At 40.9% G+C, this 67605-nt stretch overlaps 2 protein-coding genes across 4 annotated transcripts in view; one reads left to right on the forward strand and one right to left on the reverse strand.

Moving 5' to 3' along the window:
• Positions 1–3061, reverse strand: part of tbc1d24 (TBC1 domain family, member 24) — an 11858-nt gene extending 8797 nt beyond the window's left edge. For all 3 annotated transcript variants that reach the window (XM_015963369.3, XM_054749152.2, XM_054749153.2), the window contains exons 1-2: positions 2962–3061; positions 79–1184 (exon numbers count right to left, since the gene is read on the reverse strand). In XM_015963369.3, the coding sequence (XP_015818855.1) occupies positions 79–1067 (989 nt within the window). In that variant the 5' untranslated portion in view covers positions 1068–1184; positions 2962–3061. The remainder of the gene's footprint in view (positions 1–78; positions 1185–2961) is intronic.
• Positions 3062–10098: 7037 nt separating this feature from the next.
• Positions 10099–31123, forward strand: LOC129166510 (alpha-1,6-mannosylglycoprotein 6-beta-N-acetylglucosaminyltransferase B-like). The gene is given in 20 exon segments (XM_070545309.1): positions 10099–10246; positions 10534–10584; positions 11090–11205; positions 15495–15624; positions 16270–16409; positions 18343–18407; positions 18519–18692; positions 20970–21137; positions 21555–21724; positions 23654–23785; positions 23912–24045; positions 25254–25384; positions 28480–28635; positions 29041–29187; positions 29281–29397; positions 29473–29547; positions 29777–29937; positions 30182–30372; positions 30583–30647; positions 31025–31123. Coding segments are annotated over 19 exon segments (2400 nt in total). The 5' UTR covers positions 10099–10246; positions 10534–10555.
• Positions 31124–67605: the final 36482 nt, after the last annotated feature.

Here is a 67605-nt window from a genome sequence, read left to right on the forward strand (position 1 = left end):
GAAAAATGGCGAATAAAAACAACCAAAATGTTTGTGACATCACATAAAACAAAATTGTTGAAGCTTGATTGAATTTACCGCTTCTGTTTGACAGTGATTCCTTTCTGCTGCAGGGACTTCTCATTTGTGAGCTGCAGCAGAGTGATTTCCTTACGGTTAATCAGACGGATGGAGAAAGACTTCTCCAGCAGCTTTTCAGGTGTGACGGTGGAGGCGATGCCCTTGATAAAGGCCTGAATATCTGACCTAATTTTACTTGAATCCTGCTGTTGCCGGCCCCCCTGCCCTGCTTGGTTCCCTGTTCTATGCTTACGATAGAACTTGAGCAAAGCTATGGCCACGCGGTAGAGAACCTTATAGCCCTCTACTAGATAGACATCAAAGACCCGGACCAAATGGCTAAAGGGGAGGTCACCAAGCACCCAGCGCTGCCAGTCGGCGTACACCTCAAGCACATCCTGGGCCGTGGTGATAATGAGTTTGTGAGCAGCTGTACAGTACTTATTGGCCAGGTCGCCGAAAGTCATGCAGCTGGACTCATAGGCCAAGAAAGTTTGGTCCAGCAGGCGTTTACCTGGCTCGTTGCAGGCCAGGATTCGGCTGACGTGCTCAAAACACTGAGCCTCATCTTTGCTGAAGTGAAGGAGCAAAGAAGTAATGGCCGGGAGAGAAGGGCAGTGGGAGATGTCTGGAAACTGTCCCGCGATGCAGCCAATGATGCGATGGACTGAGGCCATGGCCTCGGCCTTCAGGCAGTACCGTGGCACAAGGTTTCCATCCACAAACTCTGGCAGCGGGGTGTGAGAGGAAGGCTTTTTCATGGCTGTGTCTCCCATGATGTCACGATAAACTTCTGCGTCTGGAGTGACCGTACGACAAGGTATGGCTTTGATGAGCTGCTGGTAGACTTGTGCTCGTAGTTGGTGATTCTTGGCCCAGTAACCTTGACGAGCCATCTGCTTGAACTCTTTCAGCTCTTTGCAGTCTAGTTTGGTGGGTCCGATGCTCTTGGCCAGATCTCCCATCTGAGCCCAGTCCACAAAGGTGCCATAGTCTTCCTCAGCCATGGTGGTAGAAAACAATCCCAGTAAGAGGAGGGGGAGTGGTCACTGAGGTATTTCTAACCTTCTGTCCTCCACACTGCAGATAGCACACTTCTTTATACTAACTGCCCATGATGGTTACTAGAAAACAAACAGATGAATAAGTAAATCAAACCTCCATTTTTTTTTATTTCATACATTTTCAATTTAAGAATAATCAAACCAGGTACGCTCAGCATGCTATTAAATCATTCGGACCATGCAGCGTGAGGGCATTTGCCAATTTCCAGCTTTAACAAAAATTTACAGGTGAAACAAATTCCATTCACCTGATACTCCATATACATTTATTTAGCAATAAAGCAATCCTGAGGTTGGTTGAAGTAAACAGATAATTTTTTCCTAACTGTCCTTCAACAAGTCACATGAGGATGACCGTCCAAAGGTCAAGTGTCATCAACAGATTTTAAATGGTCTTTAAACAAATCAGCCGGAGCTACATGTAAAATCATAAAATAAAGCATTTATGGTGAGTTTAAAGATTAACATGTCACATTTGGCTGTTAAAAAACAAAAACACATCCCAAAATGTTCCATGACATTGGGACAGATGTCACTGACTAAAAGGTCCCAAAAAAAAAAAAAAAAAAAAAATCAGTATCAGCACTCAAAACCACAATCAGTGCATTTCCACCGCTTTCTACATCTTTTCCTATCTGGAGGACAGATATGAGCTTGGTTAATCAAATGGAAAGAAACTGAACATTTTTCTTTGCATACTCATCAATCCCTGTAACATGGACCCTCTAAAACCGCTGTAATTTACAGCAGAACATTAGGAATCATTTATTTTAAAGAGCAAGTCACCCTCAAATCAACTTTTTTTTGTTGATAAACTATATAAATGAGTGTCTAATTGCTCTGTAGACACATTCAGTCAATAATTTGGCATTTACTTAATCTTAGTTAAAATTTAAATAATCTGCCTAAAACTGTCAGCGATGCACCGTCGTCAGGCAAAAACTCAGCACTGCATTTGAGTTTAAATCTGCCATCGCTATTGGCTAAGAGGTATACTATGATGTTAGATGGTACATTATGATGTCACAATGTCGTGAGTGTGCATATTTGTTAGTGGTTCCACCCTCTTGGTCTGCTAGGCAACAGCATTTGTTGCATTTTTCAAACAGGAAGTGGGAGTTGAGTAAGAATCTGGCAGGGGGTGACTTGCTCTTTAACGTGTTTAACCGTTATTTCTCTTGAATATAAGTGGATAATTTTCCATAAACTGGACCATAAACTATTTTTAAACTCTCATTCTAAGACGGCTGGAGCAAATGAAACATCAACACTGACGTTAATCAATGAAAGGGAAAGTATAGAGATCACCTTTAATAAACTAAAATGATTGAAAGGTGAATATTAACAAAAAATACTGAAATGATGGTTTCTAATACACGTCAGGCCACCTAATCAGCCTGTTTTACATTTTTCACGGGTCAAGAAGCCAGCTGAGGTGAAAGTAGCAGTAGCAAGTTAAGAGGAAGCCCGTATTTACCTTCATTACCGCATGAGCTAATCTGATTCACACCGACTATGTTAGCACCATGCTAGTTAGCTTGTAGCAAACCGCCCCGGATTACAGCAGCCAGCGAAACAACACACAGGCTGTGCAATTAAACACAACATGCATCTAAAAGCAAGTCAACACTCAAGACACTCGAAACCGACGCGGATATATTTTGGGACACATGGATGTCACCAATCACAGATTAATAATCTACTCATGTGCTTCAATTTACCCCCACAGATTAAACAAGACAGTCATGGAGATAAAAGAGCCCCTACTTTACAATATTTAAGCCCTGGTAAACACGCGATAAAGACATGTCGACAGATTAACGCTCGGGTCTCCTACCTGCATGCTGCCTGCTGGACGTCTGGAGACGTGAAGCTGGATTCACCGTTTTGCTGCTTTAAGCATGCGCAGTTCCTCCGACCTCAGCTGCTGGAGCAACAGAGAAGCTCAGTGGGCTGTAGCTCCACAGCCACTGATTTTGCTTAAAAAAATATATATTTTCAAATTAAATCCAGCTGTTTTACAGTGAAATCATCGGCTTAAGACAAAGATAAAAACGCATTTAATGATTCTACATTGATGTACAAAAGCTGTTTAATGGCCTTTGCTAAAATAGCATAAGCTTTTTAAGTATATAAGTGCCTTGACTATGCTTTGAGGCTGTTTCCATTATCTGATTTGCCTTTTTTTGTGAAGATTTAATTAAATGCGTGATAGCAGTGGAACAGGGCATGGAAGTACCCCAGAAAAGAAACAAGCCCTGCCTTTGTCAAGGACTCAAAGCACCGACCAAAACACAGCCGCCCAACCCATGACATTTGTTATTGCTAATTAAATTATGGAATCAAAATTGCTTTGCAGAACAACTCAGGCAAAAATGTTGTTTGGATCTGTCCCGCCCTTCTTAGATACAGCTGCTGCCTTTTGCGTCCTTCAGAAAATCACCTTTTGTGCTTCAGTTTGATGGAAGAGTGACATATTTATAAATATTGATTGCAAAAGTATTTTTAAATTAACAATTTGTCCTACCTATAATTATTTATGCATATATGAGATATTTTGTGTGCATGTCATTGACTGTATGTATGGACAGACCCGTCACCCCGTAGGTTTCTGAAGAGCTGAATGGACTGCAAACTCCTCCCTAATAGGCATCAGAAACATCCATTGGCCGCCTCCAGTGGATGTGGGGTAGGGGGCATATATATATATGCAGTGTTCACCATTAGAGTGCAGCTTGGAACAAGGCTGAGCTCAGAGAGAAGTAGAAAGAGCAGGAGATGCAGATGGATTCCTCATCCTGCTGTAAATTAATAAAATTCTTTCAAAGCTTTTAAAATGAATTCTTGCTTACAGGTGTTCCTGTTATGTGTGCCTATCAACCATAACAGATGTGCTTTAAGTTTGTAAGTGTGAGTCTACAGGAATTGATTCCCAAGTGGTCTAGTGACCTCTGAATAGAGACATATGGATTTAAAAACCCCTAAAGCCTTTGTATTCAGGCTTACAGAGTTTTATCTTATCCAATTTTTCCACCTTTGCACGCCATGTGACATGATAGAAACACAGGCCAATCCCGGCTCACTCAAACTCAGCCCAGCCTTCATGAATACATGAAGATTCAAAAGGTTAAAGACAATAGATAACAGCGTCACGCCACAGAAACATTCTAAAAGAAGACATTGAAGTAATTTGATCATTTTGCTTTCCATTAAATTTGAGGCCCTTTTCTTTTATTGCTCTTACGTAAATATCCAATGGAAAAATGAAGAAGAATATTAATAAGGATTTTTCCCATTTTTTCTCCCTGACCAGTCTGAGTAATTAAATTATTAAATTCAATGAAATTTAAGAGGATTAAATGTCTGCTTGTAGATTCTTGGTCAGTTACTTGGATTACTTTGCAGACTACATACTATATAAGTAAATAAAAATAACTAACATAACTTCTGCCCAAGATGATCTGTCTTCTGTGGCCCTCAGTGTTTCGACTTGGTTTATGGCAAACGTAGGTGTGACTTCTAAATCCAACCATCTGGCTCAGGAATTTGCACATCTCTTCCCCAGAAATGCCCTTTAGGTTATAGTTTACCTCTTTATTTCATCTGAATGCATTTTTCACTGCAGTGTGAATACAATGTATAAAATAATCCAACTTTTCTAGACTCTTAGCTCAAGACTGATCCAGCTTTCTCCATGCTAAATGTCTCTGCTTGACCTGATCTCCCAAGTGTTAAATGAAGATTTGTACATAGTGATTAATTTACATAACGTTCAGCTGATAGGGAATTGTTGGTTGTAACCCTCATTTCTTTTTTTTTCTTCTTTATTTTATTTATTTTTCTCCCGTGTCCTGTCTGGCTGTGAAGCAAACAGAATAAATGTCTGAATGCTGGTGACAAGCCTTACAGATTTACTCTCAGGTGGAGCATCAAAGCGTCTGCTTTTGATGTCACGCCTGATACTTAAAACTTTATTGTTATTGTTTTTTGAATGCTTTGTAATTTCCAGACACGGAGACAGAGGTGAAAGAGAAAGGAAGAGACAAAAGGAGGTGGGGGGTCCACAAAAATAAATAATCAATGATGAACAAGAGTCTGCTTCTAGACCTGCAGAAAAGGGACACACAACAATACAACAAGAGCAAGCTATCACTGTGTCAACTTGATGAAGAAATGTAAAATCAACATTGTTTAACTGAACAATCACACGATAATAAATCACAGTGCATTTAGTGCCATCCACAGCCTTAAGACCTGTGTTGAACGTGCCCAAGTCCATACTTATGAGAGCACCATGTGAGCACCTGTGTGTGTACAAGCGCTTGTTAATGTAAGGTTTCTCTATAGGACCGTCCAATAGAGAGTGTGAGGGGCCACAGATCTGCCCCCCCAAAGATGCATAGAAGATGGAGGGAGCTCCAAGTCCCAGAGATCCAGGAGCTGCCCCAGAGCACAGGGACCCCAAGGAGACCGCAACCCGAAAAGCCCCTGCCCCCCTCGAGAGGCGCAGAGGATTGCCCCGGGGGCCACAACCAGCAGCCGGCAGAGTCCTGGGAGATATCAGCGGCAAGCCCACAGGCCCACCCGCAGCCTCCCACCCCCCAGCCGGCAGAGCCCGAGACCCAGCAACCCGGGACCCAGGGGCGACCACCCCCACCAGGGACCCAGCAGAGCCCAGGGACCCAGAACCCACCGGGCATCCACTGGGATTGATCTTGACCCCTCTGACCCGGGAGCCACGAACACTCAGGCAGACCAAGGCACCACACTCCACACCAGGTGTGGCAGAGGGAGGGGAGAAGAAGATTTATATAATCAAAAGAAGTCCCAGGAGAAGCGAGGAGTCAAAGGCCCCACCTGACATATATAGTCATACACAGACACAGTCACACACTCCCTCCCTCATGCTCACACACACACATACAACCAAAAACTTACAAAAATGCATGCCGGACACCCACTCATGCTCCCCATACACACCCCATTCACTTTGGGTTGGGGTACAACCATTACTGGTTCCCAGAGTTACCTCATTTCTGAGAAGAATACTGAATAAATAATCACCCTCTTGGAATGAAAGTGCCACGCTCCACGTCCGTCGCAGCAAACCCAAGCCAGTTCCCAGGGCTGGACTGGGACAAAAATTCAGCCCGGGCATTTTGACTGGAGACCGGCCCATCACCTGTTTTTTTTTGGAAAAGACATTAAGCCTTACACTGTTTCTGACACACACCAACGTACACTTTCTTATTGGTAGTATTTATGTATCAATCTAATAAACGTAAACCTACACCATCCTTCCTATCCTGGTATTCTAAAAAGTAGGGTTGGGGGTAACTGATTATTTTTAAAACGATTATTCTGATGATTATTTTATCGAATAGTCGACTATTCTAATGACTATTTAGATGATTAATCTAGCGATTACTTTTCTATTGCACAATTACTAAAAACCAAAAAATTCTCAAATAAATTCCTCCAAAAAGTTGATAAGTTGTTACTGTAAGAGAATAAACACTACAGGCCTTCCATTTTGTATAACACTGCTTTTATTGTGTTGCGGTTGTTTATGTTCTGGTGACGTATAGAACTTGGGAGTGCAGGCTGCTGCCTGAGAGGTGGTTGGAGACGGAGTGTCTCCATGCTGCTTTGTTTTGTTCACTTACGTGCATGAGGCAAGTGGTGTTACGACCCTTCCTGGGGAGTCACGTGTTTCTCCTATTTTAACTGTAAATCCTTCTAGCTGTTATATTTATAACAAGAAACAGATATTCGGACGGAATATTTTCATGTTTATTCGAATATGATTGTGGAACACACCCACCATCATAATAAATAAGGTAATATTTAGGTCAATTTAACCCTTTACACGTGACCAGGACACTGTAATCAATTTTTGGCAAGGGAAATGATCATTTGTTGCCATTTTTGAGGTGTTTATGAATGTGAAAGACACCCAGCATCCTGTGATGGCACTAATAACATCAAGAGATAATAAATAAAGTAATATTTAGGTAAATGTAACCCTTTACAGGTGACCAGGACACTGTAATCAATTTTTGGCAATGGAAATTATCTTCTTTTTTTTTCTTTTTTTTTTTTGTTGCCATTTTTGGGGCGTTTATGATGATACAGTAGGCAGTATGAGTACAGTAACATCAACAGATAATACATAAAACCCTTATTTGGTCAATTTTAGCCTCCATGAAAATCTTAGCAATTCAATCACTTTTTGGCAAGTAAAATGCCATTTTAGTTGTCTACAATTAAATCATCAATAAAGAATTTAAAGATATTTTGAGGCATTTCTTATAGGTAAACGGGAGGGTGTAGTCTATTTGGCAAGTGACAATCTTAATTTTATGTGCTGAAGTGCTTTTATCTTGTTACTTTTAAATAGAGCAACGTAATGTATAGATAGTAACCTACACAGTGTCATTAAAGCCAAAGCTTGATCATTTTAAATACTTTTTTTCAAGTAAAAATGTGCCCCAAACTAGTTAACTGTGGCTCCATGTCAAGTGGACTAAAGAAAGGAAGGGGAAAAAATTAAATCGCTGGAGAATTGTTTATTTCCTTTTATACAACGTTTACATTCAATACAGGGTGCCATTTTACATTGTTTATTTATTTTTTTAGTATCAAAGCTGTAACATAAAGAAAGCCAGTTCTTACCACAGAGTTTGTGGCACAAACCATCTTTCAATCGCAAATATTGCAAAAAGGATTAATATATCCTCATTGTGAACGTTTAAGACAAATAGCAACACTTAAAACAACTTCCGAACTGGAAAAACTAATGTGGCAAGGTGCAGAAACAAGTGCCCGGGCGGGATTCGATCCCCAGACTCCCGAGTGAGAGTCAAACGCTCTAACCAGTCAGCCAAAGGGACATCTCCTTGGCCAAGTAGCCAGGGCGCATCATCAATCGGGACATTGTGGATGCTCACCACACTGCTACATCTTCCTCCCTCTTTCCACAAGCACGTCCTCGTGCTCCCGCGCAGGGTGCCACAAACACTGCCACACTAATATCCGCGATAAACATCTATTTAAGTACCGGAAGAGGTTATCTTTGCTTTCTGAATGTCCATATTGCTAGATATGCTGAGTTTTAGGGCGAAATCCTGGGGAATTTTGTCTAGAAATGCAATTACCTAACCGTGCGCGATCCCGCGGTGGCTAATCATTTTTTGGCAGCGAGTCAATTTATGGCACAACACCGGCTCGGGTTTCTCCTCCTCCCTCTTTTCTTCTCCAACCCATGGACGTAATTTTCACTTGAGAAGTGGGGGGGACACGGGGGGGGGGGGGGGGGGGGGGATCTTTACAGTATGCTCTAATGGGAAACAGGTTTCAACACAAACGGCTGTTTTCCGCTTGGTCTTAGAGCTCAACCAGTGTCAATTTAATATAGCGTAATATTGTTTTTGGATGGTAAAAAGTGCAGGGGTCAAAACTTGATTTTGGAAAAAGTGGGGGGGACATGTCCCCCCTGTCCCCCCCCAAAATCACGTCCATGCTCCAACCTGTCGCTGGGCTGAGGCTCCATCACTTCCTAAATTGATTTTACTTGAACCTTCACTACCAAACAACTGTGAGATTTTAACACATGTGCCAGCATCAGCCTGAAGGGCTAGTTTCTTTTTTAGTCGAATTTTCTCCGCTCCTCCTTTCCGTTTTTTGTTCTCCATTTTGTAAAGCTCGTCTGTCTGTTTACTGAGATTCACAAACAACTGGCGGGTGCATCAGACCTCTGGCTATTGGTCCAGCCCAGAGTGTATTATTACCATAGACTGTACATATAAAAGTTTGTTCCTAAGAAAGGAATGAAATCATCCATTTTTAGGAACTGGCAGCGCTGGACTGACCATAGGGCATAGCGGGCAACTGCCCGCTGGGCCAACCCTTTCATCTTTTATGGGCCGGTGTCTGTTTTTTTTTTTTCCTGGCCTCTAGTTGTTGCGGACAACTTGTCCGCGCCGCCCCACGCGACGCCTCGTAAAAGTTGGTGGATTGGCCAATTGGTAATAATACTGAAACAACCTTTTAGATAACTAAATGGTCATTCTTGATAGTAAGAATCATTCAGTTATAAACATGTTTGACATTAGCGGATCTACTCCGAGCCCCTCCCGGATCACAGAGCTTCTCACTAAGGGAGAGCCCAGCCGTCGTGTGGAGAAAACTCATTTCGGCCGCTTGTGTCCACGATCTCGTTCTTTCGGTCACTACCCAAGGCTCGTGAACATAGGTGAGGGTAAGAAAGTAGCTCGACCAGTAAATGATTGGCATGCATGAAACCAAAATAATTGAATGCACTTTTAAAAGAACAATGCTCACAGGGTAAAATTCATTTATTTAAAAAGTTTAAACATTTGTCTGAAAACTAAATTCTCACAGCTAAACTGGACTATGGATTCATTGAACCACATGATTAAAATTTGTATCTGAGTTATATTTAAAATTAAGCCAATTCTTTTCCTTTTGACTGCAGAAAAAGCTGATTTTATGCGTTGTCACCACTGACAACGACGGATAAAAAGATGACTCTTCCAGACCAGCAAAAAGACTCCAGAGAGGGCAATATGGTGGTGTTCCTAATCTGGATTATTGTCCCTCTCCATCCCTGTCACTCACCCACCAAACTTTATAACTATTAAGGTGATGTTTTAACTTTATTTAATCAGAACACTCTATTGGCAGCAGTGTACATATTAAATGGACACAATAATCCAACTTTTACAGACTTAACCGAAGGATAATGCAGCTTTCTCCATGTAAGATGAATGCCCTGCTTCAGAACGAAGGCTTAAATCTCACCATCTAGAGTGAAAGAAGCTGTCACACAGTAGCGTCTGCTCCATTGTACTCACAAAGGACCCAAGTAGCACTTTGGGTATTGTTTTCGCTAAAGGGGAGTTGGGTTACCTTGGCAACCATAGGATGTCGTCTCATAGGCCCTTAGATATAAAATAGGCAGGGCCAGAGAGGCAGGGAACGACAGCAATAGAAGATTTAAAAAGAGACTTGCTAAACTTTGTTTCAGTTCTTTTACTTTTTGTAAACATTTGAGCGTTTTGCACAAGGATTACCGGTGGGTTGTGATCAAACCGAAGGAGGTGAGGATGTTTGTGTGTGTTTATGTGTCTGCCTAGTGGCTTTTTTTCAGACAGAGCTGCTGAGATGTTTCTGTTTCACACCAAACAAAGAGCATGCTGGTGACAACACTTTTGTTACTTTCATCATTCTTATCATTCACATCAACATTAAACAAAAACAAGGGGAAAACACACCAAAAGCTGAAATGGTTTTCATGGCTGGTGCAGCTGGAAACAATATTGTCTCGTGCCTAAAAGATGGAAAAACTGGAAAGTTGCTGAAATGTTTAATGTTCTTGTTTTGACAGTGAGATCTGCAGTAAAATAAGAATGATGCGTGTTGCATTGAGGCATCGCAGGTAAGCGTTACCCTCGTCAGTTTGGTGCAAAAATATTCTGAAAAATAAACAATCTTCATGTTTGACTTGATTTTCTTTACAACTTCACAGCAGCTTATCCACCATTTCCACCAGTACCCCATAACCTCCTCACCTGTTCCTGACAGGAAATCACCTGTTTACCAGTCCATAGAACACGAAGGTTCCGGTTAATGTTTTCACAAATTTGATCAAAAGGAGATCGATGCAGCCGAATGGAAATCTTTTATCCAGGATCTAAATCTGGATCTTCACAATAGTCCTGAAATTCTTCCAAATATTAATGTGTATCCCAGCAGCTTTTATAAAGTTAGGACTCATGTGTTGATTGGGCTGATGACAGAGAGGCTGCGAGTCACTACTTCTAGAAAGCCCATATGCCCTTTCATGCCTTGATCAGTACAATATCACTCGTTTTATGCAGAGAAATCATTCAGCTAATTGTTAGTAATGAGCAGGTCTCTTTGTGTGTCTTTGCACCCTCTAGTGGTTGCCTGGTGCTTTGCCTGTGCCTGTCCCTGATCACCCTGCTGCTCCAGAGCCCCTGGATGCCGCCTGAAATGACTGAGGACAAAGCTGCTGCGAGATCAACTGGGGATCAGAGTAATGCACTCACACACACACACACACACACACACACACACACACACACACACACACACACACACACACACACACACACACACACACACACACACACACACACACACACACACACACACACACACACACACACACACACACACACACACACAGTAAGAAAAATGTATTTACCCTGCAAATGAAGCTGAATGAAAAATGTCTGAATGACATGAAATGGAACAGAAAACAAAGTGTTTAGGGATTAAGACCTGATCTCCCAAGTGTTAAATGAAGATTTGTACACAATTCGTGGAGGGTCCTTCTACTCATGCATCCTCATTTAGCTGACAGTTGAGGGTTTGTGGTGGAGTGAAACCAAAGTGTTTTGGTCTGGCTAAACTGTTTCTCCTAAGGAGGACTTTTAAGACCAGCGGGGACGGTTGTTTAGCACAAAGTATATATATATTTTTTTACTGGTTCATTCGAAGAGGCCACAGTCTGATTTATTTCTGCTGCATTCAAAGAATTAACCAACATCTTTTGGCGTTTCTCTCATTGAAATGACACCCAAATTTCTACATATTGACCAATTATTTTCTTTTTAAATATATTTTTTTATTTTTTGTAATTTTATTTTCGCTCAGTGCTCAAAAATTTAGCTATTTTCTCCAATTCTCTTCTTTTGAATAAAAACTTGAAAAAAAAAACTCATTGGTGAAAGCCATGTCTCAGAAAAATGGATGATCATAACAGAAATGAAGCAAACTCAGCTTGTGTGAGAGCCTGCAGCAGTGTGGCTGCTAATGACTCACATTGTTACCACAGGAGACAATGCTTGACCCAAACATCCCAATCCTTTTTCCGCTCACATTTGAGGAAAAGACTATGTAACCCACATCTCTTCTCAGCCACAGCTGCTTTGTGCTCCAAGGGACCCTCCACAAGTTGTGTACAGAGAACCACCCAGCAGTAGTTCTGTTGGAAAATGTTGAATGCCACACCGAAGAAGCTTTTTCTGAGATAAATCAGCTCAAATCAGTACCAAATGTTGAATATGTGAGAAATCGTAATTTATGTTCCAACTGTTCTTCAAATCTGCTTGAATTTTCACATTGGAATACAATTACTCAAATAGCATACTTGTGGAAAAACGATAACAACTTTTTATTGAGGGCAGATTTGCAGATTTTCACTGTTTGTCAAATTTTCATGATGAAACACATTTTTGAAAACCCAACATTTTCTCTTTTTTATGTATTAAACTGCAGTGTTTTTGAACATAAACCCTTAAAGAGACAACGTGTAGTTTTTAAATCTCTGGAAATATCCATCGAAATGCTGTTGAAAATGAATTATTGCCCAGTTGTTGAAAAACATTGGCAGCTTCGTGACATACAACCATTAAAACCGGGTTAAAAATACATGGAAGCAGGTCTATGGGTGTTTCTCAATGCCAAGGAACCTCGCCTTGATGTCTTGGCCCCACCTCGATTGCCTATAGGAGATACATCAGGAGCCGCCAAGACGTGTTCCAATGTTCATGTTCTACCGAGGCGTCTGTTCTCCGTTTGTTAGCCATTTAGCTAGCTAAGCGAGGATCCACGGGAGGTGTCTTGTAGCCTAACCTTGGTCAAAAATTACCCAGAATACATCGCAGTGTTTTCAAAAGTATGGCGGATCAGAAGCCGGCAGCTACTTCAGGGACAAATTTTCAATTTAAAAGTAAGTCAGCTAATTTTAAATGTTTTTTTTTTGGATCCAAAGAAATTATCTATTGTTGGTTAGTTGCTCAGTAGTTGCAGCTTCAGTGGCTAGCAGGTAGTAACTCGCTTATTTATACATTTAATTTAACAAACATATACACTATTTAAAAAGTAAAAGCCTTGTTCTATATTTATAGTGAAACTGATACATATAAAATATAGCGCTATCTCCCGTGTCACGTGACGTTACGTGACCGCTGTGGAAGCCGCGATCACGTGATGCAAGTCTGTTCCATTTAACCATTTTCTTTGACCAAGGACCATGTCCTCACAAGGCCAGGCGCCTTGACATTGAGAAACAGTCTCCAGGCAACACCATATTAGATGCAATGTTTATTTCTACGGGAGCCTGTGCGGACCAAACTCATTCACTGATTTGTAAAAAGTGGTTACAAAACTTTCACCATTCATAAACGTAGTTGTACACATTTACCTTTTCGCTCCTTTGCAGTGACGAAAGGGAGTTGGATGCTTGTCGTTTTGTTGGAGGTTAAACAATCTGATAAAGTACTTGTCATGATGCAAGGGGTATATCTAACCCACGACATGCAGAATCAACCCAAGAGTCAAATTCAGGAAGAACAAAAAATATTTATTAAAGAGTGCAGAACAAAAGGCGCTGCAAGAGAACGTGCAGGAGGGGATCCATTGGATGTGGGTCTAGAATACAGAGAGGTGTCAGAATATGCAGACTGCGGAGACTGGACCTGGTTTGAGGTGAGCAGTTGGGGCATACTGTTTCCCGGTGAAGATATGGACCCTGAGGGGGCGAGTCAGGGTAAGGTTGGTGCGAGCTGCTGGAGATGTCGAGGAGACGTGGAAGGAGCTGACCTGTGAGGTCCAGAACCAGGTGAGTGAGAGGCGGGGCTGAGAGAGGCAGGCAGGTGGCTAAGAGCGGCAGGCCAGGGGGGCAGACAGCGGGATGTGAAGGCTTGGAGACGTGGTGACTTGTCTGAAGGCTGTGGTGGTGGAGACTGGAGAACCTGGAGATAAGGAGAGGCAACGGGTCAAAAGACTGTGGAGGTAAAGCTGTGGCAAATAACAATGACAAGGCTTGGAGGCTTGAGTCAACCCAACACAAATTTTGGTACCAGTGTGAGGAATCATCCAGCATTGGCCATCTAATGGCCATCCGTTGGTAATCTTACTCCAACGCACAAAAAAACGCTTGCAATGATTTAGGTATGTATTGCCCCTTATCGCCAGGAAAAATACACACAGTCACTTTAAAACACATCACTCTGACAGTTAAAACATGCTCAGATTAGTTATTTTTATCACAACTAAGCAGTTTTCTCTGAAGGGTGTCTGAGCTCTTTTTTAGAGATAGTGTGAGAAGCTTGATCATCCAGGAGAGGCTCAAAGTAGATTAGCTACTTCTCCACATCAAAAGGAGCCAGTTGAGGTAGGTTGGCCATCTGGTTAGGTTTTCAGGACACATCCAACCAGGAGAAGACCCAAAGAAAGACTCAGGACATGATGGAGGGACTATGCTTCTTGGTCTGGGAGCGCCTTGGGATTCCCTTGGAGAAGCTGGCCAAAGTGGCTGGGGAGAGGGAAGTCTGGGCCTCTGTGCTTATGCTGCTGCCCTGGTGACCTGCCCCCGGATATGCATAAGAAAATGGATGGATGGAACCAAGGAGCTATTAGATCCTTGCATACTGTTTATAGGTTTCATCAATTAATGTCACTTGGGCAACAAGGTGGTATGTAATTAACTGTCATAAGAAGTTGCATCATTGTTCTTTAAATTTATAATATCAAAGAAACATCTTCAGCAAAACTACTTTTTGGAAACTATACAACACACTCAAGTCAATTTTTGCTGTAATCAGTTCATGAATCATAAACAACTCATGTATTTGTGCTAACATTAAAACACGGGATTGTGTGAGTTTTAAATGACAGCTTCTCTTTCTGCAGGGGATGCTCCACACCATCTACACATAACAAATACGGCAAAAGTTTCTGGTGTTATATTTGTATGTAATTTGTCCTTTATTTAAATAATGTTTTCGTTATCTCCATTTATGGAAAAAGTATGATGTTCCTCTCTGCCGCTAGTTGTCCAAAATTAGTCAAGTTGTCATGTATTTTATCCACCACAAGGGAGAGCTTGTTTTCCAGCAGACCCATGCTGATGCCTGTTTTTTTGTCTGCTGTGTGTCTGAAGTGCTTAGTTGTGACATGTTTATAGTCAGCTGAGCAAACAGATGAAATGACATTATAGGTAGAATCCATACTCCCAGAGAGATCTTTAATAATGAGTTGCAAGCTGTCTCTCATAGCAACTCAATTCAAACTTCTAAACAAAACCCCCGTTGTGCTCATCTACATTTCCATTACTCTTCTGATGGTCATGCTGATGTTTCGCTTTAAAGATCCTAAATTTGTCAACTCACATAAATTGTTTAAGAGTTGTATTTGGCAGATAGGATGATGACTAACAACTGCTTTTAGCGTGGCTGTGACAGAGTCATACAGAGTCCATTGGAAACACGGAGAGGAAGTTTTCATTCACGTTTTGCTTTACTTTATATCCTATAGGTCAGCATGATCTTCGCTTCCACAGGCTGGCACTTCGCCTGGAGGCTTTGAGCGCTCAGGTGCAGAAGCTGAGTGACAAAACAGATCAGATTCATCTGAACAAAAATGACGTCAGCTTACTACTGCAGAGGTATTCAATACCATACCATACCATACCATACCATACCATACCATACCATACCACACCATACCATACCATACCATACCATACCATACCATACCATACCATACCATACCATACCATACCATACCAGACCAGACCAGACCAGACCAGACCATACCAAGTTTATTTATATAGCACATTTAAACACGGCATGAGAGCCGACCACAATAAAAACAATCAAAAATAAAAACTAAAACCATTAAAATCGAGTAATCCAACTCGAAAAGAAAAGGACAAAGAGAATAAATTAGACTGAATTAAAAGCCAACGAATAAAAGTGAGTTTTTAAACGAGACTTAAAAAGGGAAAGAGAGGAAGGGAGTCTGATCAGGAGGGGCAAGTGGTTCCAGAGCTTCGGTGCACAAACCGAAAAGGCGCGCTCCCCGCTGGATTTACAGCGGGAGCTAGGGACATGTAGGAGGTGCTGGCCGGCTGATCGGAGGGATCTTGTAGGGACATAAGGGTGTATGAGCTCGGACAAGTAGCCAGGTGTTAAGTTATTGAGGGATTTAAATACAAAAACCAATGGATGCAGTTGTTCCTAGAAATGCATAAAAATAAACATGATCGTGTATTTGTCAATACAAAGTGGTTGTTTTGTCTGTTTTTCAGGTTTAGACAGGACCAGGAAGGTTTGGCTCGCTCAGTTGAGCGGGAACGGCGGAAAGTGTCTCAGACTCTTGATCAGCTCAGCCGGTACCATCATCCTTATCAGGCTGACACACCAGATGGTGGCAGGAGGCCACACGAAGGTGAAATTCTGATTAAATTAAAAATATGCAAAGTTTTCTAGTTTGTCTTGAATTTATTTAGAAATTTGTGTTAACTAAATTGCCGCTGACTGTGAATAACTATTCTGTCCATTCAAACAAACTATCTAAGATTTACAAATGCAACCAATGCGCTAATGTTTTTACTTTAGAAAACCTTGAAAATTGTATTAAACTGCACACCAAATTAACAGAATAGTAATTCTACTAAATGTTTAGATGAGCACATAAATTTAGTTTAACATTTTAGTTTGGAAAGTCTCACAATACTTCAAGATCTTGTATGATTTGATTGAAAAGTACCCATTTTGACAGGGTTAGAGCCATTTTGTAGTATTGAATATTTAGTAGTATTGATTATCAATGGCAGGTAGTCACCTGGAAGAGGGTTGATGACTTTTTGGGAGTTTTCACAAACACTGCACTAAACATCTGCACCTCATGGTGATGAGTGAAAAGCTATAGCGGAATAATTAAAGGTGCAATATGTAGGAATTCCACAGTGAAATAAACACAAAACAGTCTAATGTCTCAATCATGTTGGAAAAAAGGCTACATTGAAATAGATTTCCTTATTAGCCATCTAGGAGTTACCAGTTTTTCTACTTAAAAAATGGCAGAAAAGGGACGTGATCTTTATTTACAATCTTTGTAAAATTTGTAGTTCGACACCACCGGAAAAAGAAGCAGTGGTATGGAAAGGATGAAAGCCAGTAAAGAGGAGCATCCCAGAAGTTATTTATTGTACCCCTAAGAAGCCACGGCACCTTTTTGTTTTACTCTAATATTGGATTAAGAAGGCTAGAGGCTAACGAGCTAACAATGCTAACGGTAAATGAAAAACAAACAGCAACGACTTGAATGACTCATCTTCACTTGTTATCTGGAGCTGATCCATAGCTGGCAGCAACCATACAAGGCACAGAACGTGTGTGTGTGTGTGTGTGTGTGCGCGTGCGTGCGTGCATGTGTGTGGGACAGTGGGTACAGTGTTTTTTTTGGGTTGAAATCAATGAATAGAAATATAGCAAGTCCCACAGAGCCAGGGCCAATTAACTACAAAGGAAAAAGAGAGTTGACATCTACCCCACGACCCTCCTAGAGGTGTCAGGTGAGAGTCGGGTTACACACACTCAATGGCACGCGAAGAGTGTGTGTTGAAGCACATGTGGGTGGTGGCGGCGGTAGATGGGGACCAGTCTGAAAATAAAATAATCTGTAAAAGCTTGGGCCACACAAGCCATCACCTGCATAAATGTGTGGAAAAACATGCCACCCGCAGACACACACACACACACACACACACACACACACACACACACACACACACACACACACACACACACACACACACTTCCACATCACCAGCCTGTTGGCCCCCTCATCCTCTCACATTACCTCAGAGCCATAAAATACAGCTGAATTACCCAGGAGTCCTTTCACCAACTCCTGCTCTTGTTTTTCTGAAAGGGGGGGACTATTTTTTTTCTTGTTCATGCAGTATATCTCTGTTTTTAAACCTTCACACATCTGCTTTACCTCTTCTAGTTTTCTTATCTTTTTTCCCTCCTTTTTTACTAGGTTGTTTAACAAAGTCAAGGAGTGTGTATTTTGGCTGGGGCTGGCACTGTAAATGGAAATGTTTGGTAGGAGGCAGGTGGGTCAGATGTGTGTGCACGAGTCAGCCCCTTCTACTTAACTGACATTAGCTGCAGATGGTGAGGGGGCTTACGGGAATGGGCTTCTGAAAACATACGGCCTCCTCTATAATGCCATTTAGAGGCAAGGCAGTGCTCTACTTTGTACCTATGGCTCCTGTCAATTGTGTATAATTCATTCAAGTTTTGGTAAAGTGGCTGAAATATGTATTATGTTGTCACTGAAGTTCAAATCTTGATGCATATCTTCCTTATAGGACTCAATGAGAAGTGTAAGGTGCCCAAAGATCCAGCATTTCTGCAGTGTGCTGAGAAAGTGGAGGTGAGAAGGTACAAATGAGATGTGTCTAAAGTCTCATTTTAGATCCTTCAAAAACTGATTTGGCTAACAGAAGTCAATTTTTTACTTATTTTGTTCCATTTCCTCTGGTAGTTTCTGCGTACACGTTGGCAGTCAGACCCATGTTATGCTTTTTATGGAGTGGATGGTTCCACTTGTTCCATACTGACATACCTCAGCCAAGTAGAAGATTTTTGTCCACCTCTCCCTGGAAGGAACAACTCTGCACTGCCATGGCATCCAACACCTAATTTAAACAGAAATAAGGTATTATGGGGTGTGCAGTAGGATGAAGCTGGGCAGTAGACACCACAGACATCATATACAGGGATGCCTTGTGGACTGGTGCTGCCTATGGGAGCTACCACAGTGGGCGGCTGCCATCTTGAATGGGTCTCCATTTGCCCCTAGTGCATTTGCTTCTACCAAGGAAGGTGCTTACCCCCCCAAAAAACACACACATTCTATTATGCTTTTTCACAAAACCAGACACATGATAGGCATGGTACTTAAAATATGAATGTAATAAAATACAAAACAAAAGAAAACAAAACAAAAACAACTCAAATATAAAATTTCAACAGGTAGGCTAGAAAAGTCAATAGTAATGCCACGTGATGCATCGTATGCCAATTGTTGCAACCATAGGAGTGAGGAGACCCATCCAATATGGCGACAACGCTGTCACATTCTCCAGCACCCAATGGGGCATCTATGCATTCATGTCTATGGTAGCTACTTTATCCACAGAACTTTATTAAAGTTAAAGTGCCATTAGTCATCATCACACACTGGTGAAATTACAGCTCCACAATTGACCCATCCCCATGGGGAGCGGTGAGCTCAGCTGTGGCTGTGCTCGGGAACTATTTGGTGATTTAACCCCCCAATCCAACGCCTTAAAGCTGAGTGTCAAGCAGGGAGGCATTGGGTCCCATTTGTAAAGTCTTGGTATGACCCCACCAGGATTTTGAATCCCAATCTCCCACTCAGAAAAGGTATTACAGAACATGACCCAATCCCAATAGCTGCACTGCGCCCTACGGTCTTCTGTGAAGTGCACTTGGAGGAAGTGTGCTAAAGGCTTTGACGGCGTACTACACAAGTGTGCAAGTATTGTAACTGAGACAGTGACCATTTCGTCATCGACCGCGAAGCATGCAGGGATGCCGGTCGCTGTTTGTCATACTTTTTGGAAAAAAAAAATCTATATTAACAACTTTCAGACAAACAATTGACAAAATTTACATTCATTGCTGTCCACATAAAATCTTGGTCTAAAACATTCAGAGCATGAATAAATATCATAAATAACTTCTTTCTTCTGAAAATACATATTTTCAGAAGAAAGAAGGCACTTTAGCCTGCCTTCTTCTCAAAATTCCCACACCGCAATGGATTGTGGCAAATACCCTTCGCTCAAGTCCGTATCAGTGCAGACTTGGGCAAAGTGTGGATCAAGTGTACAAAAAGGGCATTGTCAACTTCCACACTTGAGGAATCGGGGCACCCTATGCACTCACACCGCTGGACTGGAACGTGCAATTGAAGGGCGCAAGGGTGGAAATGCGAGTACTGGGATTGGGCCCACATGTCACATCCGACATCCATCTTGAAGCGCCTCGTGATTTTTATCTTGAGAGGCGCTATAGAAATTATATTTTCTTCTTCTTCTTCTTCTTACATTCTTTATCTTCTCTCTTCAAGCACCTATACTGCTCCCTAGTGGTTACATTACACAGGGTGCTGACTGAAAGTGATGCATATATTGAAAAATATCTAAATACTCTAATTGATTATAACATTAACATTTGACATGTTTAGCTTTAATGATAATATTACAATTAAATGTTCACAATATTTTATTACTAAATATTATATAAAATTTATATTAAACGTCCAAATTAATGATTACGTAAAAATATACATTTCAATCTAAATATTTTGCATACAGTCTAAATATATAAAATTACATTTAAACATGTACAATCAAGTCAAAATATATAACATTAAATCTAAATATGTACTCAGGTTTTAAAATAAATTTACCAACATGCATATTCAGACTTGGCTGACCAAAATAAAAGTGGAGTGAACTGATCTCCAATCTGACATTTCACAGTTTTATTGATGAGTTATCATGAGTCCATTTAAAAATGGACCTTTTATCAATATGCAGGGAGAACAATCTATCAATCTGAATTTGAATATTAACTAAATATGTTATTTGAAACTGTCACAAATATATTCAGATTTAAACATTTTCATGTAACTTTAAATGTATTGATGTAATTCCAAATATGTATAAACTTATTTTTAACATTTTTATCCAGCGTCATGTTTAAACATGCTCATATGTTTATGAATCAAAGCTTTATAAATAAATAAATAAAGCTTTGATTTGATTTGATTTGATGTTGATGTCATGAGAAGGTAAAAGCAATAAAAACAGTAGCTGTTATTATTTTACAACCAGCGCCCCATACATACTGTAATGTGTTTTGTCCCCTGGGTGGACATGCTATATGTTTTGATAACTCACAGGTTGACATACGCGACACTCTAAGCCCTCTTTATGGGGTGATCAGCAACAGCAGCAGTCCAGCAATTAGATTCATCTGGTCCAGAGTGGAAAGCCTGGCTGAAAGGTGGAGCGAGGCTGGTCGAAGATTGAAGCAGAACAGCAGCACAACAGTCTCCTCTCAGATGAAGGTATGTTTAATTTAGATTTACTTTTATTTTTAGGAAAAAGAAAGAAACGAGCCTACTTACAGTTTTGTTTTTGGTTAAACCCTTTCATTTCTTTAAGTCTATTCCCCCCTAAGAGTTCAGTTTGCTCATAAATGTGGTAAAAAGCTGCTCATTTCCTATTATATTGTACGCCAAAATAGCCATCACTGAAGCATTATGCAAATGTGTTTTGTGGTGGTGTAGCTTGGTAAAGTAGGAAAATCCTGGAAGAAAAACCAAGCAGTTTATGAGAAATGTCGTCTATGGAAGGAAATAAATTCCTCCGGTTTAAGACTTTTAACTGCAGGCACATACAAAATTCCAACGTAACCAATGGAAGGTGGTGGGGAAAAAACAAATAAAAATGAATTTTGGACAGTGAAATTTCCCATCCTGCAGGTGCTGCTTTATCCCGGTGCACTGGCTGGAAGTGTGGGTCGGCACTTTGAAGCAATGGTGGAGAGAGGAGGTCCTCTTGGAGAGCTGGTCCAGTGGGCTGACCTTGGTGCCTGCCTAACAATCCTGGGACACAATGTGACCTTCAGCACCTCACAGCACCAACTTCACAGGTGGACATTACTATTCATGACTTTATAATGAAACAAAAAGGTTAATCTACTGTGCTCGTGCTTGCTTTATCGCTTCTAAAACCTATATCGACATATTCATGTAGTGGTAAAACTGGCAGCACATTGTTCTATTTTTCTGTAGATTATTGAATTGTATTGATTGTTCCACCAAACCAAAAGAGCACTGTGATTTGTCCACAAAACTAATAGAGCGCTGTGATTGTCCCACCAAACCAATAGAGCGCTGGGATTGGCTCACCAAACCAATAAAAGAAATGCTTGCTTAGTATGAGGATTGCTGTAAAGTCACTGGGTATTTCTCAATGTCAAGGCGCCTTGCCTTGCAAGGCGATCTCTTGCGAGGCAAGGTGCCTTGCTTGCAAAGACACTGTCCTTCCTTGGTCAAAGAAAACGGTTAAATGGAACAGACATGCATCACGTGACCGCGGCTTCCACAACGGTCACGTAACATCACGCGACATGGGAGATAACGTTATATTTTATACATATTACATTCACTATAAATTTATAACGAGGCTTTTGCTTTTTAAATTGTGTATAAAATTAAAAATATAAGCGAGTTACTACCCACTAGCCACCGAAGCTGCTACTACTAAGCAACTAACCAACAAAAGATAACTTCTTTGGATCTGAAAAAACATTTTAAATTAGCTGACTTACTTTTAAACTTGAAAAATGTCCCCGAAGCAGCTGCCGGCTTCTGATCTGCCGTCTTTTTGAAAATACCGCGGTGTATTATGGGTAATTTTTGACCAAGGCTAGGCTACAAGACACCTCCCGTGTATCCTTGCTCAGCTAGCTAAACGGCTAACAAACGGAGAACACATGCCTCGGTAGAACATGAACATTGGAACCGACTGGAACACGTCTTGGTGGCTCCCGATGATGTATCTCCTAGGCTACCGGGGCAGGGCCAAGACATCAAGGCTCCAAGGTTCCTTGGCATTGAGAAACACGCACTGACACTAGTCAGTGACTTGATGCAATTTGCTGGGTTCCTTATATAGGAAACTTTTTACTGATTGGCTTAATGAACTGACCTGTATTGGAATGTTTACTGTGTGAAGTGCCTTGAGACTGCTCTTGTCGTGATTTGGCGCTATATAAATAAACTTGAATTGAATTGAATTAAAGCTTTGTGATTGGCCTACCAAACCAATAGAGCACTTTCATTGGCATATCAAACCAAAAGAGCGCTGTGATTGGCAAGACACAAATCTGCCCAGGCCAATGGGAGATCTGCTGAGGCAACCGTGAAGCGTGGCTAACAACAAACAGAGCAAAATGTTTTTGGTTCTGGTATGCTCGGTCTAGATTGCTAGGCTAGCTAAATGTAGCACTTCTGGTCAATCCAAGGGTTCATTTTTACAGAATTATAAAAAAAAAATTGCTGCTGAATTAACAATCTAGTTTGAACATTGGAAAGCTTTCTTGCTGAACATTTGGGTATAAATTACTTTTTTTAACTTTTACACACAAACAAAGTAAAAAAAACCTGAAATGTTCCTTTAAATTACAAGTAGTTAGCTGAATTGTGCAGAATCTAAACAGCTGATATTCAGTAAGCATGCTGCAACCATTCTTCTTGTGTTGACACGATGGTTGACACCACTTGCCAAACTCATGTACGCTGGAACTTTTTCAGGCTGCATAGATTCAGAGTCAGTAAAAGGAACTATCTCATTTCTCATGTTCTTGTGTGGCAACAGTGGCACAGGAATTAAGTGCTCGCCCCGTATTTGGAAGGTTGCAGGTTTGAGCCCTGATCAGTCTGTTGCTGTCGTTGTGTCCTTGGGCAAGACAAAACCCCCTTTGCCTGCTGGTGGTGTTCAGAGGGACCGGTAGTACCTGTGTACGACAGACTTGCCTCTGTCAGTTTACCGTTTTTACAATTTGTGTCTGATTCAGTATGATAGGAGCTGCACCAGGCCGAGGCAGTTGTCCAATCCAGAGTCCTCTCACCTTTGACCTTATCTATACTGACTACCATGGGCTTGCTCACCTCCATGGAGCCATGGGACTGGCTTTCCAGGAATATAAGTATAAGCTTTCTAACAACATAGTAAATATTTTACAATAAGAAACATACTTAATACATTTAGTGATTTTCTTTTCAGAGAATTTTGTGATTTTAAAATATAAATACAGTTACTTCCTGTAATCTAGGTGCCGCTTTAGGATTCTGGACTCATTCGGGACCGAGCCAGCCTTTAACCTTGGGAGTTACGCTCAAAGCCGTGGATATAAAACACAGTGGGGCAGCTGGGGTCTCCAACCTCTGCAGTACATGACCATGTTCCGTAAGTCAGTGGTGTAAGAGATGTTTGGTGTATCACATCCTAGTAGGAGGATTAATAAACCAGGTTAAATAACCCAATAGGAACTTTTATTCCAACACCTCTTCCCGTCATGTTTCCCACCCTGATGATGACGGAGACGAGCTGGAAGCGGTGAGCCTGGAGCTGCTCCTCATTTATCAGGCTGGGACATTTTGTTTGTTTGTCCGACTGAGCGGGAAAAGATATAGAGGTTTGTTGAGAATGTGAGGAGGAGTGGAAAGAAATAAAACTAAACAGTGGAAAGAAACAAAAGTTAAGATGGAAGACGTGGAAAGGCTGGAAAGTTTTAAGCTTCTGTTTCGCTAAAGATTCAGAAAAAAAAACAACCCCCCCCCCAAGATAATTCAGCCACAAGCTGGTAATCTGACGTGTGTGTGTGTGTGTGTGTGTGTGTACCAATGAGATTGGGCAGGTGTCACACACACACACACACACACACACACACACACACACACACACACACACACACGCACGCACGCACGCACGCACGCACGCACGCACGCACGCACGCACGCACACACACACACACACACGTTACAGGATAAAAATGTGCTGGCACATTCTTTGTAAGGTAAATACTCATCTCTAACACCTTCTCCAGTGTGTCAGAAGGCAGCAGCTGCCTATCCAAACACCCGGCCCTCCTGACAAGTGATTAATGCTTCACACTCTCCTGCAGAATATAAACCACACTCCTTAGCTTTGTCAATGCTGGTGGCCAAAAGTAATATTCTGTACAGGTGAGACTGGAAACATTAGAATGTGGTGCAAAAATTAATTTATGTTAGTTATCCAACTTAGACCGAGAGACCATCTAAAGGATCAGGAGCCTTTTGCATGCAATCTGGATTCATTAGCTGGTTAGAGTGTGACAGCATGAGTCTTTTCACAATATTCTAACTGTCTGAGATTTTGATTGTGGTGTTTTGATAAGCTGTAAGCCATAGTCACCTCAGTTATAACAAACAAAGGCTTGAGATATCTGGCTAATGATATCTCATACCGTATATTAGTTTTACCTTTTAGGTTGAATTGCTGTCATAAATGAACTTTTGCACCATATTCTAATTTTCCAGTCTCACCTGCACTTATTCTCTTCAATCTGCTTTGTTTTTAAATGTTGTTTTTGGTGACAATTTGCTCACCTCATGTGATTTTTTTTTCCCCAGCTCATACTCCTGACAATTCCTTCCTTGGTTTTGTGAGTGAAGAGGCGGCGAGGGAGGATAATCTCGAGTTTAAGGGCTACAGGAAAGGCAAGATAGCAGTCATCTACGGCAAACAGGAATACATGTGGAAGGTACACTGGTGTATGAGTGCAGAAAGCTGTGAAAATGCATGGAATGAGTCAAACAGTTAAAGATTAAATCCTTTATTTTTGATGATTTGTGATTTAAACTAATGTTTTCCTTAATTATCACCTCTGATTATCTGACTTCATTAACTCTACAACTTTACATTTATCTCATTAAGTTTTATTTTGTAAATGGGTTTTTGTTCTGCTAATGCAAAACATTATTTCAGTTATTGACAAAGTTAGAGCAAATTTTGTCCTATCAAAAAAGTTTTATTTTAATTTTTTTTTACTAGTAATCATAGGCGTCATTTTAACCGGGGACGCTGGGGACATGTCCCTGGCAAAATTTGTGATTGGCAGCTGTGTCCCCCCCACTTTCAAAAAATGCCTGCTGATGAGGATTTTTGTTTTACCAGCTCAGATCTTATACCAGGGGTCGGCAACCTGTTCCCATCAAAGAGCCATTATTACCCGTTTCCCACGGTAAATAAAACACCGCAGCAGCAGCAGCGTTGTGGGCGGGGCCTACCCTCAGACAGCAGAGAGCTGCTCACAACCAAGTGACAGCAGCCGGTACCGGTCGCTCGCATGGACATCGCACCCGTGGGGGATTCAACAACACCCACACTTTTCCAGCTGTTTTGCTCACCTCCACACCAGTCTGGTTTCTTTATGTCGCACTCTCTCTGTTTGCCTCATCTCCTTCTTCACCTCCACTTCTGACAGCCGATGTCGGGTTTCCAGGAGAGCAGGAGAGGGAGGGAGGGAGGAGCTCGACTGAATTCATAATTTTCCATCTTGACATTAGCTGTACAAAGTCTGAGTTTGATCAAGTGAAGAACAACAATTTGCAGAGGTTTATAACAGGCGCGGCGCCAGGTTTTCATTTTTGGGTGGGCCACGGTAATTCTGGACGGACCTTAATAAGCAGTGATTTAAGTGAAGCAGGCAGGTCGCGCTAGAAAATGTCGTTTAAAAAGACGTCATAAATGTGTTCCCCCGTCATTTTTATTTCTAAAATATGAAGTAAAAACTCCCAATTTAATTTTCATTCATTTGTCATTAATATGTAGTCTACACCCGTGCGTTAAGTGGACCATCTTCCAGTAAACGCAAAGCATCCAGCCCACCTCTCCAAATGCGTAAAATGTGCATCAGCCGCTAGTAAGGCGAGCCGCGCACCATCAGCGACGTCAGCCCAGACAAGAGCGGAGCAACTAGAGAAAGAATAGAGGATAACTGTGTCTGGATGTGGATGGAGATTACATTTTACAGCAGCCTGATCATCATTTAAATACGTAAACCATCACCTGTCTATAGTCCACGCTATCAGCATTATTTTAATTGGTGTGTGTGTGTGTGTGTGTGTGTGTGTGTGTGTGTTTTCCACTTCAAACACTGGTCTAACCAACCAGACCAGCGTGTCCAGTAACATATTAATGTTACAATTAAACAGTTTCACTTCATGTAGGCTAGGAACGTTTCACCTGCCGTGGCCCGACCGCTTCTGCTCCACATAAACTTTGTGCGTGATCAAATGTCTCTACAGGTGCTTTCTGAGCTGAAGAGCTATTCTGCCTCAGACTGCGTCATGCGTCTCCATATTAGAGACGGGAAAAAGCGCTGTTCAGCCAAAGTTGAATAATTTCATTAAAAGAACATTTTTCCAAGCTCATCCATGCGCATCAGTGTGCGTCGGGGTAATTCTTTCAAAACAGCCAGCATCCTTGAGTTTATCCGTCAAAATAAAAGTCTAATATAAATATCTGTAACCTGCCATTTAACTGTTTTGCCTTCTTGTGAAGATTGTTGCAAAGAGAAAAAACTAAACTTGATTAACCCCAGAGCGCGCACTGGGCTGTACGTCGTGACTGTAAATGAGGGGAAATGATTTAATCGGATCCTTTTCTCTTCAACATGGTTTTACGTAAAGTTTCATTCAGTACAAACTTTAGTTACACCAATCTAACGAGACAGAGCCTGGATTTGTATTCTGAACAGTTTAAACATGTTTAAAACGGAGACATGCGTGACGCGTCTAAAATTCGCACCTGCTCCGCTATTATGGAAATTAAACTAACAAGGTGTATAACATCAAATTATTTTAGGCACAGACAACATCTCCCACACTTTGAAAATCCTGCAACGCGCCTGGTCGCTCGTGTACGTCAAAGTTATCTTTCATAAGAAGATATTCAATAAAACGATTTATATAAAGTGGATCCAGAAGTTGTAGCCCGTCTCTGCCTACAATATTTTGATATTTTTCACCCTGTTGGTGGTTTTACTGAGCAGGTGCCACTTTTGTCATACGTTTCTTTTTAAAACATGTTTAGACTGTTCAGAATACAAATCCAGGCTCTCAGAACCAGAACGCATGCGGGAAGGTTCCTCCCACTGAAGCGAGTGTTTTCCAAACCCTGTCTCTCAGAGACTTGTCACTTAGAAAATGTTCCCTGATTATGAAACTTTGGCTGAATAGTGCTTGTTCCTGTCTCCAATGTGGCGACGCATCCAGGAGCCGTCTGAGGAGAATCCCAGAATCTCACATCCTCCAGCTCAGGAAGCGCATTTAATTACGCACAAGCGTGACGCGTCAACCCGGTCTCACAGTGGACCGGGTTGGACCTGTTCAGGTTTACGCAGACAATCTTTACATTTAGAATTAGCATACAGATGTAAAATTAATGCAGTAAAATATAAAGCATTTTATTTAAATATCCATTCATTATTTTACAAGCACAGAGCATCAGATGGATGGAAGAGCCGCATGCGGCTACAGAGCCGCCGACCCCTGTGCTAGCCTTTATTGTCCCCAGCAATTTTTAAACCCCACTCAAGTGTATGGTTATTGTCCCCAGCAATTTTTAAACCCCACTCAAGTGTATGGTTATTGTCCCCAGCAATTTTTAAACCCCACTCAAGTGTATGGTTATTGTCCCCAGCAATTCTGAAAACAAACTGACGCCCTTGCTAGTAATTTAAAATAGAGCAGATTTATGGATTTTTGCTACACTTCTAGGTTAGGATGCTAAAAAGCCTTCAGACTCATTTCTTTGTTGCTGTCTTTGTTTGTGTTGACCTTGTTAATAAACCAGAGTAAATCGGATTACCTGAAGTTTATCAGTGAAGAACTAGAGACTCATGCCACAGTCTACAGACCTCCGGGACACACCTCCAGCCTGCCCAGTTTCATCACAAACCATGGACTCCTGTCTCAGAAGGACTTCTTACAACTTCTTCGGCGAGCAAAGGTTAGTTAGGAACACTTCACATAAAAACAACACAGTGTCTCTGCTTAGTAATTGATTACTTAATATTAATATTAAGAGATTGACAGGCAGATTGGTGCTGTGTCTGCAATGTAGCGTTGTACCGGTCTATCGTAGTAAAGAGAGAGCTGAGCCGGAAGGCAAAGCTCTCTCTTTACCGGTCAATCTACATTCCAACCTCACCTATGGTCACGAGCCTTGGGCAGTGACCGAAAGAACTGAGTTTTCTCCACCTGGTGGCTGGGCTCTCCCTTAGAGATAGGGTGAGAAGCTCAGACATCTGGGAGGGGCTCGGAGAAGAACCACTGCTCCTCCACATTGAGAGGAGCCAGTTGAGATGGCTCGGGCATCTGTTTAGGATGCCTATGCCTCCCTTTTGTTGTACAGGTTTTTGTAGGTCTTGGGTTCCCCTATGAAGGTCCAGCTCCCATTGAGGCGATAGCTCAGGGTTGTGTCTTCCTTCAGCCACGATTCGATCCTCCTCACTCATCAGAAAACAACGACTTCTACAAGGGCAAGCCCACCACCAGACAGGTGGAAAATAAATACATCTTTATTGCCTTGTTTTGTATACATTTCTTGGTGTGCTACAGTGGAAGTAAAAATTATGATGTGTTTGAACGTCAGATCATCTCACAGCATCCATATGCTGAGCAGTTCATCTCTAAACCATATGTGTGGACAGTGGACACGGCCAACAGGACAAATGTTCAGGAGGCTCTTAGGTCAATTCTAAACACAGAGGTGATAAAGTTCACAAAACCACCAGACAGAAATGTTGTGTGTATAAAAAGTTTTAAAAGGTGTTTGTTTTTGCAGGTGATTCCTTTCACTCCTCAAGAGTTCACATGTGTGGGAATGTTAAAACGAGTTTGGGATTATATCACTCGTCAGGTACAGAAACTTGCTACTTCAACATGATTTGTCACAAAGTGTCTAGAAAGAGAAGTGGAATTACTGTTGCATTCTTATTTAGATCATTTTCTGCTGTTTAAGTTTAAAACTCATTTCTGTTAATATGCAAACTCAGTATTGTTACAAAATTTGCTCCCCCCAAAATAATAGTTTAGTTCAAACTCAAATAATTCCCAATTATCTTTTTCTTCGCCACAAATTGCTCAAGAACTTCTGCAGTAAATCGGTTCCTACTTGGCCACCAGAAAGTGCTCTAAGGGTGCTCCTGGGCCCACTGGGCCAGTCCTGTGTGAGTGTGTGTCAGCACTCCTCCCTCTTGTGTGAACCTGCTCTGTTTCATCACCTGAACACTCCTGACACATTTACCAGGTGAGAAGGTGGATATTTTACTACAGAATAAACAAAAAGTCTTAAATAGGGCAACCACTTTCCAATAGAGTTGGCTCTGACGGTTACAGTTAAAATGAGCCTGTAGTTTAGTTTTGTTATGCAATCAATTATTTATAGAGCAAATAAAAGATTCCCTCATTCTTTTTTCTCTTCTTGGGTAAAATGAATAACATTACATCTATTAACTGTATACCACAAAAACTCACTGGTTTCCTTTGTCTAGGCTCAGACTGGACTGTTCCAGCATGGTACAGGACATCAACCACCTATTCCCTTCTTACAACCCATGGGGTCGGCACTGTGGCCTCCAGCAAGAACATCTGCTGTTCAGTTGTGCTGGATCTGACCCTTTGCTTCGCAGGCTTTGTCCTTGCAGAGCTCTCCTTGCTGCATGAGTAGCAGTTTAACCAGACTGTATTTATTCAGAGGAAAACAACTCAGTGCATTGAACTCAACCCAAGATAAACAAGTGACAAAGACATTTAAGAGTGATCTGCAGGCCTTAAAGGATAGATAATAATGTCTTTCTTTATCAGGAGGTATCATGTTCTGAATGATCATCTTCTTTAGTTTCACCCAGTTAATAATTAAATAAATAAGACAGCTTCTTGATTTTTCTTCCAGTTTACTGGACGGATGCTGCCACAGACACCGTTTGCCACAGGAGGGATTTACTTAAAGATGAACAGGTTTCCTACTATGGCTGCATAATACTTCTGTCTGGCAGCAGAAATGAGAATATAAATGAAAACTTTAGGCGGCTCCTGTATTTTTTTTACCAGCAGTTGCTGCACAGTTGCTCGGTCAGTGGTTGGGGTTGCTGCCCCCCCCGTTGGCACGGAGGGTGCGCAGGGGGCGTTCAAGAGTTGGGGTTGCTAAGCTGTCGCTTGGCCCAATCTTGGGGTTGCTTTAACAACCCCAGTTACCGACTGGTGCCGCCCATGAATGAAATACTAAATATTTAACTTTTCTCACAAAAGCCACAGAATTTATTGGTGAATTCAGGCCTGTATCGTCAGCCAAAGAGAGCCAGCATTTCTTTTGAAGTGTTGCCTCTTCTTTCCAGTGCACGTCAAAGCGGCGTGAAACGGCTGTGAAACGTACTACGCTGCAATTAGCCACCATTATAGTGAATGAGTTCCTTTCCTGCGGCAGCAAAGATTGAAGTTTTGGACACACTCCAGAAGCAAGGGCATGCTATCATTACGCTTCGAGTCTATTTTTGATTCACTATGCTTCCAAATTATGCCAAATTCCGCAGTTTAGATAGAGACGAACAGGAAGTCAAACACAAAAGCAGTGTAGAACATCCGGAAACTTTCAAAATAAAGTTCACGTGCAGTACGTCATTTCCTGTGAACTTCTGTTACTGATGTAAGCAGAACATAAAATAACCCAGATATGTTTTCATGCATGCAGCTGTCTTTCTTCTTGTTTATTATTGTGTGTGAATGTCTAAAATCACGAGTGGTGTTGCAATTCTCCCGTGACTTTGTGACGTCACTGGATCAGCTGTGTGGAATACTTTCAGTCCCGTTTTGCATCAGAATTGCTGATTGTTGGGAACGAGTTTGTGGGTGGACGCTGTTACGTTATGCGACTGTTTTCACGGTCAGTGGAAAGCCAGGATTAGAGAATACTGCTCTCTTTTCTGCATGTGTTTTTTATTCATACAATGAAACATAGAAAGACAATCGAATAAAAAGCTATTTGGATACAATATTGGTCCAATGTAGCCATCTAAAAAATATTTATTTTCCTAATGGTTGGGATTACTCAGGAAGCATCCATTAAGGAAAGATGAACTCGAGGTTTGTGTTAAGTAGAAAAATTTTTGACGATGTGTATTTTCCCTGGTGATAGGGGAAGTACATACCTATGGTAAATGGCCTGTATTTGATATAGCGCCTTCTAGGTTCCTGGAACCCCCCAAGGCGCTTTACAACACAATCAGTCATTCACCCATTCACACACACATTCACACACTGGTGGGGATGAGCTACGATGTAGCCACAGCTGCCCTGGGGCGCACTGACAGAGGCGAGGCTGCCGAGCACTGGCGCCACCGGTCCCTCTGACGACCACCAGCAGGCAACGTGGGTTAAGTGTCTTGCCCAAGGACACAACGAGAGCGACAGACTGAGCGGGGCTCGAACCTGCAACCTTCCGATTGCGGGGCGAGCACTCAACTCCTGTGCCACCATCGCACCTAAATCATTGACATTTTTGTGTTTGAGTAAGTCTGTAGCAATGGATGGCCATTATGGTCAAAATACCTGGGAGCGCAACCTATAGCAAAATGACAAGCACATCAGACTCCCTTTCATCATATCAAAGAGGTAAACAACAACGTTTATGAATAGCGAAAGTAACCATTTGTTACAAATCAGTAGATGCATTTTGTCCTCACGAGCTCTCATAGCAGGAAACATGGCGTCTAATATGGTGTCGCCCAGAGACTTAGACCTGCACCCATGTATTTTAGACCTGATTTTTATGGTTATAATGTTACAAAGCTGTGAATATTTGTCAATAACTGGCCATCATTTAAGTCCTTTTCAACAACATTTTAATGGATATTTCCAAAGATTAATTGTATAAACTACACATTGTCTCTTTAAGCAAATTGTAATTCACTATCTGAGGAAAATAAACTTTATTTAAAGCCTTTAAACTGTGTTATGGTCTCGTAGGCACACTAACAGTTTTAAGCTACACAATGAAACTGTTTTTCATTGACACTAGTCAGCGTTTCCTAGGATAATAGGTCATGTAGTTTCTCAGCGATTCGTAGGCTGCAGAAATTAAACTTGGCCTCAACGGACAGCGGGTGACAGCCTAAATGATGAGGCTCATTTTATGTGTGAATCATGGATAACCTCTGGAAACCTTTGGGAGGTCATAGCTACATCAGCATGATTACACTGTCATAGAAACCATCAGTTTCAAATTGCTTTTGACTTAAGAAACCCCCTAAGTGCTGGTTAAATCGATGCCCCCTGCTAGTTATGGGATAACCCAATTGTTTGTCTTTCCAGAACACATTCAAGCTTGGAAAAAGGCAAACGTAACAGCAATTATTATGTTTTCTTAAGTTATTGAATTACTTAAATTATTTTGGAGAATAATAAATGACTCTTGTAATTCTTGTGTTTGTGTAAATGTTGTTTGCTGATCATAACCTCCCCAATTTTGTATTTTAGGGGGAAAAAGAGGGAAATATCACATAGATTTGTCAAAGATTTGGAGAAGTGGTGCCTTTCTTCCAAAGGAAAGAAAGCAAAACCACCTGAAGTCCAGTGAGTGTCAGCGGCGAAGCGCTGCTCCTAACGTGGCACAGCTGTTCACAAAGATAGTCAGCTCCAAAAATTGCAACAAGCTGCTTCCTGTGAACTGTAGTTGGAAGCTTTTTTGGAACTAACTCAGCGATAAATTTTAACTGGCGAGAAAAGCTACGTTTTCCGCCACAGCGCACATTGTGTAACCAGAACATGTCACTCAGGGTTCGGACCGCTCAGGGCTGCGACAGTAAAGTAGTAAAGTGAATGACTCGTAAATGATTGTGAAATGGTCGATGAAAACAACATTTGTGATAACCTTGGCAGCTTCAGGTGGACAAGTCAGACTTGCTTGAACAGCTGGACTAACCGAGGATCGTAGAATTTCACTTGTTTCTCTTTCTTTTGAGCTCTAAGGGGCGCATGTTAAACAATTTTTTGGTGAAGTAGTTTGTCATTTCTGAATGAGTCACATGAATTATTCCATATAAAAACCGTCATGCTCTTCCCGTGGGCCTGATAGCAGAAGGTTCAGACTAGGGGTTGAAATGGAAGCTTGAGAATATCGGGAACTAATGTTGACAAAGGTTTTAGAGTTCCACACAAATGTCTGATCTCATGCTGAATGAGGCTATTCAGAAGTGCAAAAACCTATTTAATGGTGATACATAATGTGATACGCTTTGAGACGACAGTTATTTGATTCATGAAGGTAATTCTGGTCATTTTGGAGCTGTGAGTAGTGCAGGAAGCAGATTTATGCCTCAATTTCAGCCTCCAAGTAATTTGATTAGTTGCTAATTCTAATTCAGCTCACCACAAATCCTAATAATGCTGTTTGGGTATTTTGTGTGTTCAGTAAAATGAAGAGAAATAATTTGAATTTAAAGTCTGTGTCAAAGTGATCTGAAAACCACATCAGCCTAAATCAGCCCAGTGTTGCTAAAGTAAACGCTAACTCTTGTGAAGTTCATTCAAAAGCTGTTGGCGTGTCATCCGGTCTTTCATATAGTCACAAACTAAAGTATTTATGAGACTGATTCTACCTTGATGCTGACTGGATAAACCATAACATTAAAGGGATTATGTCATGCAGAATAAATTGTTGAAATTTTGACCATGTTAGAAGGTCAAAAGCCTTAACTCATTCACTGCCATTGATGACCAAAGTCGTCATTTGAAATTCAACCTTTCACTGTCAGTTGCATTTTTTTTACTGTGTGGGCAACGAGCCCCCACACCGTGAGAACAAACATCCCAGCTCTAAAGCCAATATTCATCCGCATACGTCACACGTCACGTGATCAGGAAGCAGAAAATGTGTTAGGAGATCGTTTTGGGCCGCTGCTGTAAAAAATGTGAGGCGCGAACTGGAAAAGTTTCTGCCGATCACAATTCGACAACGGATTATGAAAGAACGGATAACGCTCAAAATGCGTGGATTCTTCCTGATGTAAGAGGTGAGTCTCCGCTTTGTTTAGGTTGTTTTGGTGTCAAAATCATCCTAGCGCGCAACGTTCTGTGACTCTTAAAAAAAACAGTAAAAAAGGTGAGAAACGCCGGCAGCGAAAGGTTTTACCGATCAGGAAACGGCTGGCAGCGAATGAGTAAACAATTAAACTGGCAACAAATAACCAGTTTTATTTTGTTTGATATTAACCTCAACTTTAGCTAAAGCGCTAGCTAGTTTTTACAGTTCAGCACAGTAAACCTCAGATGGAACAGATTTCCCAGCATGCCATGCTCTTTCTTAAATGTTGAAAACTAAACAAAATTCATTAATTACATTTTATTTTTATGCAAAGTGAAATTATCATTGATGAAATGAAATACAGACCTACATGTATCAAAGAACAGCTGACTATAATTAGTTAACAGTAAACAAGCAACACCATGACTGAAACAGATTATGGAGTTTGTTAAAAAGGACTAATTCCAGTGTTGCAGAACAGAGCCTAATAAGAGTAGCCTGGCAAGCCAGACTAAATAAATGTATCAGACTAAATAAATGTAACATTTAGTCTGGCCATGCTCCATTGACGGCTCTCAGTTGTGGGGCGGGTTCCACCGTTGTCTTTCAAATGATCTCCGCATTCCACTGGACAATGAATGTGACATGTTCTTGTTTCACTCTGCTGCATCATCCCACCCACCAGGTATATAGAGTGCCCTGATTGGCCCACAAAGCGGATAAAGCACTGTGATTTGTTCACTAAGCAGATAGAGCACTATGATTGGCCCACCATTATGGACCAATCACAGCTCTTTATGTGTTTGAAACCCCTCTAGAGAGCTGTGATTGGCTAGCCAGAGTCCTGGTAGGAGCTGCTGAGGTTCCAATGGAGCATGCCTAGACCATTCTTTGCAAAGCAAGAATTTGGTCTAGTTCACTAGGCTATAATAAGAGAGCACAAATAGTTGAATTTCACAATAAAAGTCTTCATGTCTGAAAGTGGAGGGGTCATTATTCCCAATTATCAATAGTCCCCAGTCAAAATAACACCTTTGTTTACCTTCCTTAAACAAAAACTGTCAGCAGGAGTTTTTGGATGAGAGTTATTGTTTGTTTATTATTGTTTATTTATTTAGCAGATGCTTTTATCCAAAGCGACTTACAATTTATAACCTATAGGGCATGTTGTGATCTGTGGGGAAAACCGGAGTACCCGGAGGAAACCCACACATGCATGGGGAGAACACGCAACTCCACGCAGAAAGGCCGCAGCCGAGTTTCGAACCTGCAACCTTCGTGCTGCGAGGCAACAGTGCTAACCACTGTGCCACCATGCATCCTAGCAAGAAAGCACCCTTTCAAAATAAGCCTGCAAGATCTGGCTCTAATTAAGCCCCGACCAGAGTGGACTAGATGGATTACTTTTTTAATCGATGTCATTCCAGCATAAATACTACTCGATGGAGAGGCCAGAGTGGTGAGTAAAACAAAAATGCTAACTGCTAGCTAGTTATGAAGTTTGGTTGTCGGTGTTGACAAAGCTGCTTTCTTCATCTTCATCTTCTTATTCACGATCCTTGATGCTTTGCTGGGGATCCAGTTATGTCATGAAAAGAGTGGAGCTCACACCATTGGAGACAGGACTTTATCTAATTCAAGCGTCAATTTTGCTGTAAGAACTACATCCAGTATGGATGTGTGCTCCCCCTGGATGATAGAGCTTTTTTGGATACCTTTCTTATTGAGTCATCATATTCTTCACCTCTTCAGTTTTATGTATTCCATTATCACACAGCATTTTCCAACACTGCTCTGAACTGTGCCATCCTTAAAAATTAGACGTGGCAAAAAGCCCAGGGTAGACCTAGAATAAGGCTGATTGAAGGGATCATATGTCTTCACTGACCTGGGAACACCTCAGGATACCCCAAGGGAGCTTCAACAGGGGCATGGATGTCAGGGTTTCCCTTCTGGATCTGATCCATCTGAGATCTATTTTAGGAAATAGAATGGAAATTGGATGGTTGGATGGATGGATGGATGGATGGATGGATTATCAACCTCAGCTATCCACAATCATAGTTACTGAATTGCTGCAAAAGTTTCACAGTAGTTATAGATTGTTGCCTCAATAACAGATTGCAACAAATTGATGATAACCATTGGTTATGACATTTATACAGATATATTAGACACAGTGAGTGATTTCCTGTTCCCTCTGAAATAGCATAAAATTAGATCCCACAAGGAGCTGACCACCCACTGGACTCTGAACCTGCATGTGCCCGCTGCATTACACCTCTGCACTCTCAAACCAGGATTAAATGCTACGAAAATAAGGGATGATTGATGGAAAGGAGATAACCGGAATCCCTGTGAAACCAGCAGATGAAACATAAGTCTCTAAATGGTCTTTTGAACATTTTGGACTGTTCATGCTTCTTCATTTTAAATAAGAGAAAGGAACTCTTTTGATCATTTCAATCCTTTTTCTTCAATGGGAAACCCTCTGGGCATGAGGAATGGGGCAGGTGTTTTTAACACAAAGAAAAATCAAGGTTCTCATAGAAGAAAGAAGTAAATCAGACTTTTAGCATTTCTAATGGAAATAGTAAGAATTTGTGGAAATGTTTCGTATTAAGATAGTCACCAACTTAACGTAAGGCTTTTTATTATGTCACAGACATTATTTGAGGTTTGGAGTGACAGCACATAAAAACGGAGGATGTTCAATTTAGTCCAGCATAAATGCATCCTGTCATAGATCAGTGTAGAATAAAGCTGCGTTAATATGTTAAAGCTATTAATCATATATGATTCAGTCTCACAGAGTATGAAAATGTTGTACATTCACAGATTTTATTGCTATATTTTGCTTGCATTAGTGCGTTATAGATCCCTCTATTCCCACTGGACTTGATAAACAATGCTATGCTGTCCAGTAAAGATCATTTAAGACCCCTAAATAGCTTTACTTTGTGTGACCAGTTACCATGTCTCATGTTTGCATCTTATTTCAAATGTTCTTGTCTATTTAAAATGAGGATGTGTGGTTGGAAAGGATTTTTGACACGTTTCCTGGTAAACACTGAAGCCTGGCTTACCGAGTTGCTTAAGCATGACATTGTAAAGACCCTAAATTCCTCCACCTGTTGTCTGGAAAGTCTGTCTACAAACTTCTTTAAAATATTTTAGTTGCCTAAAACCTGAGGTACTGGAAATTGTTAACTGCTCTTCAATATCAGGATTTTTTCCTAAATCCCAGAAAACTGCTGCTGTGAACCCCCTTCTAAAGAAGAGGAAATTAGATCCCTCAGTGTTGAACAACTACCGACCAATCTCTAATCTCACTCTGATTGGAAAAATAATTGAAAAGATGGTAATGATCCAAATAAACACCTATTTAGAGTTAAATAACATTATGTACAGTCTTCAGTCAGGCTTTAGACAGCACAGAGACTGCACTGATCAAGGTATTAATTCACATTTGTCTCAACACTGATTCAGGTAAAGCATCTGTCCCGATGAAGCTTGACCTCAGTGCAGCTTTTGATAATGTAGACCATAAAATGCTTCTGGACAGACTCACAAACTGGGTGGGACTATCAGGCACAGTGCTTGGCTGCTTCCAATCCTATCTCAAAGACAGGGGCCATGTTGTCTCTATTAGGGACTACCAATCAAAGCAGATCACCATGACATGTGGGGTCCCCCAAGGCTCAATTCTAGGACCACTACTCTTTAATCTCTACATGCTCCCTCTGGGTCAGGTCATATTTAATAACAACATCGCCTATCATAGCTATGCTGATGACACCCTAGCCCTAGTGACTGCCATCCACTGGGCTCACTCTGTCAGTGCCTAGAAAAAGTAAACAACTGGATGCAGTCAAACTTCCTTCATCAAAAGACAACACTGAAGTTATTGTCTTTGGCAACAAGAAGAATAGAATGGATGTTGTTACTCAGCTAGACTCCAGGAGAATAAAAACAAAAACCCAGATTAGATGTCTTGGTGTAATTATTGACTCAGACCTGAGCTTCTCTGGACATATTAAGGCTATAACTAAATCAGCGTTTTATCACCTTCATCAAATATTAAGAGTGAGAGGTCTCATGTCCAGACCAGACTTAGATAAACGTATTCATGCTTTTATTTCTAGTCAGCTGGACTATTGCAATGGTCTCCTAACTGGTCTTCCCAAAAAAGCTGTGAAACAACTGCAGCTTGTTCAGAATGCTGCTGCTTGAGTCTTGACAAGAACTAAGAGAACGGAGCACATCACTCCTGTTCTTAGATCTCTACACTGGTTACCAGTAAACTACAGAATAGATTTCAAAGTGCTCCTACTAGTTTATAAATCACTCATTGGCATGGGACATAAATACACTCCCAATCTCATTCCTGTATATACACCCAATAGGGCTATGAGAGCCGTTGGAAACAATCAGCTGGTAGAACCTTGGGCCAGGACAAAACATAGTGGAGATGCTTTTAGCTACTATGCTGCTCACATGTGGAATCAGCTTCCCCATGACCTCAGATCTGCACCCCAACCCTAGTGTTGTTTAAAATAAAACTAAAAACCCTAACGTACTCATCAGCCTTTAAATAAATTGTTTCTTATGCTGTGTCGTCTCCACTGTAATCTGCGCTGTAGCTTTGTCTTCTCCTTTAGCTCTAAAATGTAATTTCATTTGTGTGCATTTTAATTTGTGTTTTATGTTGTTTTCATATCATGCCCTGATAATTGTAAAGCACATTGAATTGCCTCTGTGTTTGAAATGTGCTCTATAAATAAAGCTGCCTTGCCTTAAGCATGCTTTTATGTTTTCTTTAGTTGTTTTGTTAGGGAAGAATGTTTTTGATTGGCATTTTATTAAAGTGCAATCATAAATCTAAGCCAAGAGTTTGCATCACAATATATTTGTCTTGTTTTTGCAAACTGTCTACCTCAGATTTGTCTGTTTCCATTTTACACTTTTGATTCTGTTACACACCACTCATTAATCAGATCTCAACTTACAGTTATGTCTGCCGTCTTTCCACCATAGGAATTCTGGGAAATATTTGGGAAGGGGTAAGGGGGTCAAGGAAAGTACAATTGCTTCGTCCTCTCTGCCGTTGTATCTCCATACAAAATTGGTCCTTTCTGGAGTTTGATATGACGTCAATAAATTGCTACTGTTTCAGCAGTGAGTGATGCCACTGATCAGCGCCAAAAGGAGCCCATTGACTCAAATGACATTAAAAGTTTTATTCTGTTCAGGTACAACATGACTTAATTCGTTCAGGGGGTGGGGAAATTGGTTGTGCGACGTAAAAAGCAGCAGTCAATGGCCAGAAGAAAGGCCTTTTTAAAGCCGAGTAAATTTCTGCATTGTGATTTTAAAGCAGTGTTAGTACTGATTATTTTCTTTTCCTCCCATTCTGCTTCACCAACAACTCTTTCAGTTACCAGTTGTTTGGCAAAGTCTACCAATAGGGAGTCTAATGGGCCATTCCCATCTGTACCGGGTTGGCCCGGGCCGGGTAGCGTAGGTTGTTTACATATCTGGGTGGCCTGGTATTTTTCCGGGCCAACCAAGGCTCATTCTCAGCCCTCTTCTCGAGGGGGTCTGCTTCAGGCCGACCAGGGCCAACACACCCACTGCTGACAGCAAATTCACACCTTCCATTAGAGCAAGCCTCTGATTGGTGGGTAGAATCAGTCCACATGGGCTTAAGACAAGGATGTGTGGAATCAACCGGGCCAGACTGGGGCCGACTGGGGCTACCCGGCCCGGGCCGACTCGGTACAGATGGGAATGGCCCATATGTCACGTCCATCTACTTCTGAACCATGGATCTCCCAAATGAAACTGTAAATGCAAGTTAATGTGCTTAAGCAATTTTCTGTTTTCGTTTATTATGTGCTGTGGATTTCATAAATGATGTCCGCAAATTTAAAAGACACACCCTGATGCCATGAAAGTGCAAATTTTCGAACGGGGTCATTTCAGGTTTTGTGTGAAAATACATCCAGGACTGCAAATATGCATCACTAAAGCGACATCATTGATCCAGACACAGAGAAAGGCAGAGGGAAAATGTCTGTAAGTTTAGCGAACTTCAAATCCTTCCTTCAGGAGGAAAGAACCGCCATAAATCTGACCGTGTGGTAAGTAGCAGCAACGCTAGGGGAGAGGAGATGTGTGGTGACGTCTGATTTGTAGTCATTGGAATTACGAATTATTACAAGCTAATCAATCTCAAAGTACAGGACAGGCATGGTCGAAACACACATAATTACTTTTAATTTAAATTGAAGTACAACATATGTGTGTGTTTACTTCTGCTGTAGAAAAGTGAGGGAATGATATGTCATGCACGGGTGCTGCCATGCTGCAATTTAAGATTCAGTGTCTAAGCATTTTGGATGTGGTACTTAAAGTGCCAGTTATCTATACCGGATGCTCTGATCTGGGGTAAAGGACTATCTACGTGTCACGCGTTTGACTTAACTTTACTTTGTCCTTGTGTGAGTGCAAACGGTGATGACCTTGTCATATCAACGTGCTGAAACATATATAAATCAGTGTAATCATAATATAACATTCATTTCAAACTTCAATCACTCAAGCACAGATTAATGAAAGCATTTCATTATAATTATTATAAGTAGCAATAAATAAACGTTTATTTAATGATTATTTAACTTATAAGTTTTAAATGTTCATATTTAATTTAAGAAATTATTCTTTGATTTAGCAACTAATCCGAGCTGCGAGTGTTCCTTATTCAGAGGCATGAAGAATCCTGTAGGACAATAAGGGAAGCTTGGACCTTGAGGAGAGAGCATCATTGCTGACAATATGTTATCATGTGTTCAGAGCTGCGGAGAGGCTCTGAGCTCCAGCTGATGGGATGAAGGCATGCCGATTTAAAGGGAACACATGCAGTCTCGTGTCTCCATTTTGACCAGATGTTGAATGGTCAAACTGTACCTAAAAACTGACCATTGCTGGACATTACACTATGTATACCAATCACTGGATCAAATCACTCATCTAACTCAACGATTTTTATATTTGGTAATTTAACAAAGTAAACAAGTGAAATGTAAATTTGAATTGTTTTGTGATGTTATTGATTATATGGATCATTTTGTGCAAACCCATTCCAAGATTAAAGAGAGAGAATTCTCTATTGAAAACTATGGTTTAAATATTAAAACACTTATTAAGTTTAAATTGTTATAAGTGATCAAAATGTAGGTCTTAAAGTTTTTATCTTGGAAAATGTTTGCAATGATTGGTGTCAAACACAGCAGGTCTGAAGTTTTCATTTATTCATTGTTTATCAAAAATACCCCTATATGATTATTTATGACTCTGGTGACTGACCTCTGTCAGTGGACCCCAGTGCAGCTATGGCTAAATCGTAGCTCCATCCCTATCATCATGTGAATATATGTGTGTGTGAATGGGTGAATGATTGTGTTGTAAAGCACCTTGGGGGGTTCCAGTACGCTTGAAAGCATAACATCAAATACAGGCCATTTACCATTTTACCAGTGACAACTGCAGCTGAAAATATCAAAATATTTTTTACAGAATCATTTAATAACAGTTTAGCCAGTAATTATTTAAATTTTCCATTTAAACTGCAGTAGCTTCCTCTGCCCTAGAGAAGGCAGTGTGGTCAAGGATGTGGTTGCACTGATCCCACAAAACATCAATCTGCTTGGGACAACAGAAACATAATCAACCAAAGTATGTGTTACCTTTTAGATGTAAAGCTCTAGAAAGAAAACATTAATTTTGACAGGTGGGTAGACTACAGTCCTCTCTTAAGGAAACTCCATTTACTCTACATGCGAAAGAAGGTGAGGGAGGAGAGTGGCTTAACAGCCATACGAAAGCAGCTCCTTTTTATTGAAACCTGTTATTGGCGTGCCAAGATTACACTGAACAACAACACCCCTCCTCCCTGGATGCCAATAAAACTCTGACAACACACACTTGGCTTGCCTACAAAACTGTGAGAAGCCACAGAGGTTGGCCTTAATGATACTCGGTAACTATTACAGACTATTAAACTAAATATATAAAAGAGCTACACAACAAATGAGGGGGGTGAGGAGCAAAGTATGAGAGCTGAATCATTGTTGGGCAACCTCGAAGAGATACTCGTCTTTTTGGTGTCGGCTGTGGAAACGGACATGTTGAATGAGAAAGATAGATCTAGCAGGAAAACAGCCCAGAAAAGCGTTCTTAATGCTTGAACAGTTTGGTAGTATGGGGAAGGCTTTTCTTCCAATTTTTCCTCCACTTTCTGTATTCAAGTGTTCTCCTCACACCTGAGTAACTCTGAGACAGATGTGATCCGGTCCAGCTCTTGTGTGCGTCTGTGTGTCCATAAATCTGCTAATCCCATTGTCCTTATGCATGTATGCAACTGAAAGCATGCTGCAACCTCTTGAGGACAAAAGAGGTCACCCGTGCAGATAGAAGTCTGCACAAAAAGTCGTAGAAAAACACAGAGTGAAAGAAAAGCTTAGAGGAAAAACGCACTTTCCATTTTGTTTTGGTGTTTCTTAAAGTCTCCCGGCCCTGACTTATGCTCCACAAAGTTCTGAGGAAACACAGATCGCTTTGCGTGTAGCCGCTAGGGAAGAAAAAAACCCCAAAACAGCTCTTGTCATTTTTCATCCTCCACCTCTGAATTACCTTCATTTTCAGGGGAGCTATAAAATTGGCTCTTATTGTCCCATAAATGACTCCTATTGGGGTGGGATTTATAGTGAGGGGTGGCAAACGGGTGTGCATGAGGGGGTATAAATTCTGGCTTTTGATGTCCTCGCTCCTTAACAGGCAGAGCAGACGTGCCTGCACATATGCTGCATGGCACCTTTTGCCACACACTGCTAGTGTTTAACTCACACACGAACACACACACACACACAGGCACATTAAATGTATTAACGTGCATTTCTGCTTTCATTCAGCATCATGAGATGCAACAGCCGTGCAGGGGTGTGTGTTTGTGTGTGCGTGTGTGCAAGGGGGTTACGTTAACATGTGCCACTTCCTCGGCTGTAATTAAAGCCTCCCCATGCAGGGGGTCTCTAAAAAGTTTCGTTCTGCAGCACCCTTGATCCTGACCTTTTAAAATGAGAGCATAAGGTTTTTTGCAGCAAAGTGGAACAAGTTGTCTATTACAGTCTGCTCATTTCTGGGTGGCATTCTGCTGTTGGGAAGTTTTATCAAATGCCAACCAACCTTCTTCAAGCTTCATTTAAAATGCTGAATCGTTTACGGGGAACTGAAAAAGTCTTTGCAGCAGCCATGTTTTTGTGGTTCTCATGGAAGCTCCATTGTTATTATGGCAGCAGGAGCATCTGGGGAGGATCCTGGTTCCTTTGGAGTTTTTGAACCAGGGTTCTCAGCTGTCAGTATCTTACACTCTGTAGGTAATGGTCAGAGCAATCTCAGTTTGGAGAATTAAAGAGAAATTCTCTTGTGATAATCAAGCATCTAGAAAAACAACAAATTCTCACACCCAAAGCGTTGAAAAAGGACAATGGGTGACCAAGCATTTGTTTAAGACGCGTTGGGACGAGAGGCACCTTGCTGCAGACCTCCACTGTCAGGCTGCTTCCGGTGGAGGCTCCACTGTCAGGACGACCGACACTGTCAGGACGGTCAGGACGGGAAATGCACGGGATACATTACAAAAGAAATCGGCAAACGTATTTACGGAAAACGGCAAACATACTTACGCTTGTAATTGATAGGTTTCAACATAAAATCTTACGTAAAATCTATCAATTATTTCTCTATAGTTCAGATGTAGTTGTCATTTAACATACTTACGGTTGTAATTTTTCAAAATGAATTAACGAATGGCCGTGATAGGTTTCAACATAAAATGCTAACATACTTCCGGTCGTCATATTTCTAAATAAAATCCCAAATGCTGTTTCGGTTTAATCGCTCTCCTCAGAAACGCATTCATTTTTTAACACCAGGTGCAAGCTGCAACATGCCCTATAGGTTATAAATTGTAAGTCGCTTTGGATCAAAGCGTCTGCCAAATAAATAAACATAAACATAAACATAAACAAGCTGCTGTCTGGGCTCCATTGTTGTCATGCTTTATTGCATCATGTTTCATGGCACCATGCTATGCTTTGCCCAGTAAGAGTCCAACTGATAGTGGAAACACTCTCCAAAATATGCCGGACCAGTATATAGTGTACTGACCATCACCAATCCACACCGTCCCTAATTCAACTCAGCCTCTGATTTAAGTAGAGTCGTAAAGATCAGGGGCCTCATTTATCAAGTGTCATGGTCTGTGTCTGCGTCTCACCTCATGTGTCTCCTTTTGTCCTCCATTCGTCTCTAGGTGCTCATTTTGTGTCTTCTAGCGCCCTCATGTGTCGTGTCTGCGTCTTCCTCATGTGTCTCCTGGTGTTCCCCATTTGCCATCTAGTGGGCCATTCCCATCTGTACCGGGTCGGCCCGGGCCCGGTAGAGTAGGTTGTTTACATATCTGGGTGGCCTGGTATTTTTCCGGGCCAACCAAGGCTCATTCTCAGCCCTCTTCTCGAGGGGGTCTGCTTCAGGCCGACCAGGGCCAACACACCCACTGCTGACAGCAAATTCACACCTTCCATTAGAGCAAGCCTCTGATTGGTGGGTAGAATCAGCCCACATGGGCTTAAGACAAGGATGTGTGGAATCAACCGGGCCAGGCTGGGGCCGACTGGGGCCGACTGGGGCTACCCGGCCCGGGCCGACCCGGTACAGATGGGAATGGCCCATACGTTTCCTTCCTCAGACATCCCTCTCCCAGGTGCTGTGCTCTCTTGGCCCCCTCTTAGCCACGCCCCTGTAGTTTCTTTCTGTAGTGCTTTCCTTTAGTGTTAGCTTCCCCTTAGAGTATTAGTTATGGTTCATACCTTCTGGTCTTTTGTTTTTCTCTTAGGTCATTTTCCTTTGTTACAGCCTTTCTTTATTTAGTGTGCTTTTTCCCACCTGTTTTTCTTCCTCCTCCCTGTTTTAGTAATTGTGTTCACCTGGTCCCTCTCCCCACACCTGCAATTCATCTACCTCTCATCTTCCCAGTCTATAAAAGCCCTGTCTTGTCTCTGTGTTGTGTCGGTCCATTTTATTGTTGTCAGCGTTTGTTTGTGCGCTGTCTGAGCTTTTTGTCTCCAGGTTTTAGGTGCTCTAAGAGAGCTTTCGGTGTCCTGTGTTCAGGACGTTTTGATCATCTGACTTTGTGCTCTAGGAGAGCTTTGGGTGTCCTGTGCTCCAGGACTTTTGGACTTTTGGCTCGCTGCCTTAGATTAACTTTTGGTTTTTCATCCTGCAATAAAAGGATTTTTACTTCGAATCAACTCCTGCCTTTTGTCGTCTGGGTAATCTGCATATTTGGGTCCTAAACAACGTGACATCAAGCTTGCTTATGCACAAAACGGGGTCGGCAAACTGCGTAAGCAACTTTCCACGCAAACTTTGGGATTTATGAAAGAAAACTTAGCGGAAAAATTTGCGCAACTTTAAGTTGACTAAGGACCTGGCTCACGCACGTTTTGGACATGGAGAGCACCTGCAGTGCTGCTGCGGAGAAGGACAAAATAATGAAATCTTGCATTATTATCACTTGTACTGCTTCATTTTCACACAGAACAAGACCCCCCACGTGCGCACACACACACACGCGCACACACACACACACACACACACACACACACACACACACACACACACACACACACACACACACACACACACACACACACACACACACACACACACACACACACACACACACACACACACACACACACACACACACACACACAGCCTGAAGCGCAGAATACGGAATGCAGAAAATCAGCAGGGGGACAGATTGAGACAGAATGTCATGCATCTGTGACAGTGAGTGTCCTGTCACTGTGACTGGATTGATCATGCGCCCTCGTGCACACACATGTACTAGGACGAGGGAGATCTCTGTTTGCCTGACTGGTTAGCACGCGTGACTCTCACTCGGGAGTCTGGGGACTGAATCCTGATTGGAATTTTTTTTTTTACATCCGCCACAGATCTCTCTGAAGAATTCAGCATTGACGGCTTCAGCAACGCTGTGCCACTCTGTAGATTTTCTCTTATTTTCTTTGCAAAAGCACTTCCTTTCGTTTCTCCACCTCACCCAAAAGTGCCTCAACTTCTGCTTGTGAAATAGCGCTTCCTCGATCTGAGGTTGTGATCGAAATGCTGCAACAAGCCGGCTTATGTATATGCATGAGATCCACAAGGCACTTTGCATTGACCATTTATGGCAGTAAGTGGGTGTGGTGAGGGCGGGATGTGACAAAAAAGCAGCTGAGAACCTATCTCGTTAGTCTCTGATTTATGAAGCAGAGATTGTGTGCAGCTGTGCGTACTCCATGTTTGATAGATCACAAACCTACTTGGCGTAAGTACATTTTTTTTTGCTGAGCTTAAGTACAGTTTTAGTAAGGATTCTACGCAATGTTTGATAAATGAGACCTCAGAATATGAAAGAGAAAACTGATTTTATCGACTATGACGCAGAGATGATGACCAGTCTGTATGACAGAACTAAATAACAATTATCAACAAATTTTTCCAGTAGAAGAAAAATGAAGCTAAGTTTTAAACAAACTCTTTCAGGTCCTGATGAGTTATTTTATGACACACATCCTTAAAACCGAGACTTTATTTTATTTTTCCTTTGATTAAGCAGAAATTATTTATTTTATTTTTGTCACTGTGTCCTGTCCAGCTGTGAAGCAATCAGAATTGATGTCTGAATGCCGAAGACAAGCCTTGCAGTTTTACTCTCACAGGTGGAGCGTTATAGCTTCTGCTATATTGCCACTCCTGATACCAAAAATAAGTATTTTTGGTTGTGTAAAATACCAACGGACATGGAGACGAAGTGGGAGAGACAGGGGGAGAGAGAAAGAAGAGGGGGGGGGGGGGATTTACAAAAATAAACAATAAACGATGAGCAAGAATCTGCTTCTAGACCTGCAGAAGGAGAGAGAGAGAAAAGGGACACACAAAAATACAACAAAACCAAATTATCCCTGCTCCAACAATATGAGGATATATAAAAGTAACAATTTTTACTGAGAAACACACAGTAATGTTTCATAGTGTATTTTGTGCCAACCACAGCCATCACATAGGTGATGTGGTAAAAATGTCCAAGTCCATCCTTGTGAGAGCACCATGTGAGCACCTGTGTGCGTACACACGCTTGTAAATGTGAGGTTTTTCTATAGGAATGTCTAATAGTGATTGTGAGGGGCCACAGACCTGCCCCCCAGACGTGTGGAAGAAGCAGGAGTTTCAAGCACTAGAGATCCATGGGTCCCCCCAAAGCGCGGGAACTGCAGGGAGACAGCTGACTGAGAAGCCCCAGCCCCCCTCCCTAGAGGTGCAGAGGATTACCCTGGTGGTCGCAACCATCAGCCGTCAGAGCCCTGGGAGATAACGACTAATTTGTCTTTGTGTTGTATTTATTTTAGGAAAATTTGAAAATCTTTTGGTGTTATTTGATATTCATGCAACACAAAAGGTTTCCAAAATCTTTACATGCCATTGTATGTGGATGGATGCCTTTTAGTACCGGGCATGAATTTGTATAGCATCTTATTAGGGTTCACACAATCAGTCTTCCACCCATTCACACACGCTGGTGATGATGAGCTGCAGTGTAACCACACCTGCCCTGGGGCGCACTGACAGAGGCGTGGCCTGCCATACACTGGCACCACTGGTCCCTCCGATCAACACCAGCAGGCAAGGTGGGTTAAGTGTCTTGCCCGAGGATGCAATTTTTAGTTTTAGTGTAATTTGTTGAGCTACTCATGTTTCTAATGACTTACTTTTGTAATGATCTGTAATAAAAGCATATTGAATTCAGATATTGATGGCAAATATCTGTAAGGAGAAGTCAGCTGCCTCTATCTTTCCAGTAACGGTTTAGAGGTCCATCACTTTTCTGCCTCTTTGCTTGTTTTCTTTCCGCCTTTGTGCTCTTTTTTTCTCTTCATCTGAAGCTGATGAGCCAGGTGATAGTGACACTGCTTGCTGTATGCCAGTTACCACAGCGATGACAGCTGGCTGCCCAGGTGCACAGGCAGCTGGGAAGTGTGGAATGTGTGTATGTGTTTGACTTGTGTGTGTTCATGCTTCTGTGTGACAGAGACTGAGGGAAAAGGGACGTGGCTTTTGTGAGAACACAGGTGTGTTAGTGATGGAGGGAGCGTGGGAGAAGGGTAAAGAAATGCAGTGGGAGGTGAGGTGGGGGCACATTATTAACCTTAAACCTCTCGTATCAACCTGGCTGTTTCCAAAATCTCGGAATGGGGATGAGTTGTGATGCAGTTGTGCTCACTGTCTAGACATCCGCTCATCATTCAGAACATGAAGCCATGTTTCAGTGAAAGTTATTAAGTCAAGACATAAAATTATGAAACAACAGAGCTCAGATTAATAAATTACTTTTTAAAAGAAAGACTGGGAAAGTGAAACTGAGATAATTCCGAAGCTGTTGGAAGTGTCTTTCTTTGCTTCCTTGATGATTCATTATGAATTGAGTCATCACAGAGAAGCACATCCCTCTTGTGGTGCACCTGTACAGATGCTACAACCCCACTGCAGCCGTCTCATCAAATAGTCTCTCTATTTTCCTCCTTTTCCCTGTCTTTTCCTCTCTTTCACACCCTTGTTCTGTTCTGGGAACATTCCAGGATATTCTAGTCCTGCATCTTCTCCTCTTCACCTCCTCCCCTCCTAACTCTGCCCCCCTGTCTCAGACCGGGAGGCCACAGCACCATCACTCACCACCTGGTGATTACCGGCACAAAGGGGGCCTTGGTGGCCTCGTCTGCAGCCACTCAGCATGAACCGCCACTGGTGAGAGAGAGAGGGGGAGAGAGAGGAGGAAAGTCCCCAAAACTTAACCGATTCCAGGTCTCCATCGTCCCAACCCTTGCAGATGATGAAAACTCTGTCAGTGTGGATTACGACAGTGGGGTGTGTGTTAGCAGAGCCTCGAAGCGGGATAAAAGCCCAGCCGCCGCACCTCTGTTTAGCCATCCCTCTTTCAACTTACTACTTTTCACTTTAAACCAATTTTGGGATTCCGAACCTTTTTATGTTGTTGCCACTCTTCCAAACCCTTGACTTCTTTGAACGTGACACTTTTATTGGCTCCTCATAACTTTGTTAATATAATTTTCATGATCAAAGGCAAGTTTTTTTTATGGCTTACTGATGTATTTCTCAGGTAGTAAAGTTTATTTTCACAGGCATTTCACACAAAAGATGCGATGTGTGGTCCCCTGTTTATATTTAAACCGCTTTTACAGTGCCACAGCATGACTGGAAATTAACAATGGGTGATGTTGTGAAAGGAAAGGCGATACGTTTGCAGAATAGTGAAGGATTCTGGGTAAGCAGGAGGCCGTGGACATCAAATAGTTTTTTATTGAGTCTGAGCCCAAATGTCTTTTCCATAAAATCCCTTTGAGAAGAACATGATCCTGTCATGGCTTGTTTTATTTGTTGAATATTGTTTAATTTTTTTTAACTTTGGATAAAAATTTTGTATGTTAAGCTTATAACTGTTGTATTACTGTGATATACTCACTGTTTCCTTGCTTCAGCTCACACCTGTCTATCATCAGTCATCGTTCTAGTCTACCTTAAATGCCTTTGGAAGTTTCTACTATCTTCTCCACTGCTTGTCTGCCTCTCTGATCTTCATGTTTATACTTACGCAAGTTTCCTTTATTATTCGCTCCCACACCAGCTCTGGCTTTCACGTTAAATTGTTTTTGCACCCATCTCTGTCCTTCAGTCTGCAATTTAAAGTCATATCCACACATGAAAGGAGAAATTTTATATTTCATTTCATCTATCACTTTTACGTAACTTAAAATTTTTACTTAATATGTTAAAGGTCACCTCCACTGAAAAAACATTTTTAAATATTATTTCTGATTAAAAATCGCTCACTCTGAGTTTGTCATACAGAATGAATTTGAAGATAGTCTCCTACACCTATCTCCTGCATTAGCTTCTGATAGAAAATAGACGGTGACAGTCTAGGATTTGAAAAGTATGACAGATCTATGTCACACTGTCACTTAAAGAGACAATGTGTAGTTTTTACCATTAATTTCAGGAAATATCCATCAAAATGTTGTTGAAAATGAATGAAATGATGCCCAGTTGTTGAAATATATTGGCGGCTTTGTAACATATGACCATAAAAATATGGTCTAAAATACATGAGAGCGGGTCTAAGTCTCTGGACGATGCCATACCAGATGCCATGTTTCCTTCTACGGGAACCCATGAGGACAAAATGCATTTACTGATGGGGGGTGGGGGGGGTGGGTGTGGGGGGGTGGAGAAGAAAAGACAACAGCATAATGTTCATGGACATGAGAATAACCAGGCAGATGGAACCCTAAAACGTTTTCCCTGACAGATCATTGACGTGATCAGGACAGGATTACACCTGTTAATTCTTCTGTTTTGGGCTGGAAACTGTTTTAAAAACTGTAAACTATTTTACTCCTTGTTCTCGCCGTCTTCCTGAATTAATATTCACCGAAAATGTTCCGGTATTAATTCATATACGAAGAATCCCCCTCTCACGGAGACCCCCTCCCTCACGGAGACGGAGACAGGTGAAACGCTTCGCTCTAGCAGCACCTCCCACTTCTGTTTACATTCTCTCCTGTATTTTTAATTCCAAACCTTAAAACAGGATATCCAGACAGACTCCTGAACCCTTCTGTCAGCGCTTCTCCTCAGGAACATCCACACCCAACTCTCACCTCCACTGACTCAGTGACGTAGGAGACGGATTTAATACGACATGACCGTTCAGAATGCAGTCGCTTTCAAAAACAGATATGTGTCAGAATCAATACTACATATTCAAGTGACACGGATCACATTTAAAAAAATCGGATCTGTGCGTTCAGACCGTCATAAAAAAATCAGATTTGGGTTGCAAGTGGGAAAAAAAGCGGATTTGATGCGTTTTAGTTCTCATGTATTTCACACCCAGTTTTACATAGATGGTTATATGTTACAAAAACGCCAATACTTTTCAATAACTGGGCATCATTGAATTCATTTTCAACAACATCCAGAGACTGATGGTAAAAACTACATATTGTCTCTAATTAGGTTCTCAGAATGAGCTTCTTGCCTTTATATTTTGTACAGTTCTTCTCTATGCCTGTGTAGTTTGTGTTAAAGTCTTCCCTCTGTGCCTTTTACTCTCTGACCACCTTTCTCTCGATCTTCCCTCAGTCGCTCTCCCTTCTCTTCCTCTCTTCCAACCCCCACCCCTCTCCCTCCTTTCTTGGCATCAGCGGCAGCATCTCTTTTAAGGCACATGTCAAGGGAACTGTCTGCTGCTTTCAAAGGCCTTTGTGTCCGGCCTTTCTTCCCCTTAATTTGGTTTCTCCAAAACACTTTCCCATAGCACGGCTGTCTCACCCCTTACTCACCCAGCTACCCTTCTCTTATTGACTCTCCCTCCTAAAAGTGTCTGCTGCATCAAAGAGGATGCATGCAATTTGAGGAATTTTCAAAATATGGTATAGTTTGCCATCTAATGTGAAAATATGAAGAAATTTATATGAATCCATGGCAAACACAAGAGAATAGATGATCTGATTGAAATTATTAGGAAAAACACATTTTGAGGAAAGATCAAAACTCATAGCATTTAACTGACTGGACTGTCTGTTGGCCCTCTTCCCACGACTTCTCTAACTGCATACTCCTGTGAGCTTCTTGCCATGGCAAAGTGTTTTTCTGTAAGCAGAGAGTAAGATCATGGAAACAATGTTATCATGAACTTCATATTCAGTAAAAGCTTTTTTATTTGTTTGGAGAGACAGATGCTGTGAAGTAGAAGTGCTGGATGACTGAGAACCTTCACAGACATAGATGTGCTAAAAGTTTTGCGAGCAGTGAAAAGTTGGCAGGAGTAAGACATTCTCCCGTTGGGTGCAAATGACGGCATTTGTTCCTCGCATGTGTGTGCAACATCGCCGCGTCCTCACCTCGTGCACACACATGTGGTTTCAATCGGTTGTATACGGACAGGCGCCTTCACTCTATCTGTTTCTCTTTTTCAAAATACTTGCGAGTTTTCATTGGTTGCATCAGCTCCCACCATTTGACAGAACTCTACCTTAGTTTCAGGAAAAACATTTCTTCCATTCGTTTCATATCCCTTGCCAACATCTTTTGCACATTGTTTCACCACTTTGCAACCCCCCCTGCTCCCATGGATGTCTCCTGAACACAACATAGATATCTGTACTTGTCATGCAGTTTGCTCAGAAATCTTTGAAATATCTTCCCACAGGACGGCTGCAACTCTGTCATTAGAAGATGTATGGCTTACCTCTCAGATCCGACTGCTTCGAGAGTCATGTCAAGAGCAATCTCTTCTCTCTGGAGGAGTGCCACTTTGTTTGTGTGTTTCAGCTATTGTACTTTAACAATCTTTGAAGATGTGTGTGTTTCTGAAGGAAACAGTTTTTGCTTTGCCAATGAAAGATTGGCTATCATACACCCTCTTGTCTCGATGTCTCTTTTAAAGCTAAGGGTGGGGATTGTAGTTGAGAATCAACACAGAGATTGCGTTACTAACTTGACTTTGTGAAAGCACTGTTGACATAAATTGCTTTCCCAAAGGTTTTAGCCAATTCTACAAGCTCTTAGACGGACGATTGAGGGATAAGAAGTGAGAGTGATAAGGTCGGGGTCAGATCAAGTCCTCAAACGTGTGGTAAAACATGAAAGAGGCGTGCTACGTTGGAATACATATGATGCAGGCCATTTGCTTCTAATTGACCCCCACCTTCTTGACTGGGCCCCACAGTCAGCCGTCGCCATGAGTAACCCCACGCAGCATCTCCACATCCCAGGAATGGCAAATAGAAGCGCTTTCCCTTCCCGACCTTCCTTTGACTCACAGAGCCTTGTACCTTTGGCCTGACAAACAGGGGAGAGGTTGTTTTTGCTGTCTGAACTCAGCCAACCATCAAACCGCTCACAGCTGGGACCCAGGTCCATGACCTTGGGCTTGAATTTTCAGGCAAACTTCCTCAGATTTGATTCCTCTAGAGTAACATTGGAGATCTCAGAGGTGGTGGGTATAAATGGGATGCAGAAACATGCTGAAAAACTTCCATTTCCACAATCATTCTGATGGTTTTGCATACAGCAAACAGAGTCTGAAAGACTGGACAGAAACACAGCCTTTCGAGATCCTTGTCAGAGTGACATAGATGGTTAAAATCACTTCACCCTTTTCCGCAATCAGTTAACCTGATGTCGAAAGGCTGAGTGAAAGTAGCCGTTTATTTGGTTTTTAAATGAGACAGGCCACCACTTCAAAGAGATTGATTACACTGTCAAGCATGCGTGAAATCACGAGACATATTTTCAGCTACACCTAAATTATTCCAAGCATTGCACTCTGGAGGTTAGACCTTTCCTGAGGTTTTACACACACACACGCACATGCACACACACACACACACACACACACACACACACACACACACACACACACACACACACACACACACACACACACACACACACACACACACACACACACACACACACACACACACACACACACACTGTTTATGTCAGCAGAAGAGAATAAAGGCGGGACGAGTCGGTGATCTGACTGTGTTGTGATGGGCACAAGCTGGAAACAATTTAGAAGAGAGATGAATTTAATACAAATTCCTCCCCTCACGGCCGTGTGGCCCGCTCGACCTGAGCTGTCCCAGCGCACCTCCCTGAAAACTCAGACCTGACGCCACCCCCACCCCCTCCTCGTTTTTCACCTTCAACTTCCAGCATTCTTAGCTGTCACTCAAGGCCGCCTGTCACGTTCTCCTGCTGGATGTGTCCGTGTTTGTGGATACAAGGAAAGTGATGTTTGAGCTGCAAATTATCCGTGGAGTCAATCATCTCGTGGTTCCCCGTGACACTCTGAAGGAATCCACTTTCACATTTTGGTGTTTTGTCTCAGTGGAGCTTGCTAAGACTGAGGTCTGACCAAAGATATGGGAGTTAAAGGTTTTTTAAACCTGGTGAAAAGCTAACTGATGCTGATGCCGTTACGAGTGAAAGCTTCACATCATCTCAGTTTGTGAGGAACTAGTGAATTGTTTGTCTTCTCTTTGGACAGAACAGGTAATTTGCTGTGGGGATCAGAAGATAATACTTAACAATCATTGTTCAGAAGCAGAGCAGCTCGATCTGACCTCATCATCCAGTCTTCTTGTAAAAGAATACCCTACACTTTTCTATACCATTGGCAATCACAACTGACCACAAATAGGCCAATTGCAGTCAATTTTAATGACTGAGACAAACTGATGACAGGGTTTATAGAATCAGCTGTCCTCATTTTCACCATCTCACCCTGAGACATCTCTGAGTGGCCTGGAGAGGCAGTTAAAGAGGTGAAGCAACGTGCAGGATGAAATGCAGACATTGGATGTAAGTCTATGTGCGTCTAGGCAGGTGTTGAGTAATGTTCGGGACTGCTCTGTAGTCAGTGCTGCAGCAGAGCTGCAGGTGTACCCTGTGCCCCTGCTGCTTCTCTTCTTTCCCAAAAGAAATGCTTTCAACCTGCTTTGGGTTACCACAAAGCAGCACAGACATTTGAAGGATGCAAGGAATGTACTGCAACATCAAAGGGCACCATTTTTACATCTGCAATTAAAAATGAAACAGTAAGAGCAAAGAGATGAAGTTGGTGGTAAAAATGAAGGACAGACACACTGAAAGAGTTGGATCAGCTGGGGGAGGTGGAACTGTAATGTAAGCACCTGCTATTACAAGTTGTACTGCCAAAGAAAGGAATGACTGATGAAGATTTATCCTGAAAGAAAAAGCTAAATTAATTTCGCAATAAAGTGGTCATGTTGGAATGCTGTTATGATTGCTCTCTTCAGTATCTTCAGTTCAATGGTAATTATAAAATCACAGTGACTTTTCATTTAGTCACTGCATTAAGTGCTTCATCACCCGCCCTTCAGGTATTGCTATGATCCCATAAGCTGTTTTTCCTCCTTGCATCGCCTTTAATGTTATTTTTACTGAAGCTGATATCCAACACATTTCATTGTGGAATTACTCCAACTTACTCACTTGAACAAATAATTAATTTTTGATGTATGCATTTAATATGTCACTGCTGGCAGCAAAGAAGTGGTGGAATGTAGTTGCTCTTTGGTTGTGGAAGACTTTACTTGGCAGCCAGACGAGTCCCTTAATGGACTTTTCCTTTTCACATTCCCCCGTACTCAGTGCCTAAATCCTGTTCATGCTCGCTTCCTTTTACCCCTCCTACTTTGACTTTCCCTCTCAGTCTGTGACTTGGTTAACATTCAGTCGGCACATTGCGTGCAACCCCAGCTAACAGGGAACGTTCCCATAACTTTCGCTAACATTCTTTAAAAGTTTTTTTAATGTTAGTACATAACGTTGTTAAAGTAATGTTTTCAAAATGTTCTTTGAACGTTATTAATGTTGCTGTAACGTTGACAGAAAATGTTCTTAGAAGATTGTTATAAGAACGTTGTAACAACATTATTTCTGCATGATGAAAGTTCTCATAACGGTGATAGGAAACGTTTTTATAACAACGTTCTTTGAACGTGTATATAATGTTTTTGTGATTGATCAAAGTTCTCAAAATGCTGAAAGAAAACATTCCTAGAACTATGTTCTTGTAACGTCTTTACAATGTTATTTATGGTTGATGAAAGTTCTAACAATGTTTGTAAGACAACATTCTTTGAACCACATTATTGGAACGTCGTAACAACGTTATTCATGACTGATGAAAGTTCTAACAATGTTTGTAAGAAAACATTCTTTGAACCACATTATTGGAACGTCGTAACAACGTTATTCATGACTGATGAAAGTTCTCATTATGTTGTTTGAAAACATTCATAGAACCTTATACTCGGAACGTTTTCACAACATTATCTGTGATAGATGAAAGTTCTCACAATGTTGCTGGAAAACATTCTTAGAACCACGTTCTTATAATGTATTTACAACGTTATTCATGATTGATGAAAGTTCTCATAATGTTGATAGAGAACATTTTTAGAACCACATTCTCGGAACATGGTAACAACGTTATTTATGACTGATTAAAGTTCTCTTAGTGTTGTTAGAAAACATTCTTAGAACCACGTTCTTATAATGTCTTTACAACGTTATTCATGATTGACGAAAGTTCTAATAATGTTGATAGAGAACATTTTTAGAACCAGGTTCTCGGAACATGGTAAAAACGTTATTTATGATTGATTAAAGTTCTGTTAGTGTTGTTAGAAAACATTCTTAGAACCACGTTCTTATAATGTCTGTACAACGTTATTCATGATTGATGAAAGTTCTCATAACGTTGTTAGAGAACATTTTTAGAACAAGATTCTCGGAACATGGTAACAACGTTATTTATGATTGATGAAAGTTCTCTTAGTGTTGTTAGAAAACATTCTTAGAACCACGTTCTTATAATGTATTTACAACGTTATTCATGATTGACGAAAGTTATAATAATGTTGATAGAGAACATTTTTAGAACCACATTCTCTGAACATGGTAACAACGTTATTTATGATTGATTAAAGTTCTCTTAGTGTTGTTAGAAAACATTCTTAGAACCACGTTCTTATAATGTCTGTACAACGTTATTCATGATTGATGAAAGTTCTCATAACGTTGTTAGAGAATATTTTTAGAACAGGATTCTCGGAACATGGTAACAACGTTATTTATGATTGCTGAAAGTTCTCTTAGTGTTGTTAGAAAACATTCTTAGAACCACGTTCTTATAATGTATTTACAACGTTATTCATGATTGACGAAAGTTCTAATAATGTTGATAGAGAACAATTTTAGAACCACATTCTCGGAACATGGTAACAACGTTATTTATGATTGATTAAAGTTCTCTTAGTGTTGTTAGAAAACATTCTTAGAACCACGTTCTTATAATGTCTGTACAACGTTATTCATGATTGATGAAAGTTCTCATAATGTTGATAGAGAACATTTTTAGAACCACATTCTCGGAACATGGTAAAAACGTTATTTATGATTGATTAAAGTTCTCTTAGTGTTGTTAGAAAACATTCTTAGAACCACGTTCTTATAATGTCTGTACAACGTTATTCATGATTGATGAAAGTTCTCATAACGTTGTTAGAGAACATTTTTAGAACAAGATTCTCGGAACATGGTAACAACGTTATTTATGATTGATGAAAGTTCTCTTAGTGTTGTTAGAAAACATTCTTAGAACCACGTTCTTATAATGTATTTTCAACGTTATTCATGATTGACGAAAGTTCTAATAATGTTGATAGAGAAAATTTTTAGAACCACATTCTCGGAACATGGTAACAACGTTATTTATGATTGATTAAAGTTCTCTTAGTGTTGTTAGAAAACATTCTTGGAACCACATTCTTATAATGTCTGTACAACGTTATTCATGATTGATGAAAGTTCTCATAACGTTTTTAGAGAACATTTTTAGAACAAGATTCTCGGAACATGGTAACAACGTTATTTATGATTGCTAAAAGTTCTCTTAGTGTTGTTAGAAAACATTCTTAGAACCACGTTCTTATAATATCTGTACAACGTTATTCATGATTGATGAAAGTTCTCATAATGTTGATAGAGAACATTTTTAGAACCACATTTTCGGAACATGGTAACAACGTTATTTATGACTGATTAAAGTTCTCTTCGTGTTGTTAGAAAACATTCTTAGAACCACGTTCTTATAATGTCTTTACAACGTTATTCATGATTGACGAAAGTTCTAATAATGTTGATAGAGAACATTTTTAGAACCACATTCTCGGAACATGGTAACAACGTTATTTATGATTGATTAAAGTTCTCTTAGTGTTGTTAGAAAACATTCTTAGAACCACGTTCTTATAATGTCTGTACAACGTTATTCATGACTGATGAAAGTTCTCATAACGTTGTAAGAGAACATTTTTACAACCAGACTCTCGGAACATGGTAACAACGTTATTTATGAATGATTAAAGTTCTCTTAGTGTTGTTAGAAAACATTCTTAGAACCACGTTCTTATAATGTCTGTACAACGTTATTCATGATTGACGAAAGTTCTCATAACGTTGTTAGAGAACATTTTTAGAACCAGATCCTCGGAACATGGTAACAACGTTATTTATGATTGATTAAAGTTCTCTTAGTGTTGTTAGAAAACATTCTTAGAACCACGTTCTTATAATGTCTGTACAACATCATTCATGATTGATGAAAGTTCTCATAACGTTGTTAGAGAACATTTTAAGAACCAGATTCTCGGAACATGGTAACAACGTTATTTATGATTGATGAAAGTTCTCTTAGTGTTGTTAGAAAACATTCTTAGAACCACGTTCTTATAATGTATTTACAACGTTATTCATGATTGACAAAAGTTCTAATAATGTTGATAGAGAACATTTTTAGAACCACATTCTCGGAACATGGTAACAACGTTATTTATGATAGATTAAAGTTCTCTTAGTGTTGTTAGAAAACATTCTTAGAACCACGTTCTTATAATGTATTTACAACGTTATTCATGATTGACGAAAGTTATAATAACGTTGATAGAGAACATTTTTAGAACCACATTCTCGGAACATGGTCACAACGTTATTTATGATTGATTAAAGTTCTCTTAGTGTTGTTAGAAAACATTCTTAGAACCACGTTCTTATAATGTATTTGCAACGTTATTCATGAATGACGAAAGTTCTAATAATGTTGATAGACAACATTTTTAGAACCACATTCTCGGAACATAGTAACAACGTTATTTATGATTGATTAAAGTTCTCTTAGTGTTGTTAGAAAACATTCTTAGAACCACGTTCTTATAATGTCTGTACAACATCATTCATGATTGATGAAAGTTCTCATAACGTTGTTAGAGAACATTTTAAGAACCAGATTCTCGGAACATGGTAACAACGTTATTTATGATTGATGAAAGTTCTCTTAGTGTTGTTAGAAAACATTCTTAGAACCACGTTCTTATAATGTCTGTACAACGTTATTCATGATTGATGAAAGTTCTCATAACGTTGTTAGAGAACATTTTAAGAACCACTTTCTCGGAACATGGGAACAACGCTATTTATGACTGATGAAAGTTCTCTTAGTGTTGCTAGAAAACATTCTTAGAACCAGGTTCTTATAATGTCTTTATAACGTTTTTCATGATTGATGAAAGTTCTCATAACGTTGTTAGAGAACATATTTAGAACCAGATTCTCGGAACATGGTAACAACGTTATTTATGATTGATTAAAGTTCTCTTAGTGTTGTTAGAAAACATTCTTAGAACCACATTCTTATAATGTCTGTACAACGTTATTCATGATTGATGAAAGTTGTCATAACGTTGTTAGAGAACATTTGTAGAACCAGACTCTTGAAACCTGGTAACAACGTTATTTATGACTGATGAAAGTTCTCTTAGTGTTGTTAGAAAACATTTTTAGAACCACGTTCTTATAATGTCTTTACAACGTTATTCATGATTGATGAAAGTTCTAATAATGTTGATAGAGAACATTTTTAGAACCACATTCTCAGAACATGGTAACAACGTTATTTATGATTAATTAAAGTTCTCTTAGTGTTGCTAGAAAACATTCTTAGAACCACGTTCTTATAATGTCTTTACAACGTTATTCATGATTGATGAAAGTTCTCATAACGTTGTTAGAGAACATATTTAGAACCAGATTCTCGGAACATGGTAACAACGTTATTTATGATTGATTAAAGTTCTCTTAGTGTTGTTAGAAAACATTCTTAGAACCACATACTTATAATGTCTGTACAACCTTATTATTGATTGATGAAAGTTCTCATTACGTTGTTAGAGAACATTTTTAGAACCAGATTCTCGGAACATGGTAACAACGTTATTTATGACTGAGGAAAGTTCTCTTAGTGTTGTTAGAAAACATTTTTAGAACCACGTTCTTATAATGTCTTTACAACGTTATTCATGATTGACGAAAGTTCTAATAATGTTGATAGAGAACATTTTTAGAACCAGATTCTCGGAACATGGTAAAAACGTTATTTATGATTGATTAAAGTTCTCTTAGTGTTGTTAGAAAACATTCTTAGAACCACGTTCTTATAATGTCTGTACAACGTTATTCATGATTGATGAAAGTTCTCATAACGTTGTTAGAGAACATTTTTAGAACCAGATTCTCGGAACATGGTAAGAACTTTATTTATGATTGATTAAAGTTCTCTTAGTGTTGTTAGAAAACATTCTTAGAACCACATTCTTATAATGTCTGTACAACGTTATTATTGATTGATGAAAGTTCTCATTACGTTGTTAGAGAACATTTTTAGAACCAGATTCTCGGAACATGGTAACAACGTTATTTATGATTGATTAAAGTTCTCTTAGTGTTGTTAGAAAACATTTTTTGAACCACGTTCTTATAATGTCTTTACAACGTTATTCATGATTGACGAAAGTTCTAATAATATTGATAGAGAACATTTTTAGAAACACATTCTCGGAACATGGTAACAACGTTATTTATGATTGATTAAATTTCTCTTAGTGTTGTTCGAAAACATTCTTAGAACCATGTTCTTATAATGTCTTTACAACTTTATTCATGATTGATGAAAGTTCTCATTACGTTGTTAGAGAACATTTTAAGAACCATATTCTCGGAACATGGTAACAACGTTATTTATGATTGATGAAAATTCTCATAACGTTGATAGAGAACATTTTTAGAACCAGATCCTCGGAACATGGTAACAACGTTATTTATGATTGATTAAAGTTCTCTTAGTGTTGTTAGAAAACATTCTTAGAACCACGTTCTTATAATGTCTGTACAACATTATTCATGATTGATGAAAGTTCTCATTACGTTGTTAAAAAACATTTTAAGAACCACATTCTCGGAACATGGTAACAACGTTATTTATGATTAATTAAAGTTCTCTTAGTGTTGTTAGAAAACATTCTTAGAACCACGTTCTTATAATGTCTGTACAATGTTATTCATGATTGATGAAAGTTCTCATAACGTTGTTATAGAACATTTTTAGAACCAGATTATCGGAACATGGTAACAACGTTGTTTATGATTGATTAAAGTTATCTTAGTGTTGTTAGAAAACATTCTTAGAACCATGTTCTTATAATGTCTGTACAACGTTATTCATGATTGATGAAAGTTCTCATAACGTTGTTAGAGAACATTTTTAGAACCACATTCTCGGAACATGGTAACAACGTTATTTATGATTGATTAAAGTTCTCTTAGTGTTGTTAGAAAACATTCTTAGAACCATGTTCTTATAATGTCTGTACAACGTTATTCATGATTGATGAAAGTTCTCATAACGTTGATAGAAAACATTTTTAGAACCAGATTCTCGGAACATGGTCACAACGTTATTTATGATTGATGAAAGTTCTCTTAGTGTTGTTAGAAAACATTCTTAGAACCACAATCTTATAATGTCTGTACAACGTTATTCATGATTGATGAAAGTTCTCATAACGTTGTTAGAGAACATTTTTAGAACCACATTCTCGGAACATGGTAACAACGTTATTTATAATTGATTAAAGTTATATTAGTGTTGTTAGAAAACATTCTTAGAACCACTTTCTTATAATGTCTGTACAACGTTAATCATGATTGATGAAAGTTCTCATAACGTTGTTAGAGAACATTTTTAGAACCACATTCTCGGAACATGGTAACAACGTTATTTATGATTGATTAAAGTTCTCTTAGTGTTGTTATATATATATATATATATATATATATATATATATATATATATATATATATATATATATATATATATATATATATATATAATATATTATATATATATATCTATATATATATATATATATATATATATATATATATATATATATATATATATATATATATATTTGGAACTTTTTATTTTTGAATTAGAACGACAACATTTACATGGAGATGCATTTGAGTTTCTTCTTCCCCTCTCCAGGGCAGTGTTTCCCTGAACAAAGTTCGAATTTCCTTGTGGCCATAAGATCTATCCAACTTAACCAAATCACCAATCAGTACATATAGTTCTGACAAGCTTTCTCTGTATTCATCTTATCTGCTCTCTAATACATTCTACATTTTACTTTGATCTAGCTAAATAACTCACCCAAAAGACAAAAATACATTAAAAAATTTATAATAATAATTTTCACATGAGAGTACTATCTTTCTAACATTTGTTTTATTGGTTCCCACATTTTTTCTAATTTCACTAGTCCCAGTCATAGTCTTGCATTAATTTGTTCCATTTTGTAGACCTGTCTAACTCTCTCTCTCCACTGTGCCACCCTTGGGGGTTCTGTGTCCAGCCATAAAACCTTAATTTACTTCTTGGCAGTCATAAGCAGAATTCTGATTATGTATGTCTCCATTATGTGTGTAAGAATTTTGGTATAGCATTCCCAGTACAAACCATTTTAACTTAAATTGTAATTTCACCTTCAAGGTTCTTTCAATTTCTCCCTAACACCTTCCCAGAATGGTATGAATTTAGGGCAGAACAAAAGTATATGTGAAAAGTCTCCCACTAGCCCGCATTTTCTCCAGCATAAATTTTAAACGTCGTCGTCGTCGTCTTCCTCCGCTTATCCGGGTCCGGGTCGCGGGGGCAGCATCCCAACTAGGGAGCTCCAGGCCGTCCTCTCCCCGGCCTTGTCCACCAGCTCCTCCGGCAGGACCCCAAGGCGTTCCCGGACCAGATTGGAGATGTAACCTCTCCAACGTGTCCTGGGTCGACCCGGGGGCCTTCTGCCGGCAGGACATGCCCGAAACACCTCCCCGGGGAGGCGTCCAGGAGGCATCCTGACCAGATGCCCAAACCACCTCAACTGGCTCCTTTCGATCCGGAGGAGCAGCGGTTCTACTCCAAGTCCCTCCCGAATGTCCGAGCTCCTCACCCTATCTCTAAGGCTGAGCCCGGCCACCCTACGGAGGAAACTCATTTCGGCCGCTTGTATCCGCGATCTTGTTCTTTCGGTCATTACCCAAAGCTCATGACCATAGGTGAGGATTGGGACGTAGATCGACCGGTAAATCGAGAGCCTGGCTTTCTGGCTCAGCTACCTCTTCCCCACGACAGATCGGCTCAGCGTCCGCATCACTGCAGACGCCGAACCAATCCGCCTGTCGATCTCCCGATCCCTCCTACCCTCACTCGTGAACAAGACCCCGAGATACTTAAACTCCTCCACTTGAGGTAGGACCTCTCCCCCGACCCGGAGTTGGCAAGCCACCCTTTCCCGGTCGAGAACCATGGTCTCAGATTTGGAGGTGCTGATCCTCATCCCAGCCGCTTCACACTCGGCCGCGAACCTACCCAGCAAGAGCTGAAGGTCAGAGCTGGATGAAGCTAGGAGGACCACATCATCCGCAAAAAGCAGAGACGAGATTCTCCTGCCACCAAACTCGACACACTCCACACCACGGCTGCGTCTAGAAATTCTGTCCATAAAAGTGATGAACAGAACCGGTGACAAAGGGCAGCCCTGGCGGAGTCCAACCCTCACTGGGAACAGGTCCGACTTACTACCGGCTATGCGGACCAAACTCACGCTCCTCTGGTAAAGGGACTGAATGGCCCTTAACAGAAAGCCACCCACCCCATACTCCTGGAGCGTCCCCCACAGGGTGCCCCTGGGGACACGGTCATGAGCCTTCTCCAAATCCACAAAACACATGTGGATTGGTTGGGCAAACTCCCATGCCCCCTCCATCACCCTTGCAAGGGTATAGAGCTGGTCCACAGTTCCACGGCCAGGACGAAAACCACATTGCTCCTCCTCTATCTGAGATTCAACTATCGATCGGACCCTCCTCTCCAGTACCTTGGAGTAGACTTTTCCAGGGAGGCTGAGGAGTGTGATCCCCCTATAGTTGGAACACACCCTCAGGTCACCCTTCTTAAAGATGGGGACCACCACCCCGGTCTGCCACTCCCTAGGAACTGCCCCCGATGACCACGAAATGTTGTAGAGACGTGTCAACCATGACAGCCCTACAACATCCATAGCCTTGAGATACCCAGGACGAACCTCATCCGCCCCCGGGGCTCCGCCGCTGTGTAGTTGTTTGACTACCTCAGCAACTTCTGCCCCCGAGATCGGACAGTCCATCCCCAGGCCTCGCCTTAAATTTTAAACGTTACTATTTAAATCAAATCACTTTTTTTGTCACGTCACATGTGCAGGTACACTGGTACAGTACATGTGCTTCACAGCAACAGAGTTATGCAAAAATACAGTAATGTAAAAACAAGTAAAATATAAAAATGGCTAATCTAAGTAATAATATGTATAAGTTGTAATGTATATACATTACTAAATGTTTATGCAAGTATATTATTATTATTTTTTTAATATATTGTTCTACGTGTGTGCGTGTGAGTGTGTGTATAGTGTGTATATACGTGTTTTACAAACGAATAAAGTAAACAATAAGATAAGAGATATAAAATATACAGAGGTTGGTATGTGCAAAACAGTGGCATTAATGTACAGTATGGAGTGTGTAATGTTGGAGTTTCAGTAGTGAGGGTGAGGTGTCTGCGCCGTGTTCAGCAGTCTGATGGCCTGATGGAAAAAGCTGTCTCTCAGTCTGCTGGTTCTGGACCGGATGCTGCAGAACCTCCTTCCTGATGGAAGTAGTCTGAACAGTTTATGGCTGGGGTGACTTGAGTCCTTGATGATCCTCCCCGCTTTCCTCAGGCACCGCTTCCTGTAGATGTCCTGGAGGGAGGGAAGCTCACCTCCAATAATCCTTTCTGCACACCGCACTACTCTCTGGAGAGCTTTGCGGTTGTAAGCGGTGCTGTTGCCATACCAGGTGGAGATGCATCCAGTGAGGATGCTCTCAATGGCACAGCGATAGAAGGTCCTGAGGATGCGGCGGCTCATGTCAAATCTTTTCAGTCTCCTGAGAAAGAAGAGGCACTGCTGTGCACTCTTCACCGTATTTTCCATGTGCACTGACCACGTAAGATCCTCTGCCAGATGCACTCCAATGAAACGGAAGCTGCTCACCCTCTCCACAGCGTCGCCGTTGATGGTGATGGGGGTGTGTACTCCTCTGCTCCTCCGGAAGTCCATTATCAACTCCTTTGTCTTTGTGACGTTGAGGGTGAGACGGTTGTCCTGACACCAGTGGGTCAGGGCGCTGATCTCCTCCCTGTAGGCCGTCTCATCGTCGTTGGTGATGAGACCTACCACTGTGGTGTCGTCCGCATACTTCACAATGATGTTGGAGTTTCTCGTGGCCGTGCAGTCGTAGGTGTAGAGTGAGTACAGGAGAGGGCTCAGCACACACCCCTGCGGAGCACCAGTGTTCAGTGTGACGGGGGATGAGGTGGTGCCGTCCAGTCTGACCACCTGGCATCTGTCAGACAGAAAGTTAAGGATCCAGCTGCAGAGGGAGCTGCTCAGTCCTAGATCCTGCAGTTTCCTGTCCAGCTTAAAGGGAACAATGGTGTTGAATGCTGAGCTGTAATCTACAAACAGCATTCTCACATTCGTGACATGATAAGTGGAGTTTTAAAGTATGCGCCTTCACCTTCCATTCAAATTCCCTCCAAGACAGACTATTAGTTAGTTTATGGCCTGCTTCAAGTGTTTCCTCCCATTCCTCGTCTGTCATCATTATGTTCACTTCCAGTTCCCATTTTTCTTTAATATCTGTATTCTTAACAGTCAAATCCTGTTGTAAAGCTTTATATATTTTGAAATCAGTCCTTTTTTTTGACATGTCCTTTCTGTTTAACATATTCACTTCCTCCATATTAAGTTTATCCTTGCTTGAATCTTTGCCTTATTTCGAAATAACTAGTCAATTAAGTGTGAGTATTGAGTGGTACTGGACTTCTGTAAAAATAATTTTCATAGGGATGAAGAAAGTACTCTGTCTGTCTGTCCTAAATAACATATTAAGCATGAAATTACGAATTATTGTGAAATTACACGCACAGGAAGTGCTTTTATTTTGTAGCATTTGCTCAGTCGGCTCTCGAAGCTTCTGGGCAGACCGAGAAGAAGAGTGAGGGTCGGAGGTGCATTAACCGTCGGAGGTCACGCTTCTGTTCTGCACTTGACAGTCGCTGCTTCTGCACCACTGAGCTAAATGTAAGTAGCCACCATAAAAGTTGCTTAAATGTTTTTAAGACGGACATGGTGAGTAATGTTGGCCACGTAACAAGCTAATATGCTAAGTCATCGTGTAAGTTAGCTGTGTTATTAACGTTGTGTGCGACTAAAGTCCGTTTATTAAATGAAACGAGCAGCGCTTTCTCATTATTGAAGGTTAACATTACTTTAGATACTTTTTTATTAGACTTCTAGAGACTTATTCCCTCCATTTTTGTCCCCTCCATTGTATTTTTTTTTAAACGTGACGTTCTGAGAAAAAAATGAAAGCGGGAGCTCAGCACCACCAAGTCAAACTTAAACGTCCATTTATTAAAAGTAAATGAGCAGTGGTCTCTTGTTCAGCGATGAAAAATCAGTCTGTGTTGTAAACTATTTTCCCCGTAGCACCTGTGCCATAGCTTTGCAAGCAGCCTGCTTTTTTAACCGTAGAAGAGGATTGAGACCGCAAGAGACGAAGCGGTGCTGTATCTCGATGCTATATGTTCCCTCCTTCCCTCCATTTTTGTCCCCTCCA

This window comes from Nothobranchius furzeri, chromosome 16 (assembly GCF_043380555.1).
Source record: "Nothobranchius furzeri strain GRZ-AD chromosome 16, NfurGRZ-RIMD1, whole genome shotgun sequence".
In the NCBI taxonomy this organism is placed as follows: domain Eukaryota; kingdom Metazoa; phylum Chordata; class Actinopteri; order Cyprinodontiformes; family Nothobranchiidae; genus Nothobranchius; species Nothobranchius furzeri.